Source organism: Chiloscyllium punctatum, chromosome 34, assembly GCF_047496795.1.
Source record: "Chiloscyllium punctatum isolate Juve2018m chromosome 34, sChiPun1.3, whole genome shotgun sequence".
NCBI lineage: Eukaryota > Metazoa > Chordata > Chondrichthyes > Orectolobiformes > Hemiscylliidae > Chiloscyllium > Chiloscyllium punctatum.
This window is the reverse complement of record NC_092772.1, coordinates 48,048,959-48,121,047: the sequence shown is the minus strand read 5'-3', so window position 1 is coordinate 48,121,047 and position 72,089 is coordinate 48,048,959. Positions and strand designations below refer to the sequence as shown.

At 46.4% G+C, this 72,089-nt stretch overlaps 1 protein-coding gene across 1 annotated transcript; it reads right to left on the bottom strand.

Moving 5' to 3' along the window:
• Positions 1-15,650: 15,650 nt before the first annotated feature.
• LOC140458812 (cell adhesion molecule CEACAM5-like) lies at positions 15,651-55,665 on the bottom strand. Its single transcript, XM_072553461.1, has 13 exons — positions 55,611-55,665; positions 53,861-54,136; positions 42,939-43,020; positions 41,287-41,370; positions 36,554-36,609; positions 30,590-30,874; positions 29,009-29,284; positions 26,608-26,874; positions 26,027-26,296; positions 25,076-25,342; positions 24,495-24,764; positions 23,022-23,297; positions 15,651-16,931 (listed from the first exon to the last, which is right to left on the bottom strand). The coding sequence occupies exons 2-13, from the start codon at positions 54,120-54,122 to the stop codon at positions 16,804-16,806; spliced, it is 2,523 nt and encodes an 840-aa protein (XP_072409562.1). The 5' UTR covers positions 54,123-54,136; positions 55,611-55,665; the 3' UTR covers positions 15,651-16,803.
• Positions 55,666-72,089: the final 16,424 nt, after the last annotated feature.

Sequence of the window (72,089 nt, the reverse complement as noted above, 5' to 3'; positions counted from 1 at the left end):
GGTTCAGTCAGAGAGGACATTGATGACATACTGTAGTGAAACGTTGGAGCAAGAGAAAGATACAGAAAGAGAGAAAGAAAGAGTAAGAGAAACCAACAGAGATAGAGATGACAGAACCAAAGAGAGAGAGAATGCAAATGTGTGAGTGAGAGGCAAAGAGAGAGTGATACAGATTGACAGAGAGAGAGAGAGAGAGAGAGAGAGAGAGAGAGCGAGAGAGCGAGGGAGAGAGAAAGAGAGAGAGAGAGTTGGAGAGTTTTAGGAACTCATCCCAGAGCTCAGGGCCCTGAGGAAGCCGAGGGAATATCGGAGAATAGTGGAGCCAAGGAATCAGGAGATACTCAAGAATCGAATTACAGAGATCTCAGAGGTTCATACCCACTGGAGGAGGTTACAGAGAAAGGGAGGGGGTGTCACGGCTGGAGGGGGTTACAGAGATAGGGAGGGGTTGTAGGGGCTGGAGGGGGTTACAGAGATAGGGCGGGGTGTAGGGGCTGGAGGGGGTTACAGAGATAGGGAGAGGGTGTAGGAGCTGGAGGGGGTTACAGAGATAGGGAGGGAGTGTACGGGCTGGAGGGGGTTATAGAGATAGGGAGGGGGGTGTAGGGGCTGGAGGGGATTACAGAGATAGGGAGGGGGTGTAGGGGCTGGAGGGGGGTTACAGAGATAGGGAGGGGGAGTAGGGGCTGGAGGGGGTTACAGAGATAGGGAGCGGGTGTAGGGGCTAGAGGGGGTTACAGAGATAGGGAGGGGGTGTACGGGCTGGAGGGGGCTTTCAGAGATAGGGAGGGGTGTAGGAGATGGAGAAAGTGACAGAGATAGGGGGGGATGTAGGGGTTCGAGGAGGTTACAGAGATTGGGAGGGGTGGAGGGGCTGGAGGAAGTTACAGAGATACCATGGGGGTGTAGGGCTGGAGAAGGTTACAGGGATAGGGAGGGAACTTAAGGTCAGGAGGAGGTTACAGAGATTGGAAGGAAGGTGGAGGGGGATGAGGATCAGTGGGTGGAGAGCATCAAATTCCTCAGAGTGACGATAACCAACAATGTGTCCTGGACCACCCCATGTAGATGCGACGATGAAGAGGCACATCAATGTGTCTTCTTTGACAGGAGGTGAAGGAAATTCAGCATAAGGCCCCTCATCTACCTTTCCAGATGCATCAAGAAGAGCATTCTATCTGGATACATCACGTCTTGGAACAGCAACCGCTCTGCCCAGGCCTGTAAATAACTACAGAGGGTTGTGAACACAGCCGAGACCATCACACAAGCTGATCATCTGTCCATTGTCTCCATGTACACCTCTCCTTGCCTCAGAGAGACAGCCAACATCATCAGAGAGCCCTCCCCACCCTGGTTCTAATCTCTTCCAACCCTTCCATCAGGCAGGAGATACAAAACCTTCCACACAGATACCGACAGGTTCAAGTTCAGCTTCTTCCCTGATGTTAGACTTCTGAATGGACCTCTCAAATTTCAAACCTAATGTTCATCTTGCTTTTTGTACAAATTCTGTGCAGCCATATTCCCCACTCTGTACAATCACACGATGGTCTTTGTATAGTGTGATGTTTATGTAGTGCGTGGAATACCTTTCACTGTACTGATGTGCATGAGACAATAATAAATCAAAACCTCAAAACGAGAGGATTTGTAAATTAATGTCGGGGTGCCTGCAATCTCCTCCCTTTGCCTCCCACAGCAGTCTGAGGTACGTGTGATCTGGGCCAAAGGAACTGATCCATTTTCGAATCAATTAAACCGTCGATACCTCCTCCATCTCAATGTTAATTCATTAAAATATATGAGAGTCTCCCTTCCTGATTCCGAGACTTCCCTTGTCCTTCTCTCCAGGGAATACAAAGTACTCATTTTGAACCTCAGCTGTGTCTTCTAGCTCCACACACACAGTTTGCCTGTTTGGTCCCTAATGGGGCTTGCTCATTCTCTGACCCCGAATATACTTATAAAACACCTTTGGGTTTTCCTTCATAGTACTCACCATTACTTTGACCTGTCCCCTGGTTGTTCTCCTAATTCCCATTTTCAGTAACCCCCTGTATTTTCTCCGCTGAGGTATCCAGTGTTTTGAGCCCTCGGTGTCTATCACAAGGGTTTTTTCCCCCATATCCAATCCTGTGCATCCACTGACATTCAGGGTTCTCTCAGCCTATTGGTCCTGTCCTTCACCTTTTTGGGAACATGTCAGCCCTGCACTCTCCCTTCTCTCTGTCGGTTATCTCACACCCTTATTGAGGTTTCTAGCACAGTGAGAATGAACAGGAAGTGCGATGCTGACCAGTCTGTCTATTCTAGGAGCTGCTGTATTGTCTTCGTGGGAAATTCTAACTAAACTAGTAAAAAACATAAGTTTCAGTAAATTGTAACTGAACTTGCAGTGTCAGAATAAACATTATTCCCCAGTATTTATTCCAGTTCATCCTCATGACTGAATCCTTATTCACTGAATTCCATTGGTCAACAAAACTTCAGCTTTATGATAATCACCACTGCTTTCCCATCTATCTGTCACCGCTCTCCACTCCCTCCCTCTGTAACCTCCTCTCGATCTGCAATGTACACTGTGGGATCTCTGTGTTACTCCACGACTGTTGTCAGGATGGGAGCCAGTGTATATCAGTGAGCACAGGGTGATGGGTGACCAGGACTAGGTATGAGTGTGTACACTGCCTCACTGCTGCACTGGTTCCCAAACACACCTCGATAAGAACAACCTTTTACAAAGACTATTAACCATGAGCATATCCGAGCTGACGATGTCATTACCTTGGAGAAGTAACAGCAGGATGTAAAATTTCTTGATCAGTGTCTGCTCCCAGATATTTCATCAGCCTCACCCTCTCAAGCTCTGAAAGACAAAGGAGTTAATGAGACCTCACCTCTTGTCAGCAGCTCTCGAGAGATCAGAACTGCTTTTAGACTAAGTCCTTGCAGACTACGTTGATTCTCTGTGGGCTGATAGGTGCTCCTCAGAGTCAGGAGGCTTCAAGAAGGTAAAACAATAAAATGTTTGAAATTTTATAGCAGCTTTCACCTCTTCGGGATGTCCCAAATCTCCTGTCTAGGCATTACCCACGTTCCTTGATCGAGAAAGATATCCTGTATAACAGACTTGAGCCCTACAGTGAGATCTTCCTAACAACCGAAATTGTTCATTGGAATATATCTTCACAACATCCCAACATCAGCAAGACTTTAGTTCCCCTGAACCTGTCCAACTGCTCGCCTGGGGAGGGTGGAATGGCCACTTCCTGTATTGTTCCCCTTGAGTATTTAATCAGAACTGTTTTCTGTCACAGTGAGTGAAAGCAGCAAGTGGGTTCAAAGTGAGAAAGCAGCAATTAGCCCCGGATTACAAACAAACTGTTAACCCTTTGTGTTTCCTGATATTGTCTCTCTGTAGACCTGGACAGCATTAAACATGGCAGGGCTGGGGGCGGGGTGGGGGGAGAGGTGGTGAATGGAGCTTCTCCTGTTCCTCTCTCACAGACCTGAGAGGCTGAATGGGCCTCCTCCTGTCCCTGTGCTAAAGGCTTCTGGGGCTGGATGGACCTTATACTGGTCCAATGTAACGAGCTAAAGGGGCTGAGTGGTCTTGTTTGTGTCTAATAGGAACCGAGAGCCTGAAGTGGAATTGTCCTGTTTGTGAGTAACAGGCCCAGAGCTCAATAATAAATAGCAATTTATTGAAGGCGTCGATCACTGGAATCTGTGTGTGTCACATCACATCATCAAAGATATTGGTTGTGGAAGTGAATTGCAATAGCCTCATTACTTACTAATGACCTTCCTGACTGCTTGCCTGGGGAGGTACTGCCAGGACCCTCTGCTTGGACTGAATGAACTCCTCCTTTATTGCTACCCCCTGCCTATTTAATGACATACAGTAAACCGCTTCCGGATAAATACCTAAACCCTCGCATTAGAGGGACTTTCTCAGTGGCAGTTGCAGTGGGAAGAGCGACAGCAAGGACCAGAGACCCGTCAGGAAAGTTGGAGTAAAGTTTATTAACTCACCTCGTGACTAGGCAGAGCACACACTGAGCAGGAGTGGACACAGGACTTATGGGTAAGTGAGGCCTTATGTTTGGGTGGTTGCTTTACCCACAACACTACCCGAGTTGTATCTCCCACCTGTCCTCTGCCTCGAACTGAAAGGTCCTGAGTGCCAGATTCATAAGGTGACTCGTTTTTTTCTCTTTTTAGTTTTTCAGTCGGCTGGTTTGGAATTTGGAATGTTGGGAATGGTGGTTAGAGCAGTTGAAGGTTCCTCATGCAGAATGTGGGAGGGAAGGGTCACCACTAGCGTCTCTGCTGACTGCATCTGTGGGAAGTGCACCCAACTCCAGCTCCTCGAAAACTGCGGTAGGGAACTGGAGCTGGAGCTGGACAAACTTCGGATCATTTGGGAGGCAGAGTGGGTTATTGTAAGGAGTTATAGGGAGGTAGTCACACCTCAGGTAAAAGAAGAAGGTCGATGAGTTACCGCCAGGGGACTGAAAGAGAACTGGCAGGCAGTGCAGGAATCTCCTGTGGCCGATCACCTCAACAACAAGGAGACCATTTTTGGCACTGTTAAGGGAAACAACTTACCAGGGGTAAGCAATGGGGCACAGGTCTCTGACTCAGATTCTGTCCCTGTTGCTCAGAAGGGAAGGCAGAAGAGGAGCAGAGCATTAGTCATTGGAGACTCCATAGTTGGGGGGATAGAGAGGAGATTCTTTGGGAATGAGACAGACTCATGGTTGGTGTGTTGCCTCCCAGGTACCAGGGTGCGAGATGTCTCTGATCGTGTTTTCAGGATCCTTGAGGGGGTGGGGGAGCAGCCCCAAGTCATGGTTTACATAGGCACTAATAACATAGGTGGGAAGAGAGATGTGGATTTAAGGCAGATATTCAGGGGGCTAGAATGGAAACTTAGAGCTAGGATAAACAAAGTTATTATCCTTAGTTTGTTACACGTGCCACGTGCTAGCGAGGTGAGGAATAGGGAGAGGGAGGAATTGAACATGTGACTACAGGGATGGTGCAGGAGAGAGGGTTTTGGATTCTTGGATAATTGGGTCTCTTTCTGGTGTAGGTGGGACCTCTGTAAACACGATGGTCTTCTCTTGAACCAGAGGCATACCGATATCCTTGGGGGGGAGGGGGAGAGGGGAAGGAGATTTGCTCATGCAGTTTGGGTGTCTTTAAACTAATTCCGCACTGGAATGGGAAACTAAATTACAATTTGAGGATAGAGGAGGTTGAGAATAAGGAGGTCTGAAATAAGGTTTCAGAGTCACAAGCAAAAACGTTGGTTTTAAGTGTGTCTATTTTCAATGTCAGAAGCATTGGAATAAGGTGGGTGAGCTTGCAGCATGGGTCAGAACCTGGGATTTCAATGTTGTGGCTATTTCGGAGACATGGATAGAGCAGGGATAGGAATGGTTGTTGCAGTTTCGGTAAGAACAGAGAAGATGGTAAAAGAGGTGGGGGTGTGGCATTGTGAGTCAAGGTCAGTGTTACGGTTGCAGAAAGGACTTTGAAGGACTCGTCAACTGAGGTAGTGTGCGCTGAGGTTAGGAACAGGAAAGGAGAGGTCACCCTGTTGGGAACTTTCTATAGGCCTCTGAAAAGTTCCAGAGATTTAGAGGATAGGATAGCAAAGATGATCCTTGATAGGAGTGAGAGTGACAGGGAGTTGTAATGAGAGACTTCACCTTCCCAAACATTGAATGGGAATACTATAGTTCAAGTACTTTAGATGGGTCAGTTTTTGTCCAATGTGCACAGGAGTGTATTCTGACACAGTATGTGGACAGGCAAGAGCTACAGCTGGGGAAATGCAATTACGATGCAGTTAGACAAGACTTAGGATGCATAGGATGGAGAAGGAAACTGCAGGGCATGGGCACAATCGAAATGTGGAGCTTATTCAAGGAACAGCTAATGTGTGTCCTTGATAAGTATGTGCCTGTCAGACAGGGAGGAAGTTCTCAAGCGCAGGAGCTATGGTTTACAAAGGAAGTTGAATCTCTTGTCAAGAGGAAGAAGAAGACTTATGTTAGGATGATATGTAAAGGCTCAGTTAGGGTGATTGAGAGTTCCAAGTTAGCAAGGAAAGACCTAAAGAAAGAGCTATGATCAGCAATGAGGGGATGTGAGAATTTGTTGGCGGATAAGATCAGGGAAAACCCTAACTCTTTCTATAGGTATAAAAGGGATTAAAGAATGACAAGAGTAAGATTAGGGCCAATCAGGGACAGCAGTGGAAAGTTGTGATTGGAGTCAGAAGAGATAGAGGAAGTGCAAAATTAATATTTTTTGTCAGTATTCACACTGGAAAAAGACAATGTGGTCGAGGAGAATACTGAGAAACAGGCTACGTTTCACAAGGGGGAGGTGCTAGCAATTCTGTAAAATGTGAAAATAGATAAATCCCCTGGGCCAGATGGGATTCTCTGGGAAGTCAGGGAGGAGATTGCGGAGCCTTTGGCTTTGATCTTTATGTTGTCATTGTCTACAGTAATAGCACCAGAAGACTGAAGGACAGTGAATGTTGTTCCCTTGTTCAAGAAGGGGAGTAGAGACAACCCTGGTAATTACAGACCAGTGAGCCTTATTTCAATTGTGGGTAAAATGTTGGAAAAGATTACAAGAGATAAGATTTATAATCATCTCGATAGGTATAAGTTGATAATGGATAGTCAGCATGGTTCTGTGAAGGGTAGGTCGTGCCTCACCAACCTTATTGAGTTCTTTGAGAAGGATGGATGAGGCTAAAGCCTTTGATATGGTGTATATGAATTTCAGTCAGGTGTTTAATGAGGTTTCCCCCATGGTAGGCTACCGCACAAAATACAGAGGTACGGGATTGAGGGCGAATTAGTTGTTTGGATCAGAAATTGACTAGCTGAAAGAAGACAGAGAGTGGTAGTTGATGGGAAATGTTCATCCTGGAGTTCAGTTACTAGTGGGGTACTGCAAGGATCTGTTTTGTTCCACTCTTGTTTGTCATTTTGATAACCGACCTGGATGAAGGCATAGAAGGATGGGTTAGTAACTTTGTGGACGACACTAAGGTTGGTACAGTTGTGCATAGTGCCAGAATATTTTGGAGGTCACAGAGGGATATAGATAAGCTGCAGAACTGGGCTGAGAGGTGACAAATGCAGTTTAATGCAGGAAAGTGTGAGGTGATTCACTTTGCAAGGAGTAACAGGAATGCAGAGAACCAGACCAATGATAAGATCCTTTGTAGTGTGGTGAGCCGAGAGATCTTAGCGTCCACATACACAGATCCCTCAAAGTTGCCACTGAGGTTGATTGGGCTGTTAAAAGGCATAAGGTGTGTTAGCTTTTATTGGTAGAAGGATCGAGTTTTGGAACCATAAGGTCATGCTGCAGCTATACAAAACTCTGGTGCAGCCGCACTTGGAGGATTGTGTGCAGTTCAGGTCACCACATTATCGGAAGGATGTGGAAACGTTTGGAAAGGGTTCAGTGGAGATTTACTAGGATGTTGACTGGTATGGAGGGAAGGTCTTATGGTGGAACTGGTCCTCCTGGGAGCAGATATGGCGGAGGCGGAGAAATTGGGAATACGGGATGGCATTTTTGCAAGAGATAGGGTGGGAAGAGGTGTAATCCAGGTAGCTATGGGAGTCGGTGGGTTTGTAAAAAATGTCAGTGTCAAGTCGGTCGTCACTAATGGAGATGGAGAGATCCAGGAAGGGGAGCGAGGTGTCAGAGATGGTCCAGGTAAATTTAAGGTCAGGGTGGAATGTGTTGGTGAAGAAGGTCTTATGAGGAGAGGCTGAAGGACTTGAGGCTGTTTTCGTTGCAGACATATCAGATAATCAGAAGGTTAGATTGAGTGGACAGTGAAGCCTTTTTCCTCAGATGTTGATGGCTCGCAAGAAGGGGCATATCTTCAAATTGAGGGGTGATAGATATAGGACAGATGTCAAAGATAGTTTCTTTACTCAGAGAGTAGGTGGGGCATGGAACGGTAGTAGACCCGTCAACATTACGGGCATTTAAATGGTCATTGGATAGTCATCTGGGTGAGAATGGAATAGTGTAGGTTAGCTGGGCTTCATCGAGGCACAACATCGAGGGCTGAAGGGTCTGTACTACACTCTAATGTTTTATAGAGGACACGTACGCAAAGTTGGCAAGGGGGACTGGCCTTCATGAAGCTGAACATGACCTATGCATACCTGCCATTGCAGTTCAATGAGGATTCCCAGCGGTACACGACAATTAATACTCATAAGGGTTTGTACCAATATATGAGACTGCCATTTGCGGCATCATCAGCCTATGCCATTTTGCACTGTAGGGTGGAGAACATTTTACAAGGTTTATCTCAGGTTACTAGTTATGAGTGACGTGCCAATAACAGGTGTTCTGAACCAGACTAGACCCCTCAAAATACATTAGGAAGGTATACTCGACCCTAATTTCTTATTTCAAAGGTAAATGTGATGTTCCAGATGCAATTTGATTGGTCAAAATATTCAACTTTCAGCAAAACACAGTTTATCCAAGCACTTTTTGTTAAATTGCAAACAAAAGAAAGAGGAACTTAACTACTTAACTACTCTTACGAATTACTTAACTACTCTACTGGAAAAAATGAACAGAATAACAGATTATTTTACTCTTAAACAGTGACTGTTCCAATATAGTAACATCTCATAAACACACCCTTGCCAAAAGGTATATTCAGAAAACAGAAATGTCTCACACACAACTCCAGCAGCCCTGAAGGTAAAAACAAATCCAGAGAAACTTCAGAGACCACGTGTAGCAGCTGAGAGAGATCTATTGCTTTCTAACCCTACTACCACAGTCTATTTTAGTCCATTTTTCTCCATCATCACCAAACGCCTCCTTCTTGCTTTATGAAAGTCACAACAATGCATTGGTGTTATGATGTTGAAGGCATGCACTGGACCATTAAGAGAGAGTGAATGCTATTCTGAACTGAGAGATTACAAGCACATCGATAGCAGTCTCAGAATGTACTGGAAAATTGGGAACATGTAACATTTAGTTGTGAAATGGATACCTGAGTAGGTTGCTGTTTTGATAATAATTCAGATTTAACCAATGGTGAAACTTGAAAGGGTTCAGAAAAGATTTACAAGGATGCTGCCAAGGTTGAGTGGTTGTTGCAACAGGGTGAGGCTGAATAGGCTGGGGTTGTTGCCCCTGGAGTGTCAGAGGCTGAGGGGTGACGTTATAGAGGTTTATAAAATCATGAGGGGCATGGATAGGGTAAATAGACAAGGTCTTTTCCCTGGCATGGGGGAGTCCAGAACAAGAGTGCACAGGTTTAGGGTGAGAGGGGAAAGATATAAAAGTGACCTTATGGGCAATGCTTTCATGCAGAAGGTGCTGCATGTATGGAATGAGCTGCCAGAGGCTGGGACAATTACAGCATTTAAGAGCCTTCTGGAAAGGTTTAGAGGGATATGGGAAAAGTGCTGGCCAATGTGGCTAGATCAGGTTAATGTTACTGTTCAGCATGGACGAGTTGGATTGAAGTGTCTGTTTCTGTGTTGTACATCTCTATGACTGTAACCAGTTTAAATTATGGCCCTGGAAACTAAAACTTAATCGAGTTTGAATTTAATGTTTTGCCAACATCAATCCAATGAAATGATCTGACGTTGTGAATATAAAAATCTAAAATTTTTGAATATTGCGGATAGAGCAACTGCCATCAACACAGATCCAAGTAATTAAGAAACACTCTCTGCCAAAGAAACATATGAAACATACTCACAGTAAAAAGAAAGAAGACAACCTGGGGAGATCTTCATCTGGAAAAGACAGACACCGAAGATGACAGCCGCTGTGTGGTTGTGAAATTAAGTTGATGTATTCCAACAAGTGTTTTATTGGAACAGCATGTTGTTATCGAGTTGGAGGCAAGTAACGAGCAGGAAAGAGAAGGGGGGTCTTGGAATTATGAATAATTATTGTTTAATGTTCACTTTTCAAGTTAAAAAACTAAATGGATTTTTTTTAACATAGTGCAATTTGGGAGTTCTCTGTCACTCATTACAGATTACAAGGCGAGGTGTGCTTTTCTGGGTTTTTGGTTGAACTGACAGAGGGGTTCACCATTGCTTCATAACAATTGACACCTCTTCATTCTGCCGGGTGGAAAACTTTCAAATTGAATAGCTACAATTATAAGCTCCATCGAAACAGTCTCAACTTTTTCTCCTTAAATGTTTCTAAGAACCTTAAAAGGATGTGGTCAGTATGTACTAACATCTCACACACATTACTAACAATATAAGTGTTGAAATATTGTAACTCCAATACGAAGCTCAAGGTTTCCTTCTTCATCGTGGAACAGTTCTGTTGATGATTATTCAATTTTCTGGAAAAATACCCAATATCCATCTTCTCGTCATCTTCTTGCAAGAGTACAGCACCAATACCTTGAATGGCTTTGCTTGATGAGGTGTGGCTAGCACTGGGGCAGTGGTTAATACAGCTTTCAGGCTGGCAAATACCTTCTGATGGTTTGCTGTCCACTGATAGGTCAGTCAGTGGAGGAAACACACTGCTAAACCTGGGGATGAAATTCCAATAAAAAACACTCAATCCCAGGAATTATAGCACTGCCCTCTTTGCTGCTGGGATGTAAGACTCCCAAATAACTTCTGTTTTCACATCCTGTGGGCCATCTGTCCGTGTCCACTGACATGGCCCAGGAATGCAAGTTGGCCTTTTACAAACTCACCCTGAGCCAGGTTTATCACCAAGCCCGCCTCTGAAACTCAATCAAACTATTCCAATAAATGCTGCAAATGTTCCTTCCATGTGTGCCTAAAAATCACCAGCTCGTCGATATCTAGCACACAATTGGGTAATCCAGAAATGACTTTATTAATTTGTCTTTGAAATGTGGCTGGTGGATTTTCAGACCAAATGGCATGACTTCAAACTGATATAGCTCATTCTGTGTTACAGAAACTGAAACTGTCTCCACTCATAAAGCTACCTGCCATGTAACTGAGTAGGTCCAACTTAGAAGACTATGTTCCATGTCCCATCTTCTCAACACAGTCTTCCACATGTGGAATAGGTTATGACTTTGCAATAAGCTACACATAATCGTTGGGTACCATCTGGTTTTGGCACCATTACTATGAGTGAGCTCCAGTTACTGATGTTGTCTTTCAACGTGCATTCAATTTTTATTTGAACATGTGCCAACTTCAGAGGACAAGTCAATAAGGATGTTGCTTAATTGGAACAGCATTTTCTGGATTGGAATCATGCATAATTTAATTAGTGCTTCCCAGCTATGTCTCTCCATGTGATTGGAATAATTCTTTAAGGCCACTTTGAATTTCCTCTGAAAGATAACTCAATAATTTATCGCAATTTTTGAGAACTTCTTCACTGTCTAATTTGAGGAATGCCCAATTCAGAACAATCTGATCTGAGTTCTGCAAACATTCACCTTATTGAATTTCCTTTCAATTTGATCAGGTCCACTATGACTTGCCTGTAAACATTCGCTTATCGTTGGAAATAACATTACCACTTTATCTCCACTAGCAACATGGCAATTTTTTGATTTCTTGTATACTTCCTCTATCATTATATTCTGAGCTACTTTCAAATGTTGTCGAGCCAACTCACTTGCTCTCTACATTAAAATCTGACACACAGTCGAATTGTATGGTCTCAAATCTCTGACTCATCAATTTTCAATTAATTCATTTCAGTGGACTTCTCAACTTAAGCCCAAAACTGATTCAAATGAACTGAATTTCATAGATTCATTTGGTGCAACCAAATTGCAAAAAAGTACAAATGGAATTTCTTTATCCCAATTCTCTGGATAGTCTTGATGATAAGCCTTCAACATGGTCTTTAAAGTTTGATGCCACCATTCTAATGCTCCTTTTGATTCTGGATGGTATCGAGTGGTTTTGATTTGTTTTATTCCCAAGCTCCTTTATTGGTCAGAACACTGAATATGGGAGTTGGGAGGTCATGTTGTGGCTGTACAGGACATTGGTCAGGCCACTTTTGGAATATAGCATGGAAGAAGGGTTTTGTGAAACTTGAAAGGGTTCAGAAAAGATTTACAAGGATGTTGACAGGGCTGGGGGATTTGAGCTACAGGGAGAGGCTGAATAGACTGAGGTTGTTTTCCTTGGAGTGTCAGATGCTGAGGGGTGACATTATAGAGGTTTATAAAATTATGAAGGACATGGATAGGATAAATAGACAAGGTCTTTTCCCTGAAATGGGAGAGTCCAGAACTAGAGGGCATTGGCTTAGGGTGAGAGGGGAAAGATATAAAAGGAGCCTAAAGAGCAACTTTTTCATGCAGAGGGTGGTGCATGTATGGAACGAGCTGCTGGAGGAAGTCATGGAGGCTGGTAAAATTGGAAGTTTTAAAAGGCATTTGGTGGGGTATATGAACAGGAAGTGTTTAGAGGGATATGGGCCAAGTGCTGGCAAATATGACTAGATTAGGTTAGGATATCTGGTCAGAATGGACGATTTGGACTGAAGAATCTGTTTCTGTGCTGTACATCTCTATGATTCTATCCATAACATCCTTGAATGCTTTGGATGTAAATGTGACCCTGATTATATCTCAGTGGGTAGTCCATATCTCGTAAAGAATTTGAGTAACTCTTCCACAATCCTTTAACTGTGATACTGCTTAATGGAATTACATCTGATAAATCGAGTAAACTCATTCATTATGGTGAATAAACACTGATGCCCATTCTATGTTTAAAGTTGGGGTCCTATGGAACCAATATAAAAGGTTCCTCAAACATGGGAATGGGCATCAAGGGTGCTGGTTTTATTACTGCTTGAGGTTTTCCTGGCACCCATGACATGCTTGGCAAAACTGATTACATCCTTATGCGGTCTAGGCCAACAAAAATGTTTCTGTATTTTGGCTTGTGATGTCCTAACTCCCATGTGACTTCCTCCTGGTAATTCATGTGCTACCCACAACACCTCCTTTCTTTAACCCACTGGTAATACAATCTGATGGACTTCTCTCCACTTCCCTTCCGCCTGAATATGCGATGGTCTCCATTTCCTCATCAAGAAGTCATTGTTATGGTACTAACATTCTGGGATACACGCAGATTCTCCTTCTACATATGTATTTTGATACAGCTGCTTTAGTTTTTCATCTTCCTGTTGTAATTCATTTACTTTCTCTGAACTAAAGATATCCACTTCATCTTCCACCTGTTCCTGTTTGTTCTCAACCATTGAATCAGACATAGGCTTTGATAATTGAACCTCAACTTCCTTGTCTTCATGTTTTGATTTCTCCTCCTGATTCCACCTGTTGTTTTGTGACCGTCTTACCATACAGTCAGGAAAAATCCCAGGATATCCTTCCCGGTATACCTCAGTTGCCTGATATTCCACTGGCTTTTCAACTGCTGTAGGCATCACTCTCACCTGTGATCCAGCTGTATCATGACCAAGGATAAATTGCATTCCTGGAACTGAGAATTTCTCGATTACTCCTACCACCACTTTGCCACTTTTTCCTGGACTTTCCAACCTCACTTCAAACCATGAAACACTGCATTTCTCATCATGAATTCCACGTATAATTACTTTTCCTGGCAATATGCCTTGTGAACACATATCTCCTCATCTCTCCCTATCAAAAATTGACTTCCTCCCATATCACCGAAAATGTTAATTTTTTTACCTGCTCCTGCTGCCATACATGAGTCAACCTTACCATCACAAGTAAATTCTTTATAAAGAGATCTGGCATTCTCTTCTCAACCAACCTCTGATTGGATTGTGCATTCTTTCACAGCTTTTTTTTTTAGCTTCCACTGCACTTTCCTTTCCCACAATAACAATATTCACTGGTTTATCCTGTTTTCCCACACCTGTCTTCCCAAAGTGCTTCTCCTATACCAGCAGTATTGTGACTTGATGTGGCGCCTACTTTATTACAGTGAAAACACTGGAGCATTTTTACTCCTCTTTCCCCTATCATGGGGTTCCTTTTCACCCTCTGGTAAACTACCTTTACTATCTTCAATGAGATCTCCTTTCCCTTACCACTTGAGGATTTCTCTTTTTCCCCAATTACTATCCTTCACAGATTGAGATTGATGTCGGAAGTCAAATTTTGATTTATGAATCAATTCATAATGACCTGCCAGTTCAGCAGTTAATCTAACAGTTTTAAATATCTGCTTTTCCACGTCAGTTCTCAGGGCTTCAGGAAGTGATTCTTTGAACTCCTCCAAAATAATCATCCCTCTCAGAGCATCATATGTTTGATATATTTTCAATGGTTTTCTCCCTCTATCAAAATTACGGTGTTTGATCCTTTCAAATTCAATGTATGTTTGACCAGGATCCCTCTCCTGAAACGCTTATGTCAGCTTCTGGTCTTTGTTCATATGCATTGAAGGTGGCATTTTTCACCTCATTACCCTCACCAGGTACCTCCTGTGTTAGCAATGCAAATACTTCACTGGCTCCACATACCAACTTTGGTTAAATCAACAATACCCACATGGTCACTGGCCATTTCATATATTTCGCTATTTTCTCAAATGGAATGAAAAAGGCTTCTCGATCCATCTTGTTGAACGTTGGTGATGCTTGAACATATTTAAACAGATCCCACCAGGCCTTTAACTCAGATGGGATTGCTCTCCGTCACCGCCCTCATCATTATTCCGACTTTCACCTCGACCTCCTACATTTTACCTTGACTTTGGGTTTTCAGTTCCAACCTCTGAAGTTCAAGTCTTACCTCTTTTTCCGATTCTTCTCTCTCTCCTTCAGTCTTTCTTCTCTCTCTCTCTCCCACACACTTTCTTCTACTAGGGATTTCTTCTCTTTTTCTTTTTCTGCTGCTTTTAATCATAATTCAAGCTGTCTCATTTCATTCTCTCTTCATTTTTGTTTTGTCAGTACTATCTTTCCTTTTCTTTTGCCTCTAACCCACATTGCTTCATTTGCAATTACATTTTAGCTATTTCCAAAGATTCTGATGGCATTCCTGGCCATTGTAAATGCTGCGTGATTGCCACACATATCTCCCCATTCCTCACAGACACAGCCAACCCCAACTCCAGCTGGTTTGCCAATTCCAAATGGTTTTCCTTGCTCACTTTTTGTAAAACTGCCAAAGCAACTTTCTCCACCCCTAAGAAACTCTCAGTGACTGAAAGAGCCATTATTAAAACAAGGTCCATCCTGTTTAAATTAATCAAATTCAACACCCCAAAAAAGACACAAACACTTACCATTCGTTATCGTTGAGAACAATAATCCTGACTCAAAGTGGAATTAGAGATTTTGATCCTGATGAGAATCCCCAGTCTGCTATGGACCAGAGTAAACCCCCACAAAAAATCCAGAACACAGCCTAACCCTCACTTTTTCTTCTTGCAAGGTATTGTGTTCCGGACACAGTTTGATCCGTCAAACGACCAGATTTGAAGCAAAACACACTTTATTCATACACTATAGTTAAAAGACAATAAATGGAAAAGGCAATGAGAATAACTTTATTCAAAACTAAACAGAATAAGAAATTATTTTGCTACTAAAGAGTAACTGTTGTAATATCGTAACACCCCATAAACACACCGTTGGCAAAAGGTAAGTTCAGAAAAACAGATTGTCTACATGCAATTCCAGCAGCAGGAAGAAAAAACATCAAGAGGGCATTCAGTGAATGAATGGAGCTGGGAGAGACATCCTACAGCTTCCACACTCTGTTGAGACCTCAGCAATAACTGTTGAAAGTTAAAACTAATATACTCGTTCTGTGGGAGTTTGATCACACCCATTCAGGCTGCTTCAATTCTTCCATCTTTGAAAATACCTAAGCTGTTTTGTAGGTTTTCAATGGACAACAAACCTCTGCCTTAAAACCTTTCTTCAAAACAAAGACAGGACAAAATACATCTCTTAAAGCCATAATATCATCACAAAGTGATAGGGAGGGAGTATGAGACTTTGTTAGAGGGTTATTCCTTTAAGACCACTATCCAACTGGAGTGTCAGCATTGAGGGTGTGTCCTTTGTCAGAGGGAGTGATGTCATTACTCATGGGAGCACACTGAATGAGCTCGATCTTAAAACATTTTGAAGCTCAGTATAAAAATTCCTTTGAAACCCATGTCTCAGAAATTTCAGGATGTGAGAGTCTGAGAGGACATGGAAGAGATTTCCCTGAACAGCTCCAATGAGCAGGGATTTCAGTGACAGGGTTCATTTGGGGAAGCTGGGGCTGTTCCTCTCAGAGCGACGGTAACTGGGGGTGAATCTGACTGATGAGGATGAGATGGGGCCAGGTTTAGATCAGGGAGACAAAGAAAAGCTATTCCATTTGCTGATGATACAAGGACAAGGGGAGACATATTGAAGATTCAGGGTGGGATAGACAGAGCAGGGATTGTGAAGAAGGACTGCTATACACTGTGAGTGATAATAATCTGGATTTCACTGTCTACAAGGTGGGATGGAAAGGAAGATGCTCACTGATTTCAAACAGAATTTGGATGAATATTTGTGGGAAATAAACTCTCAGAACAATGAGGAGTGAGAGGGGAAATGGCACTGACTGGATTACTGTACAGAGACAGCTGGCATAGCTCAATGGACTGAATGGCTACCTGAGATCTCTATTGATCTCAGACGATCCGTACCAGTGCCCTTAACTGGACTCAGTACAACCTAACCCAACATCCCATTGGATTCGGTTACACTGATAAAGCTTGAAACAGCCTTTCAGCTTCCTTTAACTGTTTGCCCCTCACTGACACAAACACCAGCAACAGTCAGAACAACAGCTACAATGAATATCCCAGCTCGTATTCCCAGGATCAGGATCACATGCAGACTCTCTCCTCTGCTATCTAGAAAACACAGAGAAAGAATTAATCACTTCCTGTCCATGTTCAATCTCTCTCAAGCTCCACTTCATTACAAATGTGGCAGTGATGCAGTGAGAATGTCACTGGGTGAGCAATTCAGAATCCAAAGCTAATGGTTCTGGGAACATTGGTTCACATTACATTGTTACAGATGGTGAAATTTAAATGTAATTAAAGATCTGTAATTAAAACGTTTGCCTAATTGAGATCATGTAACTATTGCTGATTGTTGTAAAAAACCAGCTAGTTTACTTACGGCCTTATGAGAATCTACTGAAATTTTACCCGGCCTACCCTACATGTGATTCCAGACCCACAGCAATTTGACTGTCTCTGAACTGCCTTCCAAACCAGAAAAACTGGGATGAAATATAAAATATGTCTTTCTGAGCAACTAATGGTTTCTCAGAGACACCAAAGTGTCCAAGATCTTTTCACTGTGAACTTGCTGCAAGTGCCATTCTGACCTTCCACTTTAGTGGGGAGACGATGGTCTAGTGTTAATATCTCGACAGGAATCATCCAGAGAGCGCGGTGCTGTCTGGAGATTGCAGATTGGATCCATTATAGCTGATCGTGGAATGTGAATTCATTTAAAAATCTGGAATTCACGCTCCAATGATAACCATAAAATCATTGAAGATCATCAGCAAAACCCATCCGGTTCACTGATGTCTGTCAGGGAAGGGCAGTGCTGACATTATCAGGTCTGACTCACAGGAATGAATCTAGTGAATGAATCAAATCAAACTGTGGGATATTGGAGACAGCGCAGGTTTGTCCTGTTTAATTCCCTGTCAAATGTTTCTCTCGTTTTTGCACACAGGGTTGTGTTGTTGTGAATTGTTGGAGAGAAATCTGGAAACGCTGTTCACAGAGTGTGAAATGTATCTTGGTCTCGTGTAAATCAGCCATGATCTCAACAGACCACTGCACAGAATTTCAGATTCCATTAAATAAACAGCTCCAGACATTACCCAGAGACTGGAGGGAACTACGACAAGTGAGCGTGTGAGAACCCTCCCTATCTATGTCACCTCAACCCATTCAGCAACTGCCACAATCTCTAAACTCAACCAGCCCCTCACCCAACATCACCACTGTGATATGCCACAGCCCATTCACTCATCATTTCCTCTGTAACCTCCTCCTGCTACGACACAACCTCCTTATCTCTGTAGACTCCTCTAGCCCCACCAACTCCCTCCCTATCTCTGTCACCTCTCCTTCCATACATCCCTCCCTATGTCTGTAACATGCTCCAAATGCTACACACTACCCTATATGTGTAAACCCCTTCACCCGCTACACCCCCTCCCTATCTCTGTAACGTCCTCCAGACCCTACACCCCCTTCTTATTTCTGTAACCTCCTCCAGACCCTACACCCCCTTCTTATTTCAGTAACCTCCTCCAGACCCTACACCCCCTTCTTATTTCTGTAACCTCCTCCAGACCCTACACCCCCTTCTTATTTCTGTAACCTCCTCCAGACCCTACACCCCCTTCTTATTTCTGTAACCTCCTCCAGACCCTACACCCCCTTCTTATTTCTGTAACCTCCTCCAGACCCTACACCCCCTTCTTATTTCTGTAACCTCCTCCAGACCATACACCCCCTTCTTATTTCTGTAACCTCCTCCAGACCATACACCCCCTTCTTATTTCTGTAACCTCCTCCAGACCATACACCCCCTTCTTATTCCTGTAACCTCCTCCAGCCCCTACATCCCCTCCCTATATGTGTAAATCCCTCCTGTCCCTAGACCTCTGCCCTGTCTCTGTAACCTCCTCGAGAGCCTACACCCCCTCCCTATATCTGAAATCCCCTCCAGCCCCTACACCCCCCTCCCTATCTCTGTAACCCCCTCCCACTCCTACACCCCCTCGCTATCACTGGAACCCCCTCCAGCCCCTACACTCCCTCCCTATCTCTGTAATCCCCTCCAGTCCCTACACCCCCTCCCTATCTCTGGAACCCCCTCCAACCGCTATACCCCCTCGCTGTCTCTGTAACGACCTCCCACTGCACATACCTTCCTGTTTTGTGTAACCTCCTCCAGCCCCTACAATTGTCACTATCTCTGTAAGGTCTGCCAGCCCTTACACCTCTATCTCTGTTACCTCCTCCAGCCCAATGCTTTGTCAGAGCAGCAGTCGGAGAGGAGCAGAAAGGTTGGAGTCTTCACTCTGTCCAGAGGCAAGTCTCCTGAGGTGACCTCACAATTTAACAATTAGCTCAGGGAAAGAGGATTGGTTGTCTAGGAACCACTTTTCGGGGCTCAGAGTAAAACCTGTCGGGAGACAGAATGTAAAGTCCTTATCCTTGTGCCTTGTCATTCTTTAGGAATAGAGAAAGCACAAGAAATCTGATTTGTTGAGTAATGGGTAAGGTTGGGTAGTTTCTTCCTAGTTTATTGTTTGTACTTGCTAAGGAGAACTCGGCACTGCGGAATGCTCCTCCTACTAGAATGTGTGAAATCAAAGACACTTCCAGTCTCCTTGGTGACCATGTATTCAAGAAGTATATTCAGCTGCAGCTCCTGATTTGGCACAAGGAGCAGATGCAGCTGCAGATGGAGTCATGATGGAGCATCCATGATGCTGAAGACATTGTGGATAGTACATATACTGAGCTGTTACACCATACGTAAGAGCTACACAGGCAGAAAGGTCTGGGGCAACCACCAGGAAGACTGTGGTCAGGTCATGCACAAGTCTCCTGTGGCTATTCCCTCACAAACAGATACCGCGTGCTGGATACGGTTGTTGGGGGTGGCCTATCAGGGGAAAGTTTGCAGTGTCGCAACTGGCTCTGCTGCATATTGCAGGAAGTAAAAGGCTGGCTGGTCTTCAGTGACAGAGGAACTCGTTTGTCAGAGGAACTGACAGGCAGTTCTGTGGTGCAGAAAATGGGGGGGGGGGGATACTAAATGAGTATTTTGCATCAGTATTTACTGTGGAAAAGGATATGGAAGACATAGACTGTCGGGAAACAGATGGTGACATCTTGTAAAATGTCCAGATTACAGAAAAGGAAGTGTTGGATGTCTTGAAATGCATAAAAGTGGATAAATCCACAGGACCTGATCGGGTGTACCCCAGAACTCTGTGGGAAGCTGGAGAAGTGATTGCTGGGCCTCTTGCTGAGATATTTGTATCATCGATAGTCACAGGTGAGGTGCTGGAAGACTGGAAGTTGGCTAACGTGGTGCTACTGTTTAAGAAGGGTGGTAAAGACAAGCCAGGGAACTATAAACTGGTGAGCTTGACGTCAGTGGCGGGCAAGTTGTTGGAGGGAATCCTGAGGGACAGGATGTACGTGTATTTGGAAAGGCAAGGACTGATTAGGGAGAGTCAGCATGGACTTGTGCGTGGGAAATCATGTCTCACAAACTTGATTGAGTTTTTTGAAGAAGTAACAAAGAAGATTGATGAGGACAGAACATAAATGTGATCTACATGGACTACAGTAAGGCATTTGACAAGGTTCCCCATGGGAGACTGGTTAGCAAGTTTAGATCTCGTGGAATAAAGGGAAAACTAGCCATTTGGATACAGAACTGGCTCAAATGTAGAAGACATGGTGGTGGAGGGTTGTTTTTCAGACTGGAGGCCTGTGACCAGTGGAGTGCCACAAGGATCGGTGCTTTTTGTCCTCAACTTTTTGTCATTTACATAAATGATTTGGATGCGAGCATAAGAGGTACAGTTAGTATGTTTGCAGACGACACCAAAATTGGCGGTGTGTTGGACAGTGAAGAGGGTTACCTCAGATTACAACATGATCTGGACCAGATGGGCCAATGGGCTGAAAAGTGGCAGATGGAGTTTAATTCAGATAAATGCGAGGTGCTGCATTTTGGGAAAGCAAATCTTGGCAGGACTTTTACACTTAATGGTAAGGGCCGAGGGAGTGTTGCTGAACAAAGAGACCTTGGAGTGCAGGTTCATAGCTCCTTGAAAGTGGAGTCGCAGGTAGATAGAATAGTGAAGAAGGCATTTGGTATGCTTTCTTTTATTGGTCAAAGTATTGAGTACAGGAGTTGACATGTCACGTTGCGGCTGTACAGGACATTGGTTAGGCCGCTGTTGGAATATTGGGTGCAATTCTGGTCTCCTTCCTATCGGAAAGATGTTGTGAAACTCAAAAGGGTTCAGAAAAGATTTCCAAGGATGTTGGTAGGATTGGAGAGTTGAGCTCTAGGGAGAGGCTAAACAGGCTGGGGCTGTTTTCCCTGGAGTGTCAGAGGCTGAGGGGTGACCTTATATGACTCTATAACTCTCTATGTCCACAAATGGGACTCTCGAACGGGATATTATCCTCCTGGTCAGAGCTCCAGAGTAGCTGTCAGGCATTCTGAAGGGGGAGGGTGAATAGCCAGCTGTCGTGGTACATGTTTATATATAAAAAAAATGAAATGTGGTTCTGTAATACGAATTGAGAGAGTTAGGGAATAGATTAAAAAGGAAGTCATAAAATATCTTTAGCTGACAGGATCAAGGAAAATCCCAAGGCTTTTTATAAGTATATTAAGAGCAAGTGCAGCATCTCCTCATAAGCTGCCTCTGCACCGAGCTTTAGAAGGTCTGTAATGCTGATTTTTGATCTTACTTTTCATTTTTCTAATTCATACCTAAGATTTTGTGCCTAGATATCTTTGTTCCTAGGATCATGCCAGATATGGTGACTTTGTACACTTTTTGCTCCAGTGCCAGTGTATCATGACAGTTTTATGGCACAAAGTGAAATAACCAAATTAAACCAGCCATTGAATTACTGTATTTGCAACACAGTAACATTGTTGAAGGCCTCAATAAGCACCTCAATGGTTCGTAACCAGACGTTTGAATAAGCAATCCCAGACTTTGCAATTAATGAAATTTCAGAAACCAGTTTGTACCTGAAACAAAACACTTCACTATTTATTAAATACACAATAAGTTCAGCAAAGAGAAAATGATCTCTCTGTAATCTAACTAATGTTTATGTTTCAAACCCGAAACATTTGGTTTCAGACCCCATTCACACAAAAGACAGATAGACAGACAAACTAACATAAAAGAAATATCATAATTGGCCAGATTGCTGAAACCATTTTCATGTTGCATTGTTTCACAGGTAGGAATGGGGCTGCTTTTTCAAAACACTGATTAGGGTCACCTTCTCAGTTCACCCAGGCAAAAGCAGCAATACTTCTAATGCAACTTCCTACTCTTTGGAATTCTAAATGCCAACGTGACAGATTTGGCACAGAGCTTTCAAATCTTCATGCTGCCTGTGTTAGAAGCCAAACTCATCTACACAGCAAATACACACAATTACTTCAGTTCTAGTTCTGCCCTGATAGTCTGATCGCCTCTTCCTGAGGTCTCAATAACCATTCAACAACTGCTGTCTGCTTCAACATAGGGCCTCTTCCAGACTTGCTGGAACCAATTCCCAGATACAGACCTTGTTAATAGCCACCTTCTGCTATCTGTTTAAACACAATACCCTTCACTTTGTCTGTTGGAATTCCTTTAACCAAGAATCTGCCTGCAATTAGCCTCCAGGCCTGCCCTCACAAACAAACAGACGCTTGTTGATCTGCTATCTTCCTTTTACCACAAGCTGTCCCAAATTCCACAGTTCATTTTCAGCTCATACTTCCCAATTCACAACTCCAACCAAAACTGGTAAAACAATACAAACAAAAATAATGAAAAATCAGTGAGAGTTCTAACATTAGTTACTTGTATCTCTTGATTGATTATATCTCTTCTCTGCCCCACATTCCAGGATTCAATTTGGTGAACCCTCAATGTGCTGACTCTAAGATAAGGAAATCCTTCCTCAGCTGAAGTGACTCAAGCTGTAAACTGTCAATACCTCCCAACTGTCATTTGAGGCGTCTGACAAATGGCCATAAAATGAAGCACTTCTTAAGACTTCCATCATTCTGCCTACATTGGGTCATATCCACAGGGCCCATGCTTCCTGGGAGTAGAGCAATGTGAACACTGAGGGCTGTGCTGAACACTCAGTGTGAGGGCAGGGAGTCAGACATCAATATCAGGGCTGCTTACTTACTCCCAAACGTTATCCTGCGACCGTCCGAGCTGTTGGCACCGACTGTGTTCCCCGCCTCACAGGAGTACACACCCTCCTGTTTGTGAGTGACTCTGTACAAGGTCAGGTCTCTCTCAGATGATTCCAGAGACTCAGCCTCCTCTCCCTGTCTCAGTTCCCACTTGTACCAGCTGGTTGGGGGGTTGCTGTCGCTGGTGCAGCTCAGAGTGATGTTGTCACCTTCGTGTATCGCACTGTCCGATGGAGAGACTGACACCTGCATGTTCCGAGGGGAATCTGACAGAAAGGAACAAGACTCTCAGTGAGATATAGCATTACTTGAGCATCCCTCACTAAGGGAGACATTGCAAGGGGTGACATAACAGGAAAATCGGTCACAGATCCCACACGGCAGATAACTTGACAATTCTTCAATTAAAGGGCTCAGCTTTTAAGGAAGAGAAAGGGTGAGAGGTAAAACAAATTAGGGACAGATTGCCAAAGTTCAGGGCTGCAAATGGGAGAGTGAATCGGGAAATACTCAAGAGGCTGAAACTGAAAGGGGTTACAAGGATAAGAGGGGGTATAGGGAATGGGGAGCATTACAGATACAGAGAGGGATGTAGGGACTGGTGGAGGTCCAGAGTAGGGAGGGGTGTAAGGACCAGTGCAGGTTACAGAGACAGAGAGGGGTGTCGAGGCTGGAGAATGAAACAGGGATAGGGAGAGCTTTTGGGACTATAGGGAGGTACAGAAATAGGGAGGGGGTAGGTACTGGAGAATGTTATGGATATAGGGAGGAGTGTAGGGACTGGAGGGGGTTACAGAGATAGGGAGCGGGTGTAGGGACCAGAGGGGGTTACAGAGACAGGAAGGGGGTGTAGGGGCTGGAGGGGGTTATAGAGATAGGGAGGGGGTGTAGGAGCTGGAGGGGGTGACAGAGATAGGGAGGGGGTGTAGGGGCTGGAGGGGGTTACAGAGAAAGGGAGGGGGTGTAGGGGCTGGAGGGGGTTATAGAGATAGGGAGGGGGTTGTAGAGGCTGGAGGGGGTTATAGAGATAGGGAGGGGGTGTAGGGGCTGGAGGGGGTTATAGAGATAGGAGAGGGTGTAGAAGCTGGAGGGGGTTACAGAGATAGGGAGGGGGGTGTAGGGGCTGGAGGGGGTAAAAGAGACAGGGAGGGGGTGCAGTGGCTGAGGGGTTTACAGACATAGGGAGAGGTGTAGGGTTTGGAGGGGGTTACAGAGCTGGGAGGGGGTGCAGGGGCTGGAGAGGGTTACAGAGATAGTGGGGGGTGTAGGGGCAGAAGGTGGTTAAAGAGATGAGGGGGGTTAGGGGCTGGAGGGGGTTACAAAGATAGGGAAGGGGTGCAGTGGCTGTGAGTTCAGAGACCGGGGGACAGTGAAACTTTGGATAAGTCGCTCTCATGCAGTGAGTAGTGACAGAGACCGGGGAGTTTACATTGGGAAAAGGTCAACCTGGGAATGTTACTCACAGAGCATCTCGATCCTGAAGCTCTTTGAAGCTTGTTTTCCAATAACGTTTTCCGCTTTGCAGTAATAATCTCCAGATTCCGTTGGGGTGATGGAGCGTATGGTCAGGATGTTCCCTGTCCCCTTGTTAACTGCTGTGTTCACATTGTCCTTATACCAGGTGTAGCGAGCTCCTGGATTACTCCTGGAGTTACAGGTCAGGGTAACCCGGTCTCCCTCCTTCACCTCTCCCTGTGGCTCACTGCGAACAATGGTAACATCTGCAGGACCATCTAGAAGAGGAATTACAGCTCGATTCAGGTCAGGGAGAGGGATAAAGCTGTAGAACATTCTCCCAAATCTCCGAATAAATGCTGCCCCTGAGCACTGACATCATTTCACAGAAAGACCACCAGAATTCCTCATATCCTGAAAGAGGCCATTCATCCCCTCTTCTCCATGCTAGAATTTCTCATTCCCAAGTGCACCCTCCTCTGTAATGCCTGACTATCCAACTGTAGTGTGGAGACCCGGGATCCAAACACAGTGCTCCGAGTGTGGTCTGGGGGCTATTTTCTGGTTATCCCACACCCTCTTTACTTACACTGTACATTAATGTGTTTGGGTGTAGAATCCCGGGAGATGACAGAATTCCGTGCTCTACAGATGTAGCTACAAGATGCATCATCCCTGGTGGGTTGAATCCTAATCGTGTCGGTATTTTCTCGCAGATTGTTCCGTTGTCCGTTGCACATTTTCCTCCAGCTGTAGGTATGAACCGGGGGGTTGGCTTCACCTCGACACGTTAACGTGATCTCGGTCCCCTCCTTTACTGTATCCTCAGAAATAATCTCCACGTTCCTCGGTCCATCTGTTGGGAGAGAGAGAGAGAGAGAGAGACGTGATTCCAAGATTTCAGAATCCCTCACATATCCAGGTCCACAGGAGACAGGGGGTCTCCGAGGGGTGGGGTGGGGGAACACCAGAAAGATCCCTGATCGGAAATGAAACCAGGAAAAGTGACAAAAAAGAGCTCAGGGTCATTGCCAGCTGAAGGCAGAGCCGACGGGGGCAGGAATCAGGCGATACTCAAGAGGCCAGGACTCGAGGGGGTTACAGACATGTAGAGGGATGGAGGGGCTGGGGTAGGGTACAGAGATAGGGAAGAGTGGAGGGGCTGGAGGGGGTTACAGAGATAGGGAAGGGTGGAGGGGCTGGAGGGGGTTACAGAGATAGGGAGGGGTGTAGGGGCTGGAGTAGGTGACAGAGATAGGGAGGGGTGTAGGGGCTGGAGGGGGTTACTGAGATAGGGAGGGGGTGTAGGGGCTGGAGGGGGTTACAGAGATAGTGGGGGGTGTAGGGGCAGAAGGTGGTTAAAGAGATGAGGGGGGTTAGGGGCTGGAGGGGGTTACAAAGATAGGGAAGGGGTGCAGTGGCTGTGAGTTCAGAGACCGGGGGACAGTGAAACTTTGGATAAGTCGCTCTCATGCAGTGAGTAGTGACAGAGACCGGGGAGTTTACATTGGGAAAAGGTCAACCTGGGAATGTCACTCACAGAGCACCTCGATCCTGAAGCTCTTTGAAGTTTGTTTTCCAATAATGTTTTCCGCTTTGCAGTCATAATCTCCAGATTCCGTTGGGGTGATGGAGCGTATGGTCAGGATGTTCCCTGTCCCCCTGTTAACTGCTGTGTTCACATTGTCCTTATACCAGGTGTAGCGAGCTCCTGGATTACTCCTGGAGTTACAGGTCAGGGTAACCCGGTCTCCCTCCTTCACCTCTCCCTGTGGCTCACTGCGAACAATGGTAACATCTCCAGGACCATCTACAAGAGGAATTACAGCTTGATTCAGGTCAGGGAGAGGGATAAAGCTGTGGAACATTCTCCCAAATCTCCGAATAAATGCTGCCCCTGAGCACTGACATCATTTCACAGAAAGACCTCCAGAATTCCTCATATCCTGAAAGAGGCCATTCATCCCCTCTTCTCCATGCTAGAATTTCTCATTCCCAAGTGCACCCTCCTCTGTAATGCCTGACTATCCAACTGTAGTGTGGAGACCCGGGATCCAAACACAGTGCTCCGAGTGTGGTCTGCGGGCTATTTTCTGGTTATCCCACACCCTCTTTACTTACACTGTACATTAATGTGTTTGGGTGTAGAATCCCGGGAGCTGACAGAATTCCGTGCTCTACAGATGTAGCTACAAGATGCATCATCCCTGGTGGGTTGAATCCTAATCGTGTCGGTATTTTCTCGCAGATTGTTCCGTTGTCCGTTGCACATTTTCCTCCAGCTGTAGGTATGAACCGGGGGGTTGGCTTCACCTCGACACGTTAACGTGATCTCGGTCCCCTCCTTCACTGTATCCTCAGAAATAATCTCCACGTTCCTCGGTCCATCTGTTGGGAGAGAGAGAGAGAGAGAGAGACGTGATTCCAAGATTTCAGAATCCCTCACATATCCAGGTCCACAGGAGACAGGGGGTCTCCGACGGGTGGGGTGGGGGAACACCAGAAAGATCCCTGATCGGAAATGAAACCAGGAAAAGTGACAAAAAAGAGCTCAGGGTCATTGCCAGCTGAAGGCAGAGCCGACGGGGGCAGGAATCAGGCGATACTCAAGAGGCCAGGACTCGAGGGGGTTACAGACATGTAGAGGGATGGAGGGGCTGGGGTAGGGTACAGAGATAGGGAAGAGTGGAGGGGCTGGAGGGGGTTACAGAGATAGGGAAGGGTGGAGGGGCTGGAGTAGGTTACAGAGATAGGGAGGGGTGTAGGGGCTGGAGTAGGTGACAGAGATAGGGAGGGGTGTAGGGGCTGGAGGGGGTTACTGAGATAGGGAGGGGGTGTAGGGGCTGGAGGGGGTTACAGAGATAGGGAGGGGTGTAGGGGCTGGAGTAGGTGACAGAGATAGGGAGGGGTGTAGGGGCTGGAGGGGGTTACTGAGATAGGGAGGGGGTGTAGAGTCTGGAGGAGGTTACAGAGATGGGGAGGGGGTATACGGGCTGGAGGGGGTTACAGAGATAGGGAGGGGGTGTAGGGGCTGGAGGGCGTTACAGAGATAGGGAGGGGGTGTAGGGGCTGGAGGGGGTTACAGAGATAGGGAGGGGGTGTAGGGGCTGGAGGGCGTTACAGAGATAGGGAGGGGGTATACGGGCTGGAGGGGGTTACAGAGAGAGGGAGTGAGTGTAAGGGCTGGAGGGCGTTACAGAGACAGGGAGAGAGTATAGGGGCTGGGGATCATTATAGAGGTAAGGAGGGGGTTTAGGGACTGAAGGGTTTAACAGAGAGAGGGAGGGGTGTAGGAGCTGGAGGGGGTGACAGAGATAGAGAGGGAGTGATGGAGGGTGTTGAAAGCCAAGAATGGGAATTTTACAATTGAGGTGTTGCTGAACTGGGGAACGATGCAGGAGAGGGAGTGAGAGGAGGGTGATTGGGGAAAGGGATTCGTTGTGGGTTCAGAGACCGGGGGACAGTGAAGTTTTGGATAAGTCGCTCTCATGCAGTGAGTAGTGACAGAGACCGGGGAGTTTACATTGGGAAAAGGTCAACCTGGGAATGTCACTCACAGAGCACCTCGATCCTGAAGCTCTTTGAAGTTTGTTTTCCAATAACGTTTTCCGCTTTGCAGTAATAATCTCCAGATTCCGTTGGGGTGATGGAGCGTATGGTCAGGATGTTCCCTGTCCCCTTGTTAACTGCTGTGTTCACATTGTCCTTATACCAGGTGTAGCGAGCTCCTGGATTACTCCTGGAGTTACAGGTCAGGGTAACCCGGTCTCCCTCCTTCACCTCTCCCTGTGGCTCACTGCGAACAATGGTAACATCTCCAGGACCATCGACAAGAGGAATTACAGCTCGATTCAGGTCAGGGAGAGGGATAACACTGTGGAACATTCTCCCAAATCCCTGAATAAATGCTGCCCCTGAGCACTGACATCATTTCACAGAAAAACCACCAGAATTCCTCAAATCCTGAAAGAGGCCATTCATCCCCTCTTCTCCATGCTAGAATTTCTCATTCCCAAGTGCACCCTCCTCTGTAATGCCTGACTATCCAACTGTCGTGTGGAGACCCGGGATCTAAACACAGTGCTCCGAGTGTGGTCTGGGGGCTATTTCTTGTATATCCCACAACCTCTTTACTTACACTGTACATTAATGTGTTTGGGTGTAGAATCCCGGGAGCTGACAGAATTCCACGCCGTACAGATGTAGCTACAAGTTACAGAGGAGGTTTATGGCTTGGAGGGGGTTACAGAGATAGGGAGGAGGTGTAGGAGCTGGAGGAGGGTACAGGGATAGGAAGGGGGTGTAGGGATTGGAGGAGGTTACAGAGATAGGGAGGAGGTGTAGGAGCTGGAGGAGGGTACAGGGATAGGGAGGGGGTGTAGGGATTGGAGGAGGTTACAGAGATAGGGAGGAGGTGTAGGAGCTGGAGGAGGGTACAGGGATAGGGAGGGACATGAAGTTTTAGCTCAGTATAATGTGAGAGTTTGTTGGTGAGTGGGACTCTCAGACTGATGACACTCACACTGAATATCCAGTCGTATGGGATCAGATTCCTTTTCACCTACGGTGTTCCCCGCTGTACAGGTGATCTCACAGCCAACATCTTCAACAGAAGCGTAGAATGAACATTGAGACCTCCATTGATTCCCAGAACAGAGAGACATCGAACCGTGTGGACACACCTTCCGCCAGTGATAGGAAACTGCTGCTGGATGGCCATCAGACTGACAGCTGAGGGATGTCCACACTCCAGCTCGAACTGAAGGTGGGAATGTGATTCGGACACTGGTCGGAGCATCTGGAAATAAACACCCAACACCATTAGGACTGACCCTCATACAGTGCCCACTCCCTCAGCACTGACCCTCCGACAGAGCAGCACTCCCTCAGCACAGACCCTCCGACAGTGCCCATTCCCTCAGCACTGACCCTCCGACAGTACCCACTCTCTCAGCACTGACCCTCCGACAGTGCCCACTCCATCAGCACTGACCCACCGACAGTGCCCACTCCCTCAGCACCCACCCTCCGACAGTGCCCACTCCCTCAGCACTGACCCTCCGACAGTGCCCACTCACTCAGCATTGACCCTCTGACAGTGTGGCACTCCCTCAGCACTGACTCTCCGAGAGTGCAGCACTCCCTCAGCACTGACCCTCCAACAGTGCAGCACTCCCTCAGCACTGACCCACCAACAGTGCAGCACTCCCTCAGCACTGACCCTCCAACAGTGCGGCATTCCCTCAGCACTGACCCTCCATCAGTGCAGCATTACATCAGCACTGCCCCTCCGACAATGCGGCACTCCCTCAGCTCTGACCCTCCGACAGTGCGGCACTCCCTCAGCACTGACCCTCCGACAGTGCGGCACTCCCTCAGCCATGACTCTCCGACAGTGCGGCACTCCCTCAGCACTGACCCTCCAACAGTGCGGCACTCCCTCAGCACTGACCGTCCAACAGTGCGGCATTCCCTCAGCACTGACCCTCCATAAGTGCGGCATTACATCAGCACTGACCCTCTGACAGTGCGGCACTCCCTCAGCACTGACCCTCCGACAGTGCGGCACTCCCTCAGCACTGACCCTCCAACAGTGCGCCACTCCCTCAGCACTGACCCTCCGACAGTGCGGCACTCCCTCAGCACTGACCCTCCAACAGTGCGCCACTCCCTCAGCACTGACCCTCCGACAGTGCGGCACTCCCTCAGCACTGACCCTCCGACAGTGCGGCACTCCCTCAGCACTGACCCTCCGACAGTGCGGCATTCCCTCAGCACTGACCCTCCATAAGTGCGGCATTACATCAGCACTGACCCTCCGACAGTGCGGCACTCCATCAGCACTGACCCTCCGACAGTGCGGCACTCCCTCAGCACTGACCCTCCAACAGTGCGCCACTCCCTCAGCACTGACCCTCCGACAGTGCGGCACTCCCTCAGCACTGACCCTCCGACAGTGCGGCACTCCCTCAGCACTGACCCTCCGACAGTGCGGCACTCTATCTGCATGTGCCCTTGAATGGTTAACGTACAGAAGCTGTTTGACCAGGTTTGGAAATACCAGGTGAATGAATTCAGGAGCTGTGTTTCTGGGGATACTCACACTTCACTCTGATGGTGATGGTGTGTGATCTCCCTGTCCCAACGTTGTTTCTAGCCTCACACTGATAATTCCCACTGTCGTCCTTGCTGATGCTTTCAAACAGCAGTATCTGCCCGCTGACTGGCTTGTTCTGAGTGAGTCTGTACCAGCTGTACCCTGAGACTGCAGGGTCACTGTTCTGACTGGTACAGCTAATATTCACAGTGTCACGCTCGTTCACAGACGTTAAATCTCTCCTAGCGACACCATTCACACTGTGTACAATCTGAAAATCTCTCGGTTTATCTGAAACAGAGGTTTGTTACCAATCTGGTTAATGTTGACATGGTGGGAAATGTTTTACTGATGGTGTTGTCACTGAAGTTTCCATTCGGCCCCTCTGCTCCATGCTAGGGTTTCTGTTCCAGATCAGCTTCCTCAGCACCTCATCTTCATCTCCCTCTCTCCCTCGTGTGTTTAACCAGCTTCCCCTGCACCAATGCATGGAAAGGATTCACTTCCACAGGGAATTGTCGGAGTGAGTCCCACATGCCCTGCCCTCCAACTCCCTGTCAGAGTGAGTCTCACATTCCCAGCCCTCCAACTCCCTGTGGGAGTGAGTCTCACATTCCCAGCCCTCCAACTCCCTGTGGGAGTGAGTCTCACATTCCCAGCCCTCCAACTCCCTGTCGGAGTGAGTCTCACATTCCCAGCCCTCCAACTCCCTGTGGGAGTGAGTCTCACATTCCCAGCCCTCCAACTCCCTGTGGGAGTGAGTCTCACATTCCCAGCCCTCCAACTCCCTGTGGGAGTGAGTCTCACATTCCCTGGCCTCTAACTCCCTGTGGGAGTGAGTCCCACATTCGCCTCTCCCCCAACTCTCTGGGTGAAGATGTTTCTCCTGAATTCCCAATGGGAGTTATTCAGGACTTTGTCTTACCGACGGCCTCTCCTTCCGGTCACTCCCTCCCACTGTACCACCTCCCCTCCCCAACACACACAGAAGTGGAAATATCTTCCATCTGACTCCCCGAGAGAAATCCTTTGAAGAATTGTAAACACATCGATCAGGTCACTCCCTCAGACCCCTCTTCTCGAGAGAAACCTGCCTCAGTCTGTTCACAATCTCCCAATGGTTATAACCTCCAGATTGGGTATCATATTTGGAATAATGAGATAGGAAATACAGACCGAGTTTTGAGTGTAGTCTATCCAGACACTGGAACTGTGCACAGTGCTCCAAATGTGGGTCTGACTGAGGGATATACAGTTCTGCGGAGCTGTGCACAGTGCTGTGAGTGTGGTCTAACTGAGAGATATACAGTCTGGGGAGCTGTGCACTGTGCTGTGAGTGTGGGTCTAACTGAGGGATATACAGTCTGGGGAGCTATGCACAGTGCTGTGAGTGTGGTCTAACTGAGGGATATACAGTCTGGGGAGCTGTGCAAAGTACTGTGAGTGTGGTCTAACTGAGAGATATACAGTCTGGGGAGCTGTGCACAGTGCTGTGAGTGTGGGTGTAACTGAGGGACATACAGTCTGGGGATCTATGCACAGTGCTGTGTGTGTTGGTGTAACTGAGGGATATACAGTCTGGGGAGCTGTGCACAGTACTGTGAGTGTGGTCTAACTGAGAGATATACAGTCTGGGGAGCTGTGCACAGTGCTGTGAGTGTGGGTGTAACTGAGGGACATACAGTCTGGGGATCTATGCACAGTGCTGTGTGTGTTGGTGTAACTGAGGGATATACAGTCTGGGGAGCTATGCACAGTGCTGTGAGTGTGGGTGTAACTGAGGGATATACAGTCTGGGGAGCTGTGCACAGTGCTGTGTGTGTGGGTGCAACTGACGGATATACAGTCTGGGGAGCTGTGCACAGTGCTGTGAGTGTGGGTCTAACTGAGGCATATACAGTCTGGGGAGCTATGCACAGTGCTCTGAGTGTGGTCTAACTGAGGGATATACAGTCTGGAGAGCTATGCACAGTGCTGTGTGTGTGGGTGTAACTGAGGGATATACAGTCTGGGGAGCTGTGCACAGTGCTGTGTGTGTGGGTCTAACTGAGGGATATACAGTCTGGGGAGCTGTGCACAGTGCTGTGAGTGTGGGTCTAACTGAGGGATATACAGTCTGGGGAGCTGTGCACAGTGCTGTGAGTGTGGGTCTAACTGAGGGATATACAGTCTGGGGAGCTGTGCACAGTGCTGTGAGTGTGGGTCTAACTGAGAGATATACAGTCTGGGGAGCTGTATACAGTGCTCCCAGTTCTCCACTTGTGCTCACCTCTCATTGTGTTGCCTTCGGCCTTCCCTCCATCTCCCTCTGATTATCCCCATCCTGCCGGGAGTATTTCCTCACTGCCGTGTCAGGGGTACCTGAATGAGACTCAGTTCCCCCAATAACCCTCCACACAGAGATCTATGGCACTTACACTGCCCTCTCAATTCAATACCCTCCGACCTGCCGCTCCCAATCCTGTTCCTCACTTCACAGAAATATTCCCCAAACTGTGAGTAGCTGATGTCTCTGATTTCCATGGTTTGACGCCAAGCGCTGGGGAGCTGAACTCCGTCCTGATACCAGGAATACCCGGTGACGGCTGGTTGACTGTAGAGGACATCACACTGTAAGGTAACAGAGTCCCCTTCCTGCAGTCTGTCTTTGTGTCCCTCGGTCAGTGAGATACTGACATTGCGAGGTTTATCTGAAAGTGAACAGAGTGAGCCATTCACTCTGGGTCACTCTCGAGAAGGTCACACCTCAGTCACCTAGGGAGGGGTCAGGGAGAGAGGATCCGAAACATTCAGTCAGTGTTTAGCTGTAAGGAGGAGAGACAGTGGGAGGGAGAGAGAGAGTGGGGGAGGGAGAGAGAGAGAGAGAAAGAGAGAGAGAAAGTGAGGGAGAGATGGAGAGAGAGACAGAAAACATGAGAAAGTATGAGAGAGAGAGAGAGACAGAGAGAGAAACAGAGAGTGAGTGAGAGAGAGAGAGAGGTGGAAAGATTTCCGGAGGGAATTCCAAAGCTCTGATTTCCCAGCCATGTGAGGCACAGCCCCAATGGTGGAACGCTGGGAATTGGGGGATACTTGAGAGTCTGGGATTGTAGAAGGTTCCAGAGATAGGGAGCGTAGGTAGGGGCTGGAGGGGGTTACAGAGATAGGGATGAGTTGTAGGGACTGGAGGGGGTTACAGAGATAGGGAGGGGGTGTAGGGGTGGGAGGGGGTTCCAGAGATAGGGAGCGGGTGTAGGGGCTGGAGGGGATTACAGAGATAGGGATGGGGTGTAGGGGCTGGAGGGGGTGACAGAGATAGGGAGAGGATGTGGGGGTTACAGAGATAGGGAGGGGGTGGAGGGGTTAGAGGGGGGTTACAGAGATAGGGAGGGGGCGTAGGGGCTGGAGGGGGTTATAGAGATAGGGAGGGGGTGTAGGGGCGGGAGGGGGTTCCAGAGATAGCAAGGGGGTGTTGGGGCTGGAGGAGGTTACAGAGATAGGGAGGGGGTGTAGGGGCTGGAGGGGGTTACAGAGATAGGGAGGGGATGTAGGGGCTGGAGGGGGTTACAGAGATAGGGAGAGGATGTAGGGGTTACAGAGATAGGGAGGGGGTGTAGGGGTTGGAGGGGGGTTACAGAGATAGGGAGGGGGCATAGGGGCTGGAGGGGATTACAGAGATAGAGAGGGGGTGTAGAGACTGGAAGAGGTGGCAGAGAGAGAGGTGTGCAGAGGCTGGAGGAGGTAACAGAGATAGGGAGGGGCTGGAGGGGTCAAAGTCGGTTACAGAGATAGTGAGGGGTGTATGGGCTGGAGGAGGCTACAGAGATAGGTAGGAATTATTTGAAATCCCATGCAGACTAATCCTATGCTCCCCCTTGCCTCCTGTTATGAAGATGTGGGTGTACTGCACTTGTAAGAGAGTTAAAAGCTCACAGAACAACCTGACAGCACCAAATATTCTCAATGACCTAACAATATAACACTTGGTCGAAAGCTAGGTTTGCTGGGTTGCTGAGAATTGACAAAACAAATTCGAGTGAGGCCAATCAGTTTAAATTATACCCTGAAAAATACCAAATTCCAATCAAGTTTGAATTTAGTTTTTTGACAATTTTAAAGGTCAATGACATAATCCGATGGTTTGGGGGGGGGGGGTAAAAGACTGAGGAAAATCGAACAGTTGGGAGGAGAGCTGCCAAGCCAGTAGCATGTAGAGACTGCCTGAAAAATCGCTCTCTTACAGGTACCTTTATCGATGAATGACCTGTGAAGTAGAATCAGCTAGAAGATGGAATGAAGACAGGAATACAGAGAAGAACACAAAGCTGTCTTTTGAGATAAGAAGTTTTGTTTTGTAAATTTTAATTGGGGTTTAATTAGACTTGTATTGCAGAAGGGAAAGTAAAAGATAGGTTATAGGAAGGAGATGAAAACAGTTGCTGGTTAGTTATTCTCTCGTATACCTTAAGAAATAAAGTTGTTAATTTTTCTTTCAAATAGTTCTTGACCTCTCGAATTTTCACAGATTACTGCAGGGGATAAATCTTTCTTGTGTTGCAGGTTTAAATTAAGCAGGAGGGGGTTACCCATGTCATAATACTCCTCATTCCTCTTAATATCTCACCCAGTCGAATCTCAAGCTCCCCCATCACTTCCCACACCTTTAATATCCCACCCAGTCTAATCCCACTCTCCCCCACACTCCCCACACCCATTAATATCCCACCCAGTCTAATCACACTCTCTCCCTCACTCCCCGCTCCCCTTAATATCCCACCCAGTCTAATCACACTCTCTCCCTCACTCCCCACACCCTTTAATATCCCACCCAGTCTAATGCCACTCTGCCCCTCACTTCCCACACCCTTTAATATCCCACCCAGTCTAATCCCACTCTCCCCTCACATCCTTAATATCCCACCCAGTCTAATCCCACTCTCCCCCTCACTCCCCACACCCTTTAATATCCCACCCAGTCTAATCCCACTCTCCCCCTCACTCCCCACTCTCCTTAATATCCCACCCAGTCTAATCCCGCTCTCCCCTCACACCCTTAATATCCCACCCAGTCTAATCCCACTCTTTCCCTCACTCCCCACACCCTTTAATATCCCAACCAGTCGAATCTCACTCTCCCCCCTCACTCCCCACTCCCTTTAATATCCCACCCAGTCTAATCCCACTCTCCCCCTCAATCCCTGCTCCCCTTTTTATCCCACCCAGTCTAATCCCACTCTCCCCTCATACACCCCACTCCCTTTAATATCCCACCCAGTCTAATCCCACTCTCCCCCACACTCTCCACCCTCTTTCATATTCCACCCAGTCTAACTCCACTCTCCTCCTATCTCTCCACACTCCTTGCTCCCTTTAATATCCCACCCGGTCTAATCCTTCTCTCCCCATCACTCCCCACACCCTTTAATATCCGAACCAGTCTATTCCCACTCTCCCCCATCACTTCCCACACCCTTTAATATCCCACCCAGTCTAATCCCACTCTCCCCCTCACTCTCCACCCCCTTTAATATTGCACCCAGTCTAATTCCACTCTCCCCCGAACTCTCCACACTCCTTAATATCCCACCCAGTCTAATCCCACTCTCTCCCTCACTCCCCACTCCCTTTAATATCCCAACCAGTCTAATCCCACTCTTCCCCTCACTCTCCACTCCCTTTAAGATCCCACCTATTCTAATCCCACTCTCCCCACACTCCCTGCAATATCCCACCCAGTCTAACTCATTAACATGCTGCCCTTCATAATATCCCAGTCTCTCCACATTCCATTTTCTAATTCGGATCTGACTTTGCGACTGATATTTCCTCATCCTTTCTGCCTTTAGCTGTCTCTGTGTGTGTGTCTCTCTCTCTCCCCACGTCCCTCTCTTCCCCCAACCCCACTCTCTTTCTCTCTCTCCCTCTCTGTCTCCCCTCCTCTCTCACAAGGTTCCTCTGTATATGTAGATGTACATTGAGAAAGACACATACCACAGGCTGAAGGCAGGAACACTGACAAGAGGAGGAACCACTTCATTAGCAAAGACCTGAAGAGAAATGGAGACAATTCATGAAAAGATTTACATCATCATTGTTGAAATTCATACTCCCTTCTGAACCAACCCATTTAGGAAGACATTTGAGAGGGTCATCACTGAGGGAATGCCACACTGTCAGAGGGTCAGTGCTGAGGGATTGCCGCACTGTCGGAGGGTCAGTGCTGAGGGAGTGCCGCACTGTCGGAGGGTTAGTGCTGAGGGAGTGCTGCACTGTCAGAGGGTCAGTGCTGAGTGAGTACCATTATGTCAGAGTGGTCAGTGCTGAGAGAGTGCTGCACTGTTGGTGGGTTAGTACTGAAGGAATGTTGCACTGTCGGAGGGTCAGTGCGAAGGATGTGCCGCACTGTCACAGAAAGCGAGCAAGGTGAAAACAATGAGTGTTTTTACGTAAGTGTTAAAAATTATTTTAAGTTCTCATCAGTATTTATTGGAGAAGATTCTGAGAGACAGCATTTACTCATATTTGGAAAAGAATGTTCTGATGAAGGATATCCCCATGGCTTTATGCAGGGGAAGTCTGTCTCACAAACTTGATTGAGTGTTTTGAGGAAGTGATGAGGATGACTGATGAGGGAAGGGCAGTGGATGTTGTCTACTCAGACTTTACTAAAGCATTTGACAAGGTCCCTCATGGTAAACTTGTTCCGAAGATTAAGGCACACAGGATCCAGGGTGAGTTGGTCAGTTAGATACAAATTTGGCTTGGTCATAGATTACAGAGAGTCACTGTGGAGGGATGTGGGGGAAATGGGGGTCTGTGACCAGTGGTGTTAAACAGGGCCCAGAGCTGGGCTCCCTGTAGTTGATGAAACAGATAAATAATTTGGATGATAATGTCAGCAGTCTGTTTAATAAGTTTGCAAACATCATGAACTTTGGTGGAGTTGTGGATAGTGAGCAAGGTTGTGAATGGATTCAGCAGGGTATAGATCATCTGGAAAGTTGGACAGAGAAATGGCAGATGGAGTTTAATCTGGATAAGTGTGAGGTGATGCATTTTGCCAGGACAAATGTTTAGGAAAATATCAAATAAATGGCAGGACCCTAAGGAGCGCTGATACACAGAGGGATCTTTGGGTGCTGAGGGTCTGGAGTTACATGTAGGGTGAGACTGGAGAAGAATGGCAGATTTCCTTCCCTGAAGTATATCAGTGACCTCAATTGGTTTGTCCAACAGTGTTCATATGGCCATCATTAGATTATGATTTGGAGATACCAGTGTTGGACTGGGGTGTACAAAGTTAAAAATCACACAACAAAGCACTAGCTTTCAGAGCGCTGCTCCTCCATCAGATGGTTGTGGAGCATAAGATCACAAGATACAGAATTTACAGCAAAAGTGTAGTATGATGTAACTAAAATTATATCTTGGAAAAGACCTGGAATGTTTGTTAAGTCTCTCATCTTTTAGAATGAACATGTTGGTTTCAGTTCTTTCATATGTAAATCGCAAAAAATGTAAAAGTTATGTTCTCAATGAACTTTAACAACTGGTGTCATGTCAGCCCAGATAATGCATTGAAGGTGTGAGCTGTCCTGTGGGAGACTCTGTGCCACAATAAACAGAGAGGTAAAAACAATGACTGCAGATGCTGGAAAGCAAATACTGGATTAGTGGTGCTGGAAGAGCACAGCAGTTCAGGCAGCATCCAACGAGCAGCGAAATCGACGTTTCGGGCAAAAGCCCTTCATCCGGAATAAAGGCAGTGAGCCTGAAGCGTGGAGAGATAAACTAGAGGAGGGTGGGGGTGGGGAGAGAGTAGCAATAGAGTACAATGGGTGAGTGGGGGAGGAGATGAAGGTGATAGATCAAGGACGAGAGGGTGGAGTGGATAGGTGGAAAAGGAGATAGGCAGGTCGGACAAGTCCGGACAAGTCATGGGGACAGTGCTGAGCTGGAAGTTTGAAACTAGGATGAGGTGGGGGAAGGGGAAATGAGGAAGCTGTTGAAGACCACATTGATGCCCTGGGGTTGAAGTGTTCCAAGGCGGAAGATGAGGCGTTCTTCCTCCAGGCGTCTGGTGGTGAGGGAGCGGCGGTGAAGGAGGCCCAGGACCTCCATGTCCTCGGCAGAGTGGAAAGGGGAGTTGAAATGTTGGGCCACGGGGCGGTTTGGTTGATTGGTGCGGGTGTCGCGGAGATGTTCCCGAAAGCGCTCTGCTAGGAGGCGCCCAGTCTCCCCAATGTAGAGGAGACCACATCGGGAGCAACGGATACAATAAATGATATTGGTGGATGTGCAGGTAAAACTTTGATGGATGTGGAAGGCTCCTTTAGGGCCTTGGATAGAGGTGAGGGAGGAGGTGTGGGCACAGGTTTTACAGTTCCTGCGGTGGCAGGGGCAAGTGCCAGATTGGGAGGGTGGGTCGTAGAGGGGTGTGGACCTGACCAGGTAGTCTCAGAGGGAACGGTCTTTGTGGCAGGCGGAAAGGGGTGGGGAGGGAAATATATCCCTGGTGGTGGGGTCTTTTTGGAGGTGGCGGAAATGTCGGCGGATGATTTGGTTAATGCAAAGGTTTGTAGGGTGGAAGGTGAGCACCAGGGGCGTTCTGTCCTTGTTACGGTTGGAGGGAGGGGGTTTGAGGGCAGAGGTGCGGGATGTGGACGAGATGCGTTGGAGGGCATCTTTAACCACGGGGGAATGGAAATTGCGGTCTCTAAAGAAGGAGGCCATCTGGTGTGTTCTATGGTGGAACTGGTCCTGGGAGCAGATACGGCGGAGGAGGAGAAATTGGGAACATGGGATGGCATTTTTGCAAGAGATAGGGTGGAACGAGGTGTAATCCAGGTAGCTATGGGAATCGGTGGGTTTGTAAAAAATGTCAGTGTCAAGTCGGTCGTCACTAATGGAGATGGAGAGGTCCAGGAAGGGGAGGGAGGTGTCAGAGATGGTCCAGGTAAATTTAAGGTCAGGGTGGAATGTGTTGGTGAAGTTGATGAATTGCTCAACCTCCTCGCGGGAGCACGAGGTGGCGCCAATGCAGTCATCAATGTGCGGAGGAAGAGGTGGGGAGTGGTGCTGGTGTAATTACGGAAGATCAACTGCTCTACGTAGCCAACAAAGAGACAGGCATAGCTGGGGCCCATATGTGTGCCCATGGCTACGCCTTTGGTCTGGAGGAAGTGGGAGGATTCAAAGGTGAAATTGTTAAGGGTGAGGACCAGTTTGGCCAAATGAATGAGAGTGTCAGTGGAAGGGTACTGTTGGGGCTGGAGGGGGTTACAGAGATAGGGAGAGGGTGTAGGGGCTGGAGGGGATTACAGAGATAGGGAGGGGGTGTAGGGGGTTACAGAGATAGAGAGGGGGTGTAGGGGCTGGAGGGGCTTACGGAGATAGGGAGGGGGTGTAGGGGCTGGAGGGGGTTACAGAGATAGGGAGGGGGTGTAGGGTCTGGAGGGGGTTACAGAGATAGGGAGGGGGTGTAGGGGCTAGAGGGGCTTACGGAGATAGGGACGGGTTGCAGGGGCTGAAGGGGGTTACAGAGATAGGGAGGGGGTGTAGGGGTAGGAGGGGGTTACAGAGATAGGGAGGGGGTGTAGGGGCTGGAGGGGGTTACGGTGATAGGGAGGGAGTGTAGGGGCTGGAGGGGGTTACGGAGATAGGGAGGGGATGTAGGGTCTGGAGGGGATTACAGAGATAGGGAGGGGGTGTAGGGGCTGGAGAGGGATACGGAGACAGGGAGGGGGTGTAGGGGCTGGAGGGGTTACAGAGATAGGGAGGGGGTGTAGGGGCTGGAGGAGGTTACAGAGAAAGGGAGGGTATGTAGGGGCGGCTGAGGTTACAGAGATAGGGAGGAGGTGTAGTGGCTGGAGGGGGTTACAGAGAAAGGGAGGGGGTGTAGGGGCTGGAGGAGGTTACAGAGATAGAGAGGAGGTGTAGTGGCTGGAGGGGGTTACAGAGAAAGGGAGGGGGTGTAGGGGCTGGAGAAGGTTATGGAAATAGGGAGGGGGTGTAGGGGCTGGAGGGGGTTACAGAGATAGGGTAGGGGTGTAGGGGCTGGAGAAGGTTATGGAAATAGGGAGGGGGTGTAGCGGCTGGAAGGGGTTACAGAGATAGGGAGGGGGAGTAGGGGCTGGAGGGGATTTACGAGAAAGGGAGAGGGAGTAGGGGCTGGAGGGGGTTACAGAGATAGGGAGGGGGTGTATTGGCTGGAAGGGGTTACAGAGATAGGGAGGGGCAGTAGGGGCTGGAGGGGGTTTACGAGAAAGGGAGAGGGAGTAGGGGCTGGAGGGGGTTACAGAGGTAGGGAGGGGGTGTATTGGCTGGAAGGGGTTACAGAGATAGGGAGGGGGAGTAGGGGCTGGAAAAGGTTACAGAGATAAGCAGGGGTGTAGGAGATGGAGGAGGTTACAGAGATAGGGCAGAGGGTGTAGGGGCTGGCGAAGGTTACAGGGATAAGGAGGGGATGTAGGGGCAGGAGGACGTTACAGAGATAGGGAGGGGGTGTAGGGGCTGGAAGGGGTTACAGAGATAAGGAGTGGGTGTAGGGGCTGGAAGGGGTTACAGAGGTAGGGTAGGGGTGTCGGGGCTGGAGAAGGTTATGGAGATAGCGAGGGGGTGTAGGGGCTGGAGGAGATTACAGGGATAAGGAGGCGATGTAGGGGCAGGAGGAGGTTTTCTTTGACAGGAGGTGAAGGAAATTCAGCATTAGGCCCCTCACCTACCTTTCCAGATGCACCAAGGAGAGCATTCTATCTGGATACATCACGTCTTGGAACAGCAACCGCTCTGCCCAGGCCTGTAAATAACTACAGAGGGTTGTGAACACAGCCTGGACCATCACACAAGCTGATCATCTGTCCATTGTCTCCATGTACACCTCTCCTTGCCTCAGAGAGACAGCCAACATCATCAGAGAGCCCTCCCCACCCTGGTTCTAATCTCTTCCAACCCTTCCATCAGGCAGGAGATACAAAACCTTCCACACAGATACCGACAGGTTCAAGTTCAGCTTCTTCCCTGATGTTAGACTTCTGAATGGACCTCTCAAATTTCAAACCTAATGTTCATCTTGCTGTTTGTACAAATTCTGTGCAGCCATATTCCCCACTCTGTACAATCACACGATGGTCTTTGTACAGTGTGATGTTTACGTACTGCGTGGAAAACCTTTCACTGTACAGATTTGCATGAGACAATAATAAATCAAAACCTCAAAACGAGAGGATTTGTAAATTAATGTCGGGGTGCCTGCAATCTCCTCCCTTTGCCTCCCACAGCAGTCTGAGGTACGTGTGATCTGGGCCAAAGGAACTGATCAATTTTCGAGTCAATTAAACCGTCGATACCTCCTCCATCTCAATGTTAATTCATTAAAATATATGAGAGTCTCCCTTCCTGATTCCGAGACTTCCCTTGTCCTTCTCTCCAGGGAATACAAAGTACTCATTTCGAACCTCAGCTGTGTCTTCTAGCTCCACACACACAGTTTGTGCGTTTGGTCCCTAATGGGGCCTGCTCCTTCTCTGCCTCTTCTCTGACCCCGAATATACTTATAAAACACCTTTGGGTTTTCCTTCATAGTACTCACCATTACTTTGACCTGTCCCCTGGTTGTTCTCCTAATTCCCATTTTCAGTAACCCCCTGTATTTTCTCCGCTGAGGTATCTAGTGTTTTGACCCCTCGGTGTCTATCACAAGGGTTTTTTCCCCCATATCCAATCCTGTGCATCCACTGACATTCAGGGTTCTCTCAGCCTATCGGTCCTGTCCTTCACCTTTTTGGGAACATGTCAGCCCTGCACTCTCCCTTCTCTCTGTCGGTTATCTCACACCCTTATTGAGGTTTCTAGCACAGTGAGAATGAACAGGAAGTGCGATGCTGACCAGTCTGTCTATTCTAGGAGCTGCTGTACTGTCTTTGTAGGAAATTCTAACTAAACCAGTAAAAAAACATAAGTTTCAGTAAATTGTAACTGAACTTGCAGTGTCAGAATAAACATTATTCCCCAGTATTTATTCCAGTTCATCCTCATGACTGAATCCTTATTCACTGAATTCCATTGGTCAACAAAACTTCAGCTTTATGATAATCACCACTGCTTTCCCATCTATCTGTCACCACTCTCCACTCCCTCCCTCTGTAACCTCCTCTCGATCTGCAAATTACACTGTGGGATCTCTGTGTTACTCCACAACTGTTGTCAGGATGGGAGCCAGTGTATATCAGTGAGCACAGGGTGATGGGTGACCAGGACTAGGTATGAGTGTGTACACTGCCTCACTGCTGCACTGGTTCCCAAACAGACCTCGATAAGAACAACCTTTTACAAAGACTATTAACCATGAGCGTGTCCGAGCTGACGATGTCATTACCTTGGAGAAGTAACAGCAAGACGTAAAATTTCTTGATCAGTGTCTGCTCCCAGATATTTCATCAGCCTCACCCTCTCAAGCTCTGAAAGACAAAGGAGTTAATGAGACTTCACCTCTTGTCACCAGCTCTCGAGAGATCAGAACTGCTTTTAGACTAAGTCCTTGCAGACTACTTTGATTCTCTGTGGGATGATAGGTGCTCCTCAGAGAATTAGGAAGCTTCAAGAAGGTAAAACAACAAAATGTTTGAATTTCTATAGCAGCCTTCACCTCCTCAGGATGTACCAAAGCTCTTGTCTCTGCATTACCCATGCTCGTTGATGCAGAAAGATATTCTGTCTGACAGACTTGAGCCCTACAGCCAGATCTCACTAACAAACAGAAATCATTCATTGGAATATATCTTCACAACATCACAACATCAGCAAACAATGATGCTGGTCGCGGCAGAAAGTTCTTGCTGTGACTTTACTTACCCTGGACCTGTCCGAATGCTCGCCTGGGGAGGAACTGCCCACATACTCTGTCTGGGTGGAATGGCCACTTCCTGTGGTGTTCCCCTTGTGTATTTAATCAGAATTGTCAATGTGTCACTGTGAGTGAGAGCAGCAAGTGGTTCAAAGGGAGAAAGCAGCAATTAGCCCTGGATTACAAACACACTGTTAACCCTTTGTGTATCCTGATATTGTCTCTCTGCAGACCTGGGCAGCATTTAACATGGTCCAAGGGGGGGTGAATGGAGCTTCTCACAGACCTGAGGGGATGAATGTGACTCCTCCTGTTCCTGTGCTGAAGGCTTCTAGGGCTGGATGGACCTCATACTGGTCCAGTGTAACAGGCTCAAGGGGATGAGTGGTCTTGTTTGTGTCTAACAGGAACCAAGGGTCTGAAGTGGAATTGTCCTGTTTGTGAGTAACAGGCCCAGAGCTCAATAAGATAAAAGGTAGGAAGGAGGGACTTGGGGGAGGTGCGTTGGGAATGCGATAGGTGGAAGGAGGTTAAGGTGAGGGTGATAGGCCTATCACCCTCACCTTAACCTCCTTCCACCTATCGCATTCCCAATGCCCCTCCCCCAAGTCCCTCCTCCCTACCTTTTATCTTAGCCTGCTTGGCATACCTTCCTCATTCCTGAAGAAGGGCTTATGCCCGAAACGTCGATTCTCCTGCTCCTTGGATGCTGCCTGATCTGCTGCGCTTTTCCAGCAACACATTTTTCAGCTCTGAACTCCAGCATCTGCAGTCCTCACTTTCTCCCAGAGCTCAATAATAATAGCAACCTATTGAAGGCATTGACCATTGGAATCTGTGTGTGTCACATCACATCATCAAAGATATTGGTTGTGGAAGTGAATTGCAATAGCCTCATTACTTACCAACTGCCAGAACACTCTGCTTGGACTGAATGGCCTTCTCCTTTGCTGCTACCCCCTGCCTATTTAATTACAAACAATAAACCGCTTCTGGATAAATACCCAGTCCCTCGTATAGAGGACTTGGACACAATGTTGGCAGGGGGCGGGTGTTATCCTTCATGAAGCTGGACATGACCTATGCGCACCTGCCATTGCAGTTCGATGAGGATTCCCAGAAGTACGTTACCCATAAGGGTTTGTACCAATATACGAGACTGCCATTTGCGGGATCATCAGCCTGTACCATTTTGCAGTGCAGGGTGGAGAACATCTTCCAAGGTTTATTTCAAGTCACTATTTATCTGAGTGACGGGCTCATAACAGGTGTTATGGACCAGGTCAGACCCCTCAAAATATATTCGGAAGGTATACTAGACCCTAACTTTCTCTTTGTTCAAAGTAACTGCGATGTCCCAGATGCAATTCGATTGGTCAAAATATTCAATGTTAAGCAAAACACAATTTATTCAAACACTATAGTTAAACTACAAACAAAAAAAAAGGAACTTAACTACTTAACTACTCTAAGAATAACTTAACTACTCCACTGGAAAACTGAACAGAAAAATAGATTATTTTAAACTTAAACAGTTACTGTTCCAATATAGTTACACCTTGTATACACATCCTTGCCAAAAAGTATATTCAGAAAACAGAAATGTCTCACACACAACTCCAGCAGCCCTAGAGGTAAAACAAATCCAGAGAAACTTCAGAGACCGCATGTAGCAGCTGAGAGAGATCTATTGCTTTCTAACCCTACTGCCACAGTCTATTTTAGTCCATTTTTCTCCATCACCACCAAACGCCTCCTTCTTGCTTTATGAAAGTCACAACAATGCATTGGTGTTATGATATTGAAGGCATATACTGGATCATTAAGAGAGAGTGAATGCTATTCTGAACTGAGAGATTACAAGCACATAGATAGTTGTCTCAGAGTGTACTGGAAAATTGGGAACATGTAACATTTAGCTGTGAAATGGATACCTGAGTAGGTTGCTGTTTTGATAATAGTTCAAATTTAATCAGTGGTGAAACTTGAAAGGGTTCAGAAAAGATTTACAAGGATGTTGCCAGGTTCGGAAGGTTTGAGCTATAGGGACAGGCTGAAACACTGGGGCTATTTTCCCTGAAGTGTTGGAAGCTGAGAGGTGACCTTATAGAGGTTTATAAAATCATGAGGGGCATGGATAGGGTAAATAGACAAGGTCTTTTTCCTGGGGTGGGAGAGTCCAGAACTAGAGGGCACAGGTTTAGGGTGAGAGGGGAAAGCGACAAAAATGACCTTGAAGGCAACTTTTTCATGCAGAAGGTGGTGCATGTATGGAATGAGCTGCCAGAGGAAGAGGTGGAGGCTGGTACAATTACAGCATTTAAGAGGCATCTGGATAGGTGTATGAACTGGAAAGGTTTAGAGGGATATGGGCAAAGTGCTGGCAAATGGGACTAGATTAGGTTAGTGTAACTGGTCAGCATGGACGAGTTGGATTGAAGGGTTTGTTTCTGTCCTGTGCATCTCCATGACTGTAACCGGTTTAAGTTATGCCCCTGGATACTAAAACCTAACCAAGTTTGAATTTACTGTTTTGCCAACATCAAACCAATGAAACAATCTGATGTTGGGAATATAAAAATGCAGGCATTTTGACAATTGCAGATAGAGCAACTGCCATCAACACAGATCCAAGTATTTAGGAAACACTCTCTACCAAAGGTACTTATTCATAGGAAAGAAAGAAGACAACCTAGGGAAATCTTCATCCAGAAGAAGACAGTAGGTGAGCACTTTGGTGATAGCAAGCACAATTCTGTCATGTTTACTTTAGTGATATAAAGGGATAGGTGTATACCACTGGGCAAGAGTTACAGCTGGAGGAAAGGCAATTACAATGTGATTAGGCAAGATTTAGGAAGCATAGGATGGGGAGGGAAACTGCAGGGGATGGGCACATTAGAAATGTGGAGCTTATTCAGGGAAAAGCTCCTGAGTGTCCTAGATAAGTATGTACCTGTCAGGCAAGGAGGAAGCTGTAGAGCGCGGGAGCCGTGGTTTACGAAGGAAGTGGAATTTCTGGTCAAGAGGAAGAAGAAGGTTAATGTTCGGACGAGATGTGAAGACTCAGTTGGGGTGCTAGAGGGTTACAAGGTAGCCAGGATAGACCTAAAGAGAGAGCTCAGAAGAGCCAGGAGGAGACATGAGAAGTTGTTGGCGGATAGGATGAGGGTAAACCCTAAGGCTTTCTATAGGTATTTAAGGAATAAAAGAATGACGAGAGTAAGATTAGAGCCAATCAAGGATAGAAGTGGGAATTTGTGTGTGGGGTCAGAGGAGATAGGGGAAGTACTTAAATGAATATTTTTTGACAGTATTCACTCTAGAAAACGACAATGTTGTCGAGGAGAATACTGAGATACAGGCTACTAGATTATGTGGGATTGGGGTTCACAAGGTAAAGGTATTAGAAATCCTGCAGAGTGTGAAAAGAGATAAGTCCCCTGGGCTCGATAGGATTTATCCTAGGATTCTCTGGGAAGCCAGGGAGGAGATTGCTGAGCCTTTGGCATTGATCTTTAAATCGTCATTGCCTACAGGAATAGTCCCAGAAGACTGGAGGGTAGCAAATGTGTTCCCCTGTTCAAGAAGGGGAGTAGAAACAACCCTGGTAATTATAGACCAGTGAACCTTACTTCAGTTGTTGGTAAAGTGTTGGAAAAGGTTACAAGAGTTAGGATTTATAATCATCGAGAAAAGAATAATTTGATTAGGGATAGTCAGCACGGTTTTGTGACTCACAAACCTTATTGAGTTCTTTGAGAAGGTGACCAAAGAGGTAGATGAGAGTAAACCAGTTGATGTGGTGTGTATGGATTTCAGCAACGCGTTCGATAAGGTTCCCCATGATAGGCTATTGTATAAAATGTGGAGGAATGGGATTGTGGGAGATATAGCAGTTTGGAACAGTAATTGGCTTGCTGAAAGAAGACAGAGGGTGGTGGTTGATGGGAAATGTTCATCCTGGAGTCCAGTTACCAGTGGTGTACCGCAAGGGTTGGTGTTGGATCCACTGCTGTTCATCATTTTTATAAACGACCTGGATGAGGACGTAGAAGGGTGGGTTAGTAAGTTTGCAGATGACACTAAGGTCAGTGGAGTTGTGGATAGTGACAAAGGATATTGTCGGTTACAGAGAGACTTAGATAAACTGCAGAGCTGGGCTGAGAGGTGGCAAATGGAGTTTAATGCGGACAAGTGTGGGGTGATTCACTTTGGTCGGAGTAACCGGAATGCATAGTACTGGGCTAATGGTAAGATTATTGGTAGTATAGATGAGCAGAGAGATCTCGGTGTCCAGGTACACAGATCCTTGAAAGTTGCCACCCAGGTTGACAGGGTTGTTAAGAAGGCATGCAGTATTTTAGCTTTTATTAATAGAGAGTTCGAGTTCCGGAACCATTAGGTTATGCTACAGCTGTACAAACCTCTGGTGCGGCCGTACTTGGAGTATTGTGTTCAGTTCTGGTCACCGCATTATAAGAAAGATGTGGAAGCTTTGGAAAGGGTGCAAAGGAGATTTACTAGGATGTTGCCTGGTATGGAGGAAAGGTCTTATGAGGAAAGGCTGAGGGACTTGAGGCTGTTTTCATTGGAGAGAAAAATGCCAAAACAGCAGCAGTTTTAAAAGGGAGAAGAACAGACATGGTGAGGACAGTGCAGGAGAGAGAGAGAGAGAGAGAGAGAGAGAGAGAGAGAGAGAGAGAGAAAGAGAACCTGCACAGTTACTGCCTTTGCTGTTTTTGAATTCATGTATCGCTGGACACCGGAGTGCATCTTGGAAAATTAACAAACAGTGAATTTCACAACTAATCTTGGAGGAACCGGTTTGGGCGAAGTTCACAACACAGAATCAGATAAATTAATTGTTGTTTTAAGTCTGTCCAAGAGAAAGGCTGTATTAGTTATTACATTGGGTTCTTTCTTGATAATATGTTTTTGGAGATAAGTCTCTTGATTAAACTTAAAATATAAGCCATGGCTCCTAATTTAACCTGGTGCAGTGCTTTGTAGAGGAATAAGACATCGTTATTTTCTGGGTCTATAGATTATGAAGGAGCAAAAATGGCCTTTGCAGTGATATGTACTTCTTGTCAGATGTGAGAGTTTAAACAGAGTCTGAGGGTTACTGCGGATGATACCTGTCATAAATGCTGTTGGATGTGAATCTTATCAGATCGAGTGGATTGGTTGGAGCAATGAGGAATTTGCAACAGCAACAGTATGTGATGGATGGCAGTGTAAGGAAGGGGGGAAAGTCTCAGATACAGTCACATAGATGGGTTAACTCCAGGAAAGGTGAGAGAGGTCGGCACCTAGGGCAGGAGTCTATTGTGGACATACCCATTTCAAACAGGAATGCTGTTTTGGAAAATGTAGGGAGTGATGGATTCTCAAAGGAACGTAGCACGAACAGCCAAGTTTCTGGTATTGAGGCTGGCTCTAATGCAACGAGGGGTACATCGGCTTCCAAGAGATCAATTGTGTTCGGGGACTGTCTAATCCGAGGTACAGACAGACGTTTCTGTGGCCAGCAGAGAAAAGGCAGAATGGTGTGTTGTTTCCCTGGTGCCAGGATCAAGGATGTCTCAGAGAGGGTGCAGAATGTTCTCACGGGGGACAGGGGGCAGCAAGAGGTCACTGTCCACATTGAAACCAACGACATAGGAAGGGAAAAAGTTGAGATTCTGAAGGGAGATGACAGAGAGTTAGGCAGAAATTTAAAAATGAGGTCCTTAAGGGTAGTAATATCTGGATTACTCCCAGTGCTAAGACCTAGTGAGGGCAGGAATAGGCAGACAGAGCAGATGAATGCAAGGCTGAGGAGCTGGTGTATGGGTGGGAGAAGGATTCACATTTTTGGATCATTGGAATCTCTTTTGGGGTAGAAGTGACCTGTACAAGAAGGCTGGATTGCACCTAAATTGGAAGGGGACTAATATACTGGCAGGGAAATTTGCTAGAACTGCTTGGGAGGATTTAAACTAGTAAGGTTGGGGGGTGGGACCCAGGGAGATAGTGAGGAAAGAGATCAATGTGAAACTGGTACAGTTGAGAACAGAAGTGAGTCAAACAGTCAGGAAAGGCAGGGACAAGGTAGGACTAATAAATTATAATGCATTTATTTCAATGCAACGGGCCTAACAGGGAAGGCAGATGAACTCAGGGCAGGGTTGGGAACATGGGACTGGGATATCATAGCAATTACTGAAACATGGCTCAGGGATGGGCAGGACTGGCAGCTTAATGTTCCAGGATACAAATACTACAGGAAGGATAGAAAGGGAGGCAAGAGAGGAGGGGGAGTGGGGTTTTTGATAAGGGATAGCATTACAGCTGTGCTGAGGGAGGATATTCCCAGAAATACATCCAGGGAAGGTATTTGGTGGAACTGAGAAATAAGAAAGGGATGATCACCTTATTGGGATTGTATTATAGACCCCCTAATAGTCAGAGGGAAACTAAGAAACAAACTTGTAAGGATATCCCAGCTATCTGTAAGAATAATAGGGTAGTTATGGTCGGGGATTTTAACTTTCCAAACATTGACTGGGACTGCCATAGTGTTAAAGGTTTAGATGGAGAGGAATTTGTAAAGTGCGTACAAGACAATTTTCTGATTCAGTATGTGGATGTACCTACTGGAGAAGGTGCAAAACTTGACCTACTCTTTGGAAATAAGGCAGGGCAGGTGACTGAGATGTCAGTGGGGGAGCACTTTGGGGCCAGAGACCATAATTGTACTTGTTTTAAAATCATGATGGAAAAGGATGGACCAGATCTAAAACTTGAAGTCCTAAATTGGATAAAGGACAATTTTGACGATATTAGGCAAGAACTTTCGAAAGCTGATTGGAGGCAGATGTTCGCAGGTAAAGGGATGGCTGGAAAATGGGAAGCCTTCAGAAATGAGATAACAAGAATCCAGAGAAAGTATATTCCTGTCAGGGTGAAAGGGAAGGCTGGTAGGTATAGTGAATGCTGGATGACTAAAGAAATTGAGGGTTTGGTTAAGAAAAAGAAGGAAGCATATGTCAGGTATCGACAGGATAGATCAAGTGAATCCTTAGAAGACTATAAAGGCAGTAGGAGTATACTTAAGAGGGAAATCAGGAGGGCAAAACGGGGACATGAGATAGCTTTGGCAAACAGAATTGAGGAGAATCCAAAGGGTTCTTACAAATATATTAAGGACAAAAGGGTAACTAGGGAGAGAATAGGGGCCCTTAAAGATCAGCAACGCGGCTTTTGTATGGAGCCACAGAAAATGGGGGAGATACTAAACGAATATTTTGCATCAGTATTTACTATGGAAAAGGATTTGGAAAATATAGACTGGAGGGAAATAGATGGTGACATCTTGCAAAATGTCCAGATTACAGAGGAGGAAGTGCTGGATGTCTTGAAACGGTTAAAGGTGGATAAATCTCCAGGACCTGATCAGGTGTACCCGAGAACTCTGTGAGTTTGCAGTAGTGCCAGTGTATCATGACAGTATCATGCTGGGCCTCTTGCTGAGATATTTGTATCATCGATAGTCATAGGTGAGGTGCCGGAAGACTGGAGGTTGGCTAACGTGGTGCCACTGTTTAAGAAGGGCGGTAAAGACAAGTCAGGGAATAAGCCAGACATTTGACAAGGTTCACCATGGGAGACTGATTAGCAAGGTTAGATCTCATGGAATAAAGGGAGAACTAGCCATTTGGATATAGAACTGGTTCAAAGGTAGAAGACAGAGGGTGGTGGTGGAGGGTTGTTTTTAGACTGGAGGCCTGTGACCAGTGGAGTGCCACAAGGATCGGTGCTGGGTCCTCTACGTTTTGTCATTTACATAAATGATTTGGATGCGAGCATAAGAGGTACAGTTAGAAAGTTTGCAGATGACACCAAAATTGGAGGTGTGGTGGACAGCGAAGAGGGCTACCAGATGGGCCAATGAGCTGAGAAGTGGTAGATGGAATTTAATTCAGATAAATGCGAGGTGCTGCATTTTGGGAAAGCAAATCTTAGCAGGACTTATTCATTTAATGCTAAGGTCATAGGGAGTGTTGTTGAACAAAGAGACCTTGGAGTGTAGGTTCATAGCTCCTTGAAAGTAGAGTCGCAGGAACATAGGATCGTGAAGAAGGCGTTTGATATGGTTTCTTTTATTGGTCAAAGTATTGAGTACAGGAGTTGGCATGTCACGTTGCGGCTTTACAGGACATTGGTTAGGCCACTGTTGGAATATTGGGTGCAATTCTGGTCTCCTTCCTATCGGAAACTCAAAAGGGTTCAGAAAGGTTTTACAAGGATGTTACCAGGTTTGGAGAGTTTGAGCTATAGGGAGAGGCTGAACAGGCTGGGGCTGTTATCCCTGGAGCGTTGGAGGCTGAGGGGTGACCTTATATGACTCTATGATTCTCTATGTCCACAAATGGGACTCTTGAATGAGATATTATTCTCCTGGTCAGAGCTCCAGAGTAGCTGCCAGGCATTCTGAAGGGGGAGGGTGAACAACCAGCTGTTGTGGTACATGTCTATACCAAAAAAAAAGAAATGTGATTCTGTAATAGGAATTGAGAGTGTTAGGGAATAGATTAAAAAGAAAGTCATAAAATATCTTTAGCTGACAGGATCAAGGAAAATCCCAAGGCTTTTTATAAGTATATTCAGAGCAAGTGCAGCATCTCCTCAAAAGCTGCCTCTGCACCGAGCTTTAGAAGGTCTGTAATGCTGATTTTTGATCTTACTTTTCATTTTTCTAATTCATACCTAAGATTTTGTGCCTAGATATCTTTGTTCCTAGGATCATGCCAGATATGGTGACTTTGTACACTTTTTGCTCTAGTGCCAGTGTATCATGACAGTTTTATGGCACAAAGTGAAATAACCAAATTAAACCAGCCATTGAACTACTGTATTTGCAACACAGTAACATTGTTGAAGGCCTCAACGAGCACCTCAGTGGTTCCTAACCAGACGTTTGAATAAGCAATCCCATACTTTGCAAATAATGAAATTTCAGAAACCAGTTTGTACCTGAAACAAAACACTTCACTATTTATTAAATACACAATAAGTTCAGCAAAGAGAAAATGATCTCTCTGTAATCTAATTAATGTTTACGTTTCAAACCCGAAACATTTGGTTTCAGACCCCATTCACACAAAAGACAGATAGACAGACAAACTAACATAAAAGAAATATCATAATTGGCCAGATTGCCGAAACTATTTTCATGTTGCATTGTTTCACAGGTAGGAATGGGGCTGCTTTTTCAAAACACTGATTAGGGTCACCTTCTCAGTTCACCCAGGCAAAAGTACCAATACTTCTAATGCAACTTCCTACTCTTTGGAATTCTAAACGCCGACATGACAGATTTGGCACAGAGCTTTCAAATCTTCAAGCTGCCTTTGTTAGAAGCCAAACTCATCTACACAGCAAATACACAAAATTACTTCAGTTCTGGTTCTGCCCTGATAGTCTGATCGCCTCTTCCTGAGGTCTCAATAACCATTAAACAACTGCTGTCTGCTTCAACATAGGGCCTCTTCCAGACTTGCTGGAACCAATTCCCAGATACAGACCTTGTTAATAGCCACCTTCTGCTATCTGTTTAAACACAATACCCTTCACTTTGTCTGTTGGAATTCCTTTAACCAAGAATCTGCCTGCAATTATCCTCCAGGCCTGCCCTCACAAACAAACAGATGCTTGTTGATCTGCGATCTTCCTTTTACCTCAAGCTATCCCAAATTCCACAGTTCCTTTTCAGCTCATACTTCCCAATTCACAACTCCAACCAAAACTGGTAAAACAATACAAACAAAAATAATGAGAGTTCTAACATTAGTTACTTCCTTTATTACCTGAGGCTGCATGCCATCAGGTCCAGGGGACTTGTTGGCCTTTTCTCCCACTAGTTTCCCTGGTTCATTTCCTCTTGTGAGCATTACTGTATTTATTTCCTCCCCTTGGTTATTTTAGAATTTACTGGAATACAGTGGGACCACCTCTTATTTCATACTGTCCAGTGATGTGCAGGTTAGTGTGGATTGGCAATGCAAAATTGTCCTATAGTGTCCAGGGATGTGCAAGCTAGGTGAGTTAGCCAATGGAAACGTGGGGATATGAAGCTAGGCTGTATCTGGGATGCTCATCAGAGGGTCAATGTGGACCTGATGGGTTGAATGGACTCTTTACACCCTACAGACATTCTATGATTGACTGTATCTCTTCTCTGCCCTACATTCCAGGATTCAATTTGGTGAACCCTCAATGTGCTGACTCTAAGTTAAGCAAATCCTTCCTCAGCTGAGATGACTCAAGCTGTAAACTGTCAAAACCTCCCAGCTGTTATTTGAGGCGACTGACAAATGGGAGTAGAGCAATGTGAACACTGAGGGCTGTGCTGAACACTCAGTGTGAGGGCAGGGAGTCAGACATCAATATCAGGGCTGCTTACTTACTCCCAAACATTATCCTGCAAACGTCTGATCTGTTGGCACTGACTGAGTTCCCCGCCTCACAGGAGTACACACCCTCCTGTCTGTGAGTGATTCTGTACAAGGTCAGGTCTCTCTCAGATGATTCCAGAGTCTCAGTCTCCTCTCTCTGTCTCCGTTCCCACTTGTACCAGCTGGTTGGGGGGTTGCTGTCGCTGGTGCAGGTCAGGGTGATGTTGTCACCTTCGTGTATCGTACTGTCCGATGGAGAGATCGACACCTTCATGTTCCGCGGGGCATCTGACAGAAAGGGACAAGACTCTCAGTGAGATATAGCATTACTTGAGCATCACTCACTAAGAGAGACATTGCAAGGGGTGACGTAACAGGAAAATCGGTCACAGATCCCACAGGGCAGATAACTTTACAATTTTTCAATTAAAGGGCTCAGCTTTTAAGGAAGAGAAAGGGTGAGAGGTAATGTGCAGGTCAGGTGAATTGGCCATGCTAAATTGCCAGTAGTATTAGGTGCTGGGGTAAATATAGAGGAATGGGACTAGGTGGGTTGCTTTCGCAGGTCAGTGTGGACTTGTTGGGCCAAAGGGCCTGTTTCCACACTGTAAGTAATCTAATCTAATCTTAAAACAGATTAAGGACAGATTGCCAAAGTTCAGGGCTGCAAATAGGAGAGTGGATCGGAAAATACTCAAGAGGCTGAAACTGGAAGGTGTTACAAGGATAGGGAGGGGGTGTAGGGAATGGGGATCATTACGGAGACAGAGAGGAATGTAGGGACTGGGGGAGGTCCAGAGTAGGGAGGAGTGTAAGGACCAGTGGAGGTTACAGACACAGAGAGGGGTGTCGAGGCAGGAGAATGATACAAGGATAGGGAGAGGTTTTGGGACCAGAGCGGGTTCCAGAAATAGGGAGGGGGTAGGTACTGGAGAACGTTATGGAGATTGGGAGGAGTGTTGGGGCTGGAGGAGGTAACAGAAATAGGGAGGGGGTGATGGGAGGGATTTGAAAACCTATAATGGGAAATGTATAATCATGTGTTGCTGGACTGGGGAACGATGCATGAGAGGGAGTGAGAAGAGGGTGATTCGAGAAAGGGACTCGCTGTGAGTTCAGAGACTGGGGGGCAGTGACATTTTGGATAAGTAGCTCTCATGCAGTGAGCAGTGACAGAGACCGGGGAGTTTACATTGGGAAAAGGTCAACCTGGGAATCTCACTCACAGAGCACCTCGATCCTGAAGCTCTTTGAAGTTTGTTTTCCAATAATGTTTTCCGCTTCGCAGTAATAATCTCCAGATTCCGTTGGGGTGATGGAGCGAATGGTCAGGATGTTCCCTGTCCCCTTGTTAGCTGCTGTGTCCACAGCAATCCACCAGAATTCCTCAATCCTCACATCCTGAAAGAGGCCATTCATCCCCTCTTCTCCATGCTAGAAATTCTCCTTCCCAGCTGCATCCTCCTCTGTAATGCCTGACTACCCAACTTAAGCATGGAGAACAGGGATTTGTGCACAGTACTCCGAGTGTGGTCTAACTGATGGATATAGAGACCAGGGAACTGTGCACAGTGCTCTGAATGTGATCTGAGGGATACGGAGGCTGTGCTTGTACACAGTCCTCCGAGTGTGGTCTGAGGGCTATTTTCTGCATATCCCACATCTTCTTTACTTACACTTCACATTAATGTGTTTGGATTTAGATTCTTGGAAGCTGACAGAATTCCATGCTGTACAGGTGTAGCTGCATGATGCATCATACCTGGTGGGTTGAATCCTAATTGTGTCAGTATTTCCTCACAAATCTCTCCACTGTCCGTTGCACACTTTCCACCAGCTGTACGTATTAACCAGCTTTACTTCGACACGTTATTGTGATCTGGGTTCCCTCCTTCACTGCATCTCCTGACATAATCTCCATGTTTCTTGGTCCAACTGTGGGAAGAGAAGTTCATCCAAGATTTCAGAGTCCCTCAAATATCCAAAGTCCGCAGGAAACCAGTGGTCTCGCAGGAAGGGGGAGGGGCGAAAGCAGAAAGCTTGCTGATCAGAAATGAAATGAAGAAATGTGACAAACAATGGCAATAAAAGACAATGTGCATTTGCATAGGACCTGCTTAACCAGGAGATGGTTGCAAGGGGTAAAACAGCAAACCAATTCCAAACTGCCTCAACAAACTCAAGGGTGGGTGATCATTATGTCAGGAGAAAATGTTGTTTTTAAGGTACATCTTGGAGGAGGTGGGGGGGCGAAGAGAACGAGAGGGAGAGAAAGAGATATGGAGGGGTGCAGGGAGAGAGCACCCGAGCAGTTGAAGGCATGGCCCATGATGCCCGAGTAATGGGAACCAGGTAACATTTGAATCGCAGGATTGGAGGAGGCGACAGTGATAGGGAGCGGTGTAGAGAATGGGGGCCGTTGCAGGGATAGGGAAGCGTACACAGCCTGGAGGAAGTGACAGGGATAGGGAAGGGTGTGTTGGCTGGAGGAGGTTTCAGAGATAGTGAGCTGGGTTCCGAGTTGGAGAAGGTTACAGAGATAAGGAGACGGTGATGAAAAGATTTGAAAATGAATCGCAAGTTAACATTCGAGGTGCTGCTGGACTGGGGAACAATGCAGGAGAGGGAGTGAGAGGGGAAAGTAACTCAGTGTGAGTCAGAGACGGGGCAGGGGTCGGTTGCATCTTGGATAAATAGCTCTCATTCAATGAGTGGTGACAGAGACCGGGAAGTTTACATTGGGAAAAGGTCGACCTGGGAATGTCACTCACAGAGCACTTCAATCCTGAAGCTCTTTGAGGTTTGTCTTCCAATCATCACGTTTTCCACTTTGCAGTAATAATCACCAACATCCATTGGGTTAATGGAGTGAATGGTCAGGACTTTCCCTGTCCCCTTGTTAGCTGATGTGTTCACATTGTCCTTATACCAGGTGTAGCGAGCTCCTGGATTACTCCTGGAGTTACAGGTCAAGGTAACCTTGTCTCCCTCCTCCACCTCTCCCTGTGGCATATTGCGAACAATGGACCATCTACAAAAGGAATTACAGCTCAATTCAGGCCAGAGAGCAGGATAAAGCTGTGGAATATTCTCCCAAATCCCCTCATAAATGCTGCCTCTGAGCACTGACATTAGTTCAGATAGAGAACACTAGAATTCCTCAGAAATCACATCATGGAATAGGCCATTCAGCCCATCTGCTCAGTTCCAGAATTTCTCATTCTCAAGTGCACCTTCCTCTCTAATGCCTGACAATCTATCTATACTACGAGGACCAAGGAACTGTGCACAGTGCTCCGAGTGTGATCTAACTGAGGAATATGAAGATTGCAACTGCGCACAGGTCTCCAAATGTGGGCAATACATGAGGGTTACAGAGACCAGAATGGTGCATCATGCCCCAGGTGCTCCGAGTGTGGGTCTAACTGAAGGAAACGGAGACTGGAACAGTGCACAGTGCTCCCAGTTTGGTCTGTAGGATACGGAGATTGGAACTGTGCACAGTGCTCAAGGTGTGGAACTAAGAGATATTTTCTGCATATCCTGCACCGTATTTACTTCCACTCTACATTAATGTGTTTGGGTGTAGAATCCCAGGAACTGACAGAATTCCATGCTGTACAGATGTAGCTACAAGATGCATCATCCCTGATTGGTTGAATCCTAATTGTGATGGTATTTTCTCGCAGATCTCTACGTTGTCTGTTGCACATTTTCCACCAGCTGTACAGATGAACTGGGGGGCTGGCTTCACTTCAGCACGTTAATGTGATCTCAGTCCCCTCCTTCATTGTAACCTCAGGAATAATCTCCACATTTCTCGGCCCATCTGCGGGGAGAGAGGTTTATCCAAGGTTTCAGAATCCTTCACCTATCCAGCCCTGCACGCGGTGTCATACTAAGAATGTGTATAGAGTATAAGCAGGCAGGGAAAGAGTTAAGTTCTGAGTTTTGTGAAACAAGAGATTCAGCTGAGCATTACTCAGATCAGATAACAATTTACAGTTAACGATGGGGTGTTGGAGGCAAGGGTAATGGGTTAACAAGGTGGAAAAGCATTCATTAGGTAGATGCATTTAAAAATATTTTAAGCATTCAATATGTGAGGTCAGTTTAACAAGGTGAAAAGTATTCATTATATGAAACCGGTTATTCATTGTCTAACAGCAGATGACTTAATAATTAACACTTGCTGATTGTTAACGGTCACCACCTCAACAGGTGTGTTGCTGTATCTGGATGCTCCTCCCTGTAAAATGGCTACATAGTTCATTGAGAAACTAGCCTTCCAGAGAAGACCATGAACTCATATCTCTGTGCACATGGGTGATCATTCTCTCTCCCTCCAGGGTCCGGAATAAAGATGAAGGAGGTAAAACTACATTGTGTCTCTGAGTGTTTTGCTTCGACTGAGGACGAATGGGATAATGGTAGGATTGGGTGACATCAGAAAAATTGCTGATCAGAAAATGAACCCAGGAAATTTGTCCAACAATGGCAATAAGATGCAATGTGCATTTGTGTAGCACCTGCTTCACCAGGATATGGACTGCAAGGGATGAAACAACAGCTCCACTCGAAGCTGCATCAACAAAGAGTAAGGGCAGGTGATCAATGTGTCAGAGGAGGTCACTTTTGAGGTACATCCTAGAGGAGGAGACAGAGTGGGAGAGAAAGAGATGGACGGCTGTAGGGAGGAATACCTGACCTCCAGGCAGCTGAAGGCACGACACATGATGTCAGAGCAATGGGAATCAGGCAATACTTGACAGGTCCAATTTGAAGAGGTTACAGAGATAGGGAAAGTGCGTAGGTGCTGGAGGAATTTACAGAGACAGGGAGGGGTGTAAAGGCTGTAGAAGGTCACGGATACAGCAAGGGATCTAGGGTGTCAAGGAAGCTATAAAGGAAATGGATGGTTGTCAGGGCTGGTTTCGATGACAGATAGCAAGGGACGTTGGCCCTGGGAGAGGATATCCTGATCCTGAAGCTCTTTGAAGTGAAGCTTCCAAAGTAGTTTTCTGCTTTGTCGTAATAATCTCTAGAAGCCATGGGGTTGATGGAGAAAATGGTCCCGACTTTCCCTATCCCCTTGTCAGATGTTGTGTTCACATGGTCCTTATGCCAAGTGTAGAGAGCTCCTGGATTACTCCTGGTGTTACAGATCAAGGTACCTCAGACTCCCTCCTTCACCTCTCCCTGTGCCTCACTGCGAACATTACCTTCTGGACCATCTATAATGGGAATTAAAGCTCAATTCAAGCCAGGGAGAGGGATAAAGCTGTGGAATATCATGGAACATTCTTCCAAGTTCCCTCATAAATGCTGCCCCTGAGCACGGACATCATTTCAGAGAGAGACCATCAGAATTCCTCCAAAATCATATCCTAGAACAGCCTATCCAGCCCCTCTACTCTGGATCAATGTTTCACATTCTCAAGTTGGTCCACCTCTGTAATGCTTGACTATCCACTTATACTATGGAGACCAGAAAACCGCACACAGTGCTCAGAGTGTGGGTCTAATGGAGGGACATGGAGACTGGGAATTGTGTACCATGCTCAGATTGTGGGTCCAACTGAGGATACAAGACTGGAACTGAGCATAGTGCTCTGAGTGTGGGTCTAACCGAGTGATACGGAGACTGGAACTGATCACGGTGCTCCGAGTGTGGGTCTAACTGAGGGATACAGAGACTGGAAATGTGCACGGTGCTCCGAGTGTGGGTCTAACTGAGGGATACAGAGACTGGAAATGTGCACGGTGCTCCGAGTGTGGGTCTAACTGAGGGATACAGAGACTGGAACTGTGCACGGTGCTCCGAGTGGGGGTCTAACTGACGGATACAGAGACTGGAACTGTGCACGGTGCTCTGAGTGTGGGTCTAACTGAGGGGTACGGAGACTGGAACTGTGCACGGTGCTCCGAGTGTGGGTCTGACTGAGGGATACGGAGACTGGAACTGTGCATGGTGCTCCGAGTGTGGGTCTAACTGAGGGGTACAGAGACTGGAACTGTGCACGATGCTCCGAGTGTGGGTCTAACTGAGGGGTACGGAGACTGGAACTGTGCATGGTGCTCCGAATGTGGGTCTGACCGAGAAATGCGAAGACTGGAAATGTGCATAAAGCTCAGAGTGTGTTCTAAATGATGGAAATGGAAACTGGAAGTGTGCAAGTTTGAAGCAGAGGGATATTTTCTGCCTATCACACACTGTCTTTACTTACACTGTGAGGCTGGACAAGGTTACAACAATCGGAAGTGGTGTAGGGGGCTGGAGAAGGTTACGCAGATTAGATTAGATTAGATTAGATTCCCTACAGTATTGAGACAGGTTCTTCAGCCGAACAATTCCAAACCGACCCTTCAAAGAGGCCCATTTCTATACATTTACCCCTGACTAATGTACCTAACAATACGGGCAATTTAGCATGGCCAATTCACCTGATCTACACATCTTTGGATTGTGGGAGGAATCTGGAGCACCCGGACGAAACCCATGCAGACACAGGGAGAATGTGCAAACTCTACACAGACAGTCGCCCAAGGTATGGAGGAGTGGTGAAAGGATTCGAAACCAAAAGTGGGAAGTTTATAATCGAGGTGTTTCTGGGACTGGGAAATGATGCAGGAGAGAGAACAAAAGGAGGATGACTGGTGAAAGGGACTCAGCGACAGGGGTCAGTGATCTCATGCAGCGAGTGGTGACAGAGACTGGGGAATTTACACTGGGAAAGGGCTGCCCTGGGAATGTCACTCACAGCGCACCTCAATCCTGAAGCTTTTTGAGGTGAAGCTTCCAATCAGATTTTCCACTTTGCAGAACATAGAACAGTACAGGCCCTTCAGCCCTCAATGTTATGCCGACCTTTTATCCTACTCAAAAGTGAGATTAAGCTACATACCCTCCATTGTACTACCTTCCATGTACCTACCCAAGAGTCGCTTAAGTGTCCCTAATGTATCTGATTTGACCATCACAGCTGGCAGTGCAACACACGCATCCAACACTCTCTGTGTAAACAATCCATCTCTGACATCTTATCCTCAACCTTCCTCGAATTAAATTAAAATTATGCCCCCTCTCCCACCTTCCCAAGATAGCCATTTCCGCCCTGGGAAAAAGTTTCTGGCAATCCACTCTATTTATGCCTCTCACCATCTTGTACACCTTTCTCAAGTCACCTCTAATCCCTCTTCACTCAAATGAGAAAGGCCCTGGTTTCCTCCACCTTTCTTCATAAAACATGCCCTCTGTCCAGGCAGCATCCTGGTAAATCTCCTCAGCACTCTTTCTAAAGCTTCCACATCCTTCCTATAATGAGGCAACCAGAACTGATCACAATATTCCAAGTATGCTCTAACTAGGCCTCTATAGAGCTGCAGCAATAACTTTGCAGCTCTTAAACTCAATCCCCCACAAATGAAAGCTGTATATAACCATTTCAAACAGGAATGCTGTTTTGGAAAATGTAGGGGGTGATGGATCCTCAGGGGAACGTAGCACGAACAGCCAAGTTTCTGGTATTGAGGCTGGCTCTAATGCAACGAGGGGTATGTCAGCTTCCAAGAGATCAATTGTGTTAGGGGATTCTGTAGTCAGAGGTACAGACAGACGTTTCTGTGGCCAGCAGAGAAAAGGCAGAATGGTGTGTTGTTTCCCTGGTGGCAGGATCAAGGCTGTCTCAGAGAGGGTGCAGAATGTTCTCACGGGGGAGAGGGGCCAGCAAGAGGTCATTGTCCACATTGGAACCAACGACATTGGAAGGGAAAACGTTGAGACTCTGAAGGGAGATTACAGAGAGTTAGGCAGAAATTTAAAAATGAGGTCCTCAAGGGTAGTAGTATCTGGATTACTCCCAGTTCTCTGACCTAGTGAGGGCAGGAATAGGCAGACAGAGCAGATGAATGCATGGCTGAGGAGCTGGTGTATGGGTGGGAGAAGGATTCACATTTTTGGATTATTGGAATCTCTTTTGGGATAGAAATGACCTGTACAAGAAAGACGGATTGCATTTAAATTGGAAGGGAATCTAAATTGCATCTAAATTGGAACTGGCAGGGAGATTTGGTAGAACTGCTTGGGAGGATTTAAACTAGTAAGGTTGGGGGGTGGGACCCAGGGAGATAGTGAGGAAAGAGATCAATGTGAAACTGGTACAGTTGAGAACAGAAGTGAATCAAACAGTCAGGAAAGGCAGGGACAAGGTAGGACTAATAAATTATAATGCATTTATTTCAATGCAACGGGCCTAACAGGGAAGGCAGATGAACTCAGGGCATGTTGGGAACATGGGACTGGGATATCATAGCAATTACGGAAACATGGCTCAGGGATGGGCAGGACTGGCAGCTTAATGTTCCAGGATACAAATACTACAGGAAGGATAGAAAGGGAGGCAAGAGAGGAGGGGGAGTGGCATTTTTGATAAGGGATAGCATTACAGCTGTGCTGAGGGAGGATATTCCCAGAAATACATGCAGGGAAGTTATTTGGATGGAACTGAGAAATAAGAAAGGGATGATCACCTTATTGGGATTGTATTATACACCCCCCAATAGTCAGAGGGAAATTGAGAAACAAACTTGTAAGGAGATCTCAGCTATCTGTAAGAATAATAGGGTAGTTATGGTCGGGGATTTTAACTTTCCAAACATCGACTGGGACTGCCATAGTGTTAAAGTTTAGATGGAGAGGAATTTGTTAAGTGCGTACAAGACAATTTTCTGATTCAGTACGTGGATGTACCTGTCAGAGAAGGTGCACAACTTGACCTACTCTTTGGAAATAAGGCAGGGCAGGTGACTGAAGTGTCAGTGGGGGAGGACTCTGGGGCCAGCGACCATATTCTATTCGTTTTAAAATAGTGATGGAAAAGGATAGACCAGATCAAAAAGTTGAAGTCCTAAATTGAAGAAAGGCCAATTTTGACAGTATTAGGCAAGAACTTTCAAAAGCTGATTGGAGGCAGATGTTCGCAGGTTAAAGGACGGCTAGAAAATGGTAAACCTTCAGAAATGAGATAACAAGAATCCAGAGAAAGTATATTCCTGTCAGGGTGAAAGGGAAGGCTGGTAGGTATAGTGAATGCTGGATGACTAAAGAAATTGAGGGTTTGATTAAGAAAAAGAAGGAAGCAGAGGTCAGGTATAGACAGGATAGATCAAGTGAATCCTTCGAAGACTATAAAGGCACTATACTTAAGAGGGAAATCAGGAGGGCAAAACGGGGACATGAGATAGCTTTGGCAAATAGAATTAAGGAGAATCCAAAGGGTTCTTACAAATATATTAAGGACAAAAGGGTAACTCAGGAGAGAATAGGGCCCCTCAAAGATCAGCAAGGTGGCCTTTGTGTGGAGCCACAGAAAATGGGGGAGATACTAAACGAATATTTTGCATCAGTATTTACTGTGGAAAAGGATTTGGAAGATATAGACTGTAGGGAAATAGATGGTACTTCTTGCAAAATGTCCAGATTTCAGAGGAGGAATTGCTGGATGTCTTGAAACGGTTAAAAGTGGATAAATCTCCAGGACCTGATCAGGTGTACCCGAGAATGATGTGAAAGGCTGGATAAATTATTGCTGGGCCTCTTGCTGAGGTGAGGTGCCGGAAGACTGGAGGTTGGCAAACGTGGTGCCACTGTTTAAGAAGGGCAGTAAAGACAAGCCAGGGAACTATAGACTGGTGAGCCTGACCTCGGTGGTGGGCAACTTGTTGGAGGGGATCCTGAGGGACAAGATGTCCATGTATTTGGAAAGGCAAGGACTGATTTGGAATAGTCAACATGGCTTTGTGCGTGGGAAATCATGTCTCACAAACTTGATTGAGATTTTTAAAGAAGTAACAAAGAAGATTGATGAGGGCAGAGCAGCAGATGTGACCTATATGGACTTCAGAAAGGCGTTCGACAAGGTTCCCCATGGAATACAGGGAGAACTAGCCATTTGGATACAGAACTGGCTCAAAGGTAGAACACAGAGGGTGGTGGTGGAGGGCTGTTTTTCAGACTGGAGGCCTGTGACCAGTGGAGTGCCACAAGGGTCGGTGCTGGGCCCTCTACGTTTTGTCATTAACATAATGTAGATTTGAATGCAAGCATAAGAGGTACAGTTAGAAAGTTTGCAGATGACACCAAAATTCGTGGACAGTGAAGAGGGTTACCTCAGATTACAACAGGATCTTGACCAGATGGGCCAATGGGCTGAGAAGTGGCAGATGGAGTTCAATTCAGATAAATGCGAGGTGCTGCATTTTGGGAAAGCAAATCTTAGCAGGACTTATACACTTAATGGTAAAGTCCTAGGGAGTGTTGCTGAACAAAGGGACCGTGGAGTTCAGGTTCATAGCTCCTTGAAAGTGGAGTCGCAGGTAGATAGGATAGTGAAGAAGGCATTTGGTATGCTTTTCTTTATTGGTCAGAGTATTGAATACAGGAGTTGGGAGGTCATGTTGCGGCTGTATTGGACATTGGTTAGGCCACTGTTGGAATGTTGGGTGCAATTCTGGTCTCCTTCCTATTGGAAAGATGTTGTGAAACTTGAAAGGGTTCAGAAAAGATTTACAAGGATGTTGCCAGGGTTGGAGGATCTGAGCTACAGGGAGAGGCTGAATAGGCTGGGGCTGTTTTTCCTGGGGCATCGGAGGCTGAGGGGTAACTTTATAGAGGTTTACAAAATTATGAGGGGCACAGATAGGATAAATAGACAAAGTCTTTTCCCTGGGGTCGGGGAGTCCAGAACTAGAGGGCATAGGTTTAGGGTGAAAGGGGAAAGATATAAAAGAGACCTAAGGGGCAACTTTTTCACGCAGAGGATGGTACGTGTATGGAATGAGCTGCCAGAGGATGTGGTGGAGGCTGGTACAATTGCAACATTTAAGAGGCATTTGGATGGGTATATGAATAGAAAGGGTTTGGAAGGATATGGGCCGGGTGCTGGCAGGTGGGACTAGATTGCCTTTGGATATCTGGTCGGCATGGACTGGTTGGACCGAAGGGTCTGCTTCCATGCTGTGCATGTCTATGACTCTATTTCCCAGGGAAGATCTCTTCCCAATTTAGGCACCACAGTTCTTGCCTAATTGCATTGTAATTCTCCCTCCCCCAATTAGTTTCCCATACCATCTGCTCTTATCCCTCTCCAACAGTACAGTAAAGGTCAGGGTGTTGTGATCACTATCACCAAAATGCTCTCCCACCGAGAGATCTGACACCTGCCAAGCACAAAATTCAATATGGCTTCCCATCTAGTTGGCCTATCTACATATTGAGTCAAGAACCATTCCTGGACACACCTGACAAAACCTGTTCTATCCAAATTATTTGAACGAAAATGTTCCAATCTCCCTCTCTATCCCTGCCTCACTCCAACAAGGCTCCTTCACCTGTTTGCTGTAGATGTACATTTTGAAAGACACATACCACAGACTGAAGACAGGAGCAGTGACAAGATGAAGCACAACATTCGCAAAGACCTGAAGAGAAATGGAGACATTTCATGATAAGATTTACATCCTAAATGTCTAAATTCCTACTCACTAACTGAACCAGCCCCAATTGGAAGACATCTGAGTGGACCAGTGCAGAATGAGTCTCACACTGTCAGAGTGCCACACTGTCGGAGGGTCAGTGCTGAGGGAGCGCCACACTGTCAGAGGGAGTGCCGCGCTGTCAGAGCGTCAGTGCTGAGGGAGCACCACACTGTCTGAGGGTCAGTGCGGAGGGAGTGCCACGCTGTCAGAGGGTCAGTGCTGAGGGAGTGCCGCGCTGTCAGAGCGTCAGTGCTGAAGGAAAGCCATACTGTCTGACGGTCAGTGCCGAGGGAGTGCCGAACTGGTGGAGGGCCAGCATCAAGGGAGTACCGCACTGTCGGGGGACAGTGTTGAGGAACGGCCATGGTGTCAGAGGATCAGTACTGAGGGAGTGAAGAAATGTTGGTTCTGAGGGAGTGCGGCACTTTTGGGGGATTCGTACTGATGGAGGGCAGTAGTATTGGAGGCCAATTTTAAGTGAGTACTGAGGGAGTGCCGCACTGTGGAAGAGTCAGTACTGAGGGAGTGCCACACCGTCAGACGGTCAGTACTGAGGGAGTGCCACACCGTCAGACGGTCAGTACTGAGGGAGCGCCACACTGTCAGAGAGTCAGTACTAAGAGAGATGTAAGGCACCTAAAATTCTAACAGGACTTTACACTGTAAATACGGGAATGATGCTCCTGATGACTGGAGACTCCAGAACCAGGGGCTCTCAGTCTCAGTCTGAGAGGTAGACCATTTAGGACTGAGATGAGTAAATGTTCTTCATCCATGGAGTGGGGAGCCTGTAGAATTCTCTGTCACAAAAAGCAGTTGAGGCTAAAACAATGAATGTTTTTACGAAGGTGTTAGATATTATTTTTATATTCTAATTGGTATTTATTGGAGAAGATTCTGAGACACAGGATTTACTTGCATTTGGAAAAGAATGTTCTGATGAGGGATAGTCCCCATAGCTTTATGCAGGGAAATTATGTCTCACAAACTTGAATGAGCTTTTTGAGTAAGTGATGAGGAATACTGATGAGGGTAGGGCCATGGATGTTGTCTACTCATACTTTACTAATGCATTTGAAAAGGTAAACTGGTTGAGAAGGTTAAGGCACATGGGATCCACAGTGAGTTGGTCAGTTAGATACAAATTTGCCTTGGTCATGGAACACAAAGGATAGTTGTGGAGGGGTGTTTTTATAACGAGAAGTCTGTGACCAGTGGTGTTCCATTTCTCTTCAGGTCTTTGCGAATGGAATGTTTAGTGATACATATAGATAATTTGGGTGAAAATTTGAATGGTCTGTCTAATAAGTTTGCAAACGACATGAACATTGGTGAAGTAGTGGATAGTCAGGAAAGTCATCAATGGATACAGATCATCTGGAAAGTTGGGCAGAGAAACTGCAGATGGAGTTTAATCAGGATAAGTGTGAGGTGATTCATTTTTAAAAATCACACAAAACACCAGGTTATAGTCTCACAGATTTATTTGGAAATACAAGCTTTTGGAGCATTGCTCCTTAATCAGGTAGCTAGTAGGGCAGAATCTTAGGACACAGAATTTATAGTAAAAGATCAAAGAGTCAAACAACTGATATGATGTATTGAACTAATATGATGTATTAGATTGCCGTTAAGTCTTTAATCACTTAGAACGAGTTGCAGGTTTCGATTCATTAATATGGAAGTCCCAGAACTTCTTTCACATTACATTCCCGAAATAACTTCGAGTTTTATTCAAAAAAAGGTGACATCTCAGCTCAGACAATGCATTAAAGGGTGTGAAGTTAGAATCTGTCTATATTCCAACCTTGAGTCAGACCAGTTCTATTTCCAAAGTAGGAACCTCACCCATTTAATGAATTATCTGAGCTGAGTTGTCATTTTTTTTTCATAAAACCTTAAGTTATCTCAGGAAAGTGACTTGAAAGAAGTTCTGGGATTTACATATTAATCACTTGAAATTTGCAACCCCATTCTAAAGTGATTAAAGACTTAACAGTAATCTAGATGTGTTCAATACATCAGTTGTTTGACACTTTGATCTTTTATTATAAATTCTGTGTGCGATGATCCTGCCCCACTAGCTACCTGATGAAGCACCAGTGCTCTGAAAGCTGGTACTTCCAAGTAAACCTGTTGGACTATAAGCTGATGTTGCACGAGTTTTAACTGCGTCCACCCCGGTCTAACAGTGGCACCTCCACAGCATTTTGGCAGGACACATGCAAAAGTTAAATATACAGTAAATGCCAGGACCCTCAAGAGGGTATGTCCAGAGGGATCTTTGAGTGCTGTGAGTCTGGAGTCACACATAGGGCAAGACCGGAGAAGAATGGCAGATTTCCTTCTCTGGAGGATTTTAGTGACTCCAATCGGATTATCCAACAATTGACAGTGTTCATATGCTCGTCATTAGATTAGATTTTCATTTTGCTGAATTCAAAATTCACCAGTTCCCATGGTAGGATTCGAACCAATGTCCCAAAAACATGAATCTGAGACCATTACATCTTCAGGTCACATGTTACGATGTAGTGATAATGTCCCGAGCATGTCGCTACAAGGCATACCGACTGTTTCGAAGAACAGGGAGGACTGTTAGATGATGCTTACCTTGTGAAATGGTCTTGACCAGCGAGGATTTGGTTTAAAATCAGCTGAAACTGGAGATCAGTAGGGAATCCTGCACTCTCTCTCTTTCTCACTCTCTCTTTCTCTCTCACAGAAGCATGCGCCTGTGGAACACAATTCCTTCAACATTGATGGCATATGAGATGTGTTTAAGTATTAAAATATTTATGGCAGAGATAGACAGCTTCTTGACAATAATGGGTGAGGGGGGGGGTAGTAGGATCAAGTTCACCGAGAAGGAGGTGGGCATGGAGACATTCTAATGGAGGAGAAACAGGCTGGAGGAGCCGAATGGCCAACCAGTTCCTAGAACCATAGAGGCAGAGAAACCAGGTGCATGATTAGGTATTTGGCCGTTCTAGCCTGCACTGCTATTCAATCTGATCAAGGCTGATTCTCCCACTCAGGCCCCTTTTTCCTCTTTCTCCCCCATAGCCTTTGATCCTTTTAGCTCTAAGAACTACCTCTATCTGATTCTTGAAAATATTCAATGTTTTCGCATCAAATATTTTCTGTGGTAGAGAATTCCACAGGCTGTCCACTCTCTGGGTGAAGGTATTTCTCCTCATCAAAGTCCAAAAGGGTTTACTCTGTATCCTTAGATTGGAATCCCTTCCTCTGTTTACCCTCTGAAATTAGAATTTTATTGGTTTCTCTGAGATCTCTCCCCTTGCTCTTCTAAATGCTAGTGAATGTATTGCTAACCAGACCAGTCTCTCTTTATCCATCAGCACTGCCATCCCAGAATCAATCTGAGAAACACTCTGCCAAACTCCCTCCATCGCTAGAACATCCTTCCTCAAATAAGAAGACTAAAACACACCAAGTATGGTCTCAACAAGGCCCCTGAACAATTGCAGCAAGATATCCCAGAAACCTCTGCCATTATTAGACAGAGCGGATTTGTAGCAAGGAAACCCAACCGAGAGCAAGAATTCCACACAGTCTGCTCCCCAAAATAGCAAGGCAGTGACAAACCACACACGGCCAGACTGATAATGCTAACATCATCTGCAAGTCAGCCTCGTTTAACACGATGCCATAGAACATAGAACATAGAAGAATACAGCGCAGTACAGGCCCTTCAGCCCTCGATGTTGCGCCGATCAAAGCCCACCTAACCTACACTAACCCACTATCCTCCATATACCTATCCAATGCCCGCTTAAATACCCCTAAAGAGGGAGAGTCCACTACTGCTACTGGCAGGGCATTCCATGAACTTACGACTCGCTGAGTGAAGAACCTACCCCTAACATCAGTCCTATATCTACCCCCCCTTAATTTAAAGCTATGCCCCCTTGTAATAGCTGACTCCATACGTGGAAAAAGGTTCTCACTGTCAACCCTATCTAACCCCCTAATCATCTTGTACACCTCTATCAAATCACCCCTAAACCTTCTTTTCTCCAATGAAAACAACCCCAAGTGCCTCAGCCTTTCCTCATAGGATTTTCCTACCATACCAGGCAACATCCTGGTAAACTTCCTCTGCACCCGTTCCAGTGCCTCCACATCCTTCCTATAGTATGGCGACCAAAACTGCACACAATATTCCAGATGCGGCCGCACCAGAGTCTTATACAACTGCAGCATGACCTCAGGACTCCAGAACTCAATTCCTCTACCAATAAAAGCCAGTACGCCATATGCCTTCTTCACTGCATATCAACTTTCCTACAGTGTGGCACTCCCTCAGTACTGACCTTCCAACAGTGCCCACTCCTTCAGCACTGACCCTCTGGCAGTGTGGTACTCCCTGAGTACTGATGTACAACAGTGCCCACTCCTTCAGCACAGACCCTCCGACAGTGTAGCATTCCTTCAGTACTGACCCTCCGACAGTGTGGTACTCCCTGAGTACTGACCTTCCGGCAGTGCCCACTCCTTCAGCACAGACCCCCTGACAGTGTGGTACTCCCTGAGTACTGACGTACAACAGTGCCCACTCCTTCAGTACTGACCTTCCGACAGACTGGCACTATCGAAATTGATTGAGAAATCAATTGTGCAGTAACGTAATGCCTTTAATATGAAGAAACCACAGCATCTCAATCAAGCACAGTGTCACTCCGAGGTCCGCTTGGGGATATCATGAAACAGGCAATGAAAGGTTTGGTTGAAGAGGACATTGTTGAAGTCGTGCATTGAAAAGGTGGGAGCAGGAGAAAGAGTGAGGGAAACTAACAGGGATAGAGATGACAGAAACAAAGGGGGAGAGAGAGAGAGAGAGAGAGAGAGAGAGAGAGAGATTGACAGAAATAGAGAGAGATAAATAAATGGACTTGGATAGGTCTATGGATGCATGCCAGAGCTAAGGGCCCCCAGGCAGCTGAAGACACACCAATCAATGGGGAAGCAATGGAATCAAGAGATACTCAAGAATTGCAGGAGCACAGAGATTGTGGATGTTCATCCGGGCTGGTGGAGGTGACTGAGATAGGGAGGGGTGTAGGTGCAGAAGGAAGTTACAGAGATAGGGGAGGGTGATAGGGGCTGGAGGAGTTTACAGATAAGGAGGGGTGTAGAGGCAGGAGGAGGTAACAGAGATAGGGAGAGTTGTAGTAGCTGGAAGAGGTGACAGAGATAGGGAGGGGTGTAGGGACTGCAGGAGATGACAGAGATCAGGAGCGATGTTGGGGCTGGAGGAGGCGACAGAGATATGGAGGGTTATAGAGGCTGGAGGTGGTTACAGAGATAGAGAGGGGTGTAAGGGCTGAGGGTCATTACAGAAACAGGGATTCCTGCATCCTAGAATTACCTTGTCCTTCTCTACAGTGAATACAGATACAAAGTACTAATTTCGAACCTCAGCTGTGTCTTCTGGCTCCACACGCACAGTTTGACTGTTTAGTCCCCAATGGGGCCTACTCCTTTTCTGCCTTTTCTCTGAGCCCAAATACACTTATAAAACACCTTTGGGTTTTCCTTAATGGTACCCACCATTGCTTCGTCATGTCTCCTCATTGTTCTCCTAATTTCCATTTTCAGTAAACCCCTGTATTTTCTTCTGAGGCATTTAGTGCTTTGAGCCCTCAAAATCTGTCAAAAGGGTTTTTCCCCGTATCCAATCCTGTGCATCCACTGACATTCAGGATTCTCTCAGCCTATTGTCCTGCCCTTCACCTTCATGGGAATATGACAGCCTGCACTCTCCCTTCTCTCTGTCGGTTATCTCACACCCTTATTGAGGTTTCTAGCACAGTGAGAATAAACAGGAAGTGCGATGCTGACCAGTCTGTCTATTCTAGGAGCTGCTGTACTGTCTTCATGGGAAATTCTAACTAAACCAGTAAAAAGCATAAATTTCAAAAAATTGCAATTGAACTTGCAGTGTCAGGTTAAACATCATTCCCCAGGTTTTATCACAGGTTACCCCCAGGACTGAATTCTTGTTCACTTAATTCCACTGGTTAACAACGTTTCAACTTTATGATAATCACCACTGTTTTCCCATCCCTCTGTCACCCCTCTCAACTCCCTCCCTCTGAAATCTCCCTCTGCAATGTACACTGTGGGGTCTCTTTGTCAGACTGGGAGCCAGTGTATATCAGTGAGCGCAATGTGATGGGTGACCAGGACTAGGTATGAATGTGTACACTGCCTCACTGCTACACTGATTTCCCAGACGGAGCTCAATAACAATGAGCTTTTACAAACAATATTAAACATAAATCTGTCAAAGCTGACGATGACATTACCTTGAAGAAGTGACTGCAGGAAGTAAGATTTCTCAATCAGTGTCTACTCCCAGATATTTCACCGGCTTCTCCCTGTCAAGCTCTGAAAGAGAAGGGAGTTGGTGAGACTTCAACTATTGTCGATAGGTCTCCAGAGATCAGAGCTGCTTTTCGACCATGTCCTCACTGACTACTTTGATTCTCTGTGGGATGATAAATGCTTCCCAGAGAGTTAGAAAGTTTCAAGAAGGTAAAGGAACAAAAAGTTTGAATTTCATAGCAGTCTTTACCTCCTTAGGATGTCCCATAACTGCTGTCTCTGCATACGCCATGTCCCTTGATCCTGAAATTCTGTATTACTGTCTTGAACCCTAAAGCCAGAAGTCACAAACAAA

Coding starts and splice junctions, on each gene's coding strand:
- LOC140458812 (XM_072553461.1), bottom strand. CDS start 54,122: ATGAAGGTGTCGATCTCTCCATCGGACAGTACGATACACGAAGGTGAC. Junction 43,021..53,860: donor TTGCAGGATAATGTTTGGGA/GTAAGTAAGCAG, acceptor TTTGTCTTTCAG/AGCTTGAGAGGGTGAGGCTG. Junction 36,610..41,286: donor TCCTTGGTGCATCTGGAAAG/GTAGGTGAGGGG, acceptor ATTTCTCTTCAG/GTCTTTGCTAATGAAGTGGT.